Raw genomic sequence first — 71202 nt, 5'->3', positions numbered from 1 at the left:
AGCAGGATCTTATAGTGGTATTTTTAGGGGGGGCCCACCAGGTACATATCTCTTATGAAACTAGTTTCAAGTTACATTGAACTGTAAGTGTCAACTTAACCTGAAACTTGCTAGTGTGCGCTGGATTACCTCCCCCTAGTTTGTATAGCGGTGCCAACTGTAGCTCCAAAGGGTAAGTGATTGGAAGAGAAGCCACTGTTCTTGGAGAGCCTAGCTATCTCTCTGATGTTTCTCTTTCAGAAATACTTGTCATTTAAACGAATTGTGAATGTTGACTGTCTTGCTGTCATATGTACAAATTCTGGTCATTTTTTCACACTTTACAAAAAAAAATATTTAAAATGTTCATCATGCCTGGTCACCTGCGTTTACTGTGCAGGGCGACTCCTGGAGATTACGTGGCTTCTAAATCAACGGAACATGGGCATTGGTACCGTCTTTATGTGACTGAGAAGACTGCCGACAAGCACATCGTGCGCTATCTGGATTACGGCAATGACGAGGACAACACAGCCAATTTTCTGATGGCAGCGAAACGCAATGAGGTTCCAGCGGCAGCAGTGCGTCTTCTTACGTCAGACGGCACATCCTTCAGAATGGTGCAGCTGCTTTTGTTCACAGTCTCACCATGCAAGGAATCCTTCAAAATGCATTGTGAATCACTCCTAGATAAAACAGGCCCGATTGCGGACACGGCGCTGTTCCCGACAAGGAGACGCACGGAGAATGAGACCGGGAAAGGGCCATGCAGATAGGAAGAGCCAACTCGAGGGAGCGGAAGGAGAGGAAAGCCGAAGCAGCCGCGACAAAGGTGAGATATGCTACTGGCTGGAAATGTCTGCTGTGCATTCGCGCAAAGGGCAACCCTCCTATCCTTCATTTCTTTTTATTTGTCTAGTAATTGCAAAACTGTATGCCGCCGCGGTGACTCAGTGGTTATAGTGCTCCGCTGCGGACCCGAAAGACGCGCGTCGATCCCGGCCGCGGCGGTTGAATTTCTTTGGAGGAGAAATTCTGCAGGCCCGTGCACTGTGCGATGTCAGGGCATGTTAAAGAAACCCAGGTGGTCGAAATTTCCGGAGCCCTCCACTACGGCGTCTCTCATAGCCTTAGTTGCTTTGGGACGTTAAACCCCATCGACCAAACCAAACAATTTTTTCCAGTGAAAGTATTAGATAGTCTGATGCTTCCGTGCTTTCTTCTCCAACAGCCGCGTTAAATATTGTTCTTTCATTCCAGCACAAAAGAAATGCACGGTGGCTCATGTTGCGAACTCGCCTCAGCGCACCTATCGCTTTCGGAAGGAGCATTTTGAAACTCATGCTCAAGTTAAGGCATTTCTGGTGTCACTACTCTTTCAATGATAAAGCTGCCAATTATACCTATATTGGACCGACCTCATATTCGAGCTGGCTTTGCCACAATGAGCTGTGCCCTAATCATGGCATCACTGGCCATCAATGAAACGAGGATAAACCTCTAATTGTGCATTGTTGCTTCTGCAGCTGCTTCGCTGGTGCATATAGTGTTGTTACGAGAACGCTGCGAACATATTCCTGAGCTTGCTGCTGGTGAGGCAATCGTGTTTCACCAAAAAACAAAAGGCCCTTTGCTTAAGCCACCTTGTTTCAGCTTTAATAGTTCGATTGCTCGTGTTTGTGCTCACTTGCCTGCTGTTGGGTGCCGATGGCAGTAAACTGGTGCCATAATGTGGCTTTTTTATGAGTTAGACCCACCAAAAAACACAAGCACAAACAGCATTCCAGCAACCAGTTACAGCTGCGGATGGATTTCGCAGGCTTGCTTGGACATGAAAAATGGCCCGGATAATTGATTGGTCAAAAAAATATGTTTAGCGGTTTTTCAATGATGTCCTAAATTACTAGTACAAGTTAACGAAGTGGAAAAAATTTCTCGTTGAATGTGCTTGGTTGCTGAGTGGAATGAGATGCCTGTGATGTATATTTTATTTACAAAAGAGGCGCCAGCTCTAACTGGCTGTTGCACTATCTAGCTGTGGGGTACCAATATGCAGTGCTTATGTGCTCTCCCCATTCCTTCTTATGCCCAGAACCCCCCCCCCCCCCCCCCCCCCACCCCCCCTGACTGAGCCACTGACCGGTGTCGCGAAAAAGAGGACGGATAGCTCTATTGGCAAAGGCCCAGGAGACGATGTGGCTGAGTTTATAACTTTCTCTCCCTTTTTAATTATGCCTATTCGCAAACATTTCGAATAAAAAAAAAGGCCTTATATTTTTTGCTGTGTTTCGTGAGTCTCTCGGCAATTTCCAGCGGATAGGCACCCTGAGTTATAAAATGGACGCACAAGAAGGAGGAGAACAGTCTCGAAAGGAGAGGCATGGACTCATCTCGGCGATAGCCTACACAGCTAAATGTCCGCTTCACGAAAGCCTGTGCTGATACGTCGAAGTGTGCTTTACTTACGTGCATTTGAATTCCATGTTAGACTGTGACACACACACACACAACCGCCTTGTTTTTTCCACATGACTTGCCGCTTGCCTTAAAGTTTCTTTGGAATATATTAATCGGGAATTTTCTCTCTGCTATAACACTGAAAGCCTTGTCAGCAAGCACTTTTTTTACGCATATGGCTTGCAGTGTCTTATATGAAAGCAGGTCGTATGCAGTGAAACAGCGTTGTGTATGTGGCGAAGAAGACCCATTGACGCGAGTTAAAGCAGCTGCCAGTTAGTTCTTTCGCTTTGCCGATTTAATATACGTTCGGACACTGATCCCGTAAAGCTCCACTGTTCTGTCATAAGGCTATTTTAACGGCGCGCCGCTTACACTCTGCCTTTTTATTGCGAAAGCAATACTGCGCTAGGTTTTGAGCCTTCAGCGTCGTCCCGGCGGATCCACGATTGACCTTTAGCTTGACCTCGTTTGACCTAAAGAATAAAAAATGAAAATAAAATAAAAAATTTACACAAAAATAAATAAAAAATATCGGAAAAAAAAGAGAATGGTGGCAATTGCCACCAGCCCGTTTGAAAGGGAGCGCTCCTATCCATCCATCCAGCCGTTATCCGCAACCTCGGCCGCGATTTTGGCCGCGTAGCTCGGAGCTTCTAGACAATCATTCGTTGGCGTCAGCCGCTCGTTTTGGCGATCGAGGCACGCATAAATGTCCCAGCACGTATGAGCCGTCTTGTGGTCAGTATAATTCCATGTAAAACAAATGGGCAAAACTTTAATGATAAACAAAAGTTTTACTAAGAGCACTACCAAGACACACCAGCAGCCAAACCAGGCGCAGCCAGGGCTATTGCTTTCGCAACTTACCGGGCTTAAAGGGCAACTCCGGCGATTTTTCGATGTGCATCGATTGAAATGAAATTTTAAGTCTGTATTCTTTATCATAGTCTGATGCCTCATGTAAAATTTCGCACCTGAAACCGGCGTAGTTTTTCCGCAAACGAATTTTGAAGACAAGCGCTCCTCGACGCGAGCGGCACCCACTGATCGAGCAACTTCTACAGGCCACCCTGTTCTGTGACGTCACGGGCGGGGCGGCGTGTCAAGCTGGTTGGGCGCGCGCTGGCGCTGGCAGTGCAGGGGAAAACTGAAAATTGGTGCTCTCCGGAATTATTTCGACCGCCTGTGTAATTTCGCGCCATCTCAACGTGCCTGATGTGACGTGTACGCCAGAGTGATGGGTCACGACAACTTCTGTTGTGCTGTGGCGTGCACAAATTCTTGATCTGTGACAACGGGCGTGATCTAGCGTAGGTTTCCTAGCGATAAGAACCTTCGCGACAAGTTGGTGAGAGCTGTCCGCCGTGTAAACTGTTCTCCGAGGAAGCATTCCCGCTTGTGTTCGGAACATTTCGCGCCAGATTGCTATGAAGACAGCGTGTACTTCAAAGAGATCTTTGAACTCGCTAAGGCTTCGTTCAACTGGCGCTTGAAGGCATATTCTGTGCCAACGTTATTCTAGTACAACCGTCTATCGCAGCGGCCAGCTGAACGAAGCGCGGCCGTCAAGAAGAAGCGGTATATTGGATTGTAGAACTGTAGCTGGCGTGAACTCACTTCCAAAAGCTCGCCGTCGAGATAAAGCTTCGCAGAGAGGACTGTTGGTGATGCATGCCCCTGTAAGGACGTTGTGCACCGCGGCAACATTCCGGCAGCAGATTCTTTCATCAGGCTGGGTCGGCCGGCACTGGCCACACGAACAGCTGTCGGCGGGAGCATCTCATTGACTTTTGTTCTGACGACTCTGTCACAAATGCATGCACGAAAAATGACTCAAGTAATCACTTCTCCGAGTTCAGACCGTCTCCGTGCTGCAGGTGACGCGGCCTGTGGTGTGACTCGGCTGGCTCGCGCGGCGGTGGATCATACCTAAAAGGCGACTCGTCCAGTCCAAACTCGTCGAATGAGTCGTCTTCTAAAGACTCGCTGGTCTCGGAAAAGCTGTCCTCCGCGCTTTCAGTCATGTCGACAGCGCGGCTCAGGGTAGTTGTGGTATCTTCGGGGACTTCACAGCGCGGCGAACCCGCTCGTGACGTCACAGTCTGTACCGCACGAAGGCACCTCCCCGGTTTCGGTTTTGCGGTTTCGGTTTCGAATTTTGCGTTTTTTGCTCTTTAAAAATTATTTTATGGTTGCTTTTGAAAACCTTGTATCGTACACATTACAGGAGGTTCTTAGGAACACAAAACAGCCATTAACTTAAAATGGCTGAAAAATCGCCGGAGTTGCCCTTTAACTAAGCTAAGCCCCTGCCAACTTTATTTCCCCTATGCCATTTTCCTTGCGCTATTTTTCGCTGTGATTCCCTCCCACCTCACCGATCTCTGTGTTGCTCTTTTGAATGCTCTTTTGTCACTTGCTGTTCCGATTTCAACTTTTTTTTTATGTGGCACTTATCTTGCTTTATGGGTAAACAATATTAAAAATTATGCAGCAGAAATAAGTGAATGGTAACAAAATGGAGCCGAACACAAGAAACAACTTGTGCTTCACATAAGCACACACTGAAGTCCTTACGTGCATTCAGCATCGACGATTATTTAAATTTCTTTGCCTGTTAGTTGGGCTGGTTACAAATGATATGCTTTGCACGATATTGAACAAAGCGGCCAAAACAAGTTTTATATGAGGCGTAATGCGAAAATCTCTGTGTGTTATGCGATTTTAGGGCACTTCAGTTAATCCCAACCCTCCACATAGTTTACGAGCCTTTTTCCGCGGCGCCCCCCATAACCCACTCGCAATATCGCATAAGCGCAACTCACCTTACTATACGGCGCGTAAACGCTTTTATTGCGGCTGCACAATATAACCTCAAGAAACGTTGTATCCTGAGAAATTGGTCATGATTACTATAATGCATTATGTCTTGGTAAGCGCTGGGGTTCTATTTTCGGAAAATTGCACCTATAGTAGGCTGCCAAAGATACTCGTTGATTTTAATAATAATAATAATAATAATAATAATAATAATAATAATAATAATAATAATAATAATAATAATAATAATAATAATAATTTATTCTGCCTATGTATAAGAAACCATTAACTCTGTGCATCCCTGTTTGTTTTCTCACAGGTAGTCACCGTAGAGTTCACGACCATCTGTCTACGCGAAGCTTCCAGCCTGAGTGAAGAATACAGGCCGGCGCTTGATGTGCCTCCCGCCAATGACAATTCAGGGAACTCATCCTGCACATCCAACTTTTTCAACTTTTTACGATATATTTTTTGCAGTATGGCAGTGAAAGCTTATAGACTTCCGCTTTGAGATTACAGCGTTTTGAAACGCATATTATCATGTATTAGTAGCTAATTTGCTTCTTTATTGTGTTATTATACTTTAAGAAAGCAATACGGCTCTAGTGACGCTTGCTTGTTCTTTTCAGGCGTCCATTTGGTTTATATATTTCGCAGTCAAATTTTTAAATAATTTTGAACAAGTATCTTGACGAGAAATAAAATTGTTATTTACGGGATTGATGTTGCGGCGTGGTTGTTTTTCTTGCAAGAGTAAAAGGCTACACTTTAGTGACTTCTCACTCCTGCAGCGTCTTGGATGGTTTTTTTGATCTGCATGATATACTCGAGGTCCAGAAAATTGCGCCTGTAAATGGCGTGGAACGCCTAATGCAAGGTGATAATGCTGTTCTAATGGTTTTTCGTTAGCCAAAAGAGATTTGGTCTCTACGTGTTTTCTGGCTGCCGCACAGACACAACCATAGATACACAAAGAACAGCAACAGTCACGTCTATTTTCGGTTCTTTCATCCTTCTAGTTTCCAGATCCTTGTTATAGCTAATGTTTGCCACCTGCGGCCATAGCTACAGCACAAAGCTTTCAAGAGCTGCTTTTGAGGACACGAAAATGTTTATTGTTTTGATCACAATAATCATTTAAATCGCGCGTTCTGAAAAAAACATTTGCGCCACATCTCGTCACTGTTTTTTTTTTTTGATCTCACAAACGCAGCGCCATGCAGTTCTCACCACTGCAATCTATATTAAAAAAATGACTGCAGCTCATTAAGGCTCTGGCGCTTTTCTCCATGGTCGCCCATGCACACGGCTCCGTACTGTCTGCTAATACGAGCAAGCTCTTTATTTTTGCTTTTGTGCACTGATGGTAGTCGCTAAGTCCCTTGCGTTCCCCAAGAAAAGCAAACCTGGAAGTCAACGAGCTCGCGCGCGTGCGCGTGCGCGTGCGCGTACGAGCTCGTTGACTTCACCACCCAAGGGAATAAACAAAAATTGCCCTCTACGAGAACAAGCGAGGCCGTGCTTCGTGACGGGGCGCCTTGCGCACCGTCTATTTTTTTAAGCCGACGTGTTGGGACAGGACTATTGATACTACTCCCAAACGCTGGTCACCCACACCAGTTCGGGTGGATCGTAGACAGGCTGTGGGAAACGAAGACGACACGCCCGTATCTTTAAGGCGAAAGCCTTTAATGGCTCATACTGACGTGACCAAGACGTGTTAGCAAATTTGACCGCGTTTCAGATTGGCCGAAATGGTCGTGACGTCACTGCGCGCGAATTTTTACGGGTGTCCACCGAGATATGTCAGACAGTTACTGCGCACTTTCCTTTCCTCAAATACAATTTTCTACTGGTGTCCACCGACATATGTGAGGCAGCTACTGCGTACTTTCTTTTCCACAAGTACAATTTTCATTTTCTTCATTACGGCACCTCTTTCTTTTTCTTTTTCACTCCACTTCCTCCCTTGCTGTACGGTGTGGTTCAGGTGTCCACCCGAATGACAGAATTAAAGCGCCTTTTCCTTTCGTGAAAAAGCATTGCATTTAAAGGGCAAGGCATCGCGCCGAACGGATGGTGGCGTTCCGTGGACTCCCTGGCAGCGCTACAATACGCTGTCGCGTTCCACTCCTGAAGGCGAAGCTTAAGCGCCATTAGTTAGCAGTCAGTTAGTGCTGAGTGATTAATGTGTAATTAGACATTAATTAGTAAAGTGGTGCGGAAAACGCATTCGCCACTACGCGCTTTAGACAGTCAAAGTGCCCCCTGAATTCCTTTCCTCATTTACAATCCATTTACTTTCCTCAAAAAGCGTTGCATTCAAAGGGCAACGCATCGGTGGTGGCGTTCCGTGGACTCCCTGGCAGCGCTACAACACGCTATCGCGTTCTACTACTAAAGGCAATGATTGAGCGTCTTCTTATTGGGAGTTAATTAATGCACCAACAGAATAAGGGATAGCGCCCGACGTTTAAGCGGGGGGTGACTTCGGGTCGCTCTTCTATATCCGCTGGAATTAAAGCTTCAGCACTACCACCACCAACAGAATGTGGTGATCAATCGCGTAGGAGAAAGCAGGACTCAGGCTTTCGCCTTTCGCCACTTTAGCCGCTAAATTCCTCGTAATTTTTAAGGCGAAAGCCTTTAATGCCTCATCGTTGTAAGCAGAAGTTGTCGACAGAAATGTCACGCTTCTCAATTGGTCGAAATGGTCGTGACGTCACAGTTTTAGAATTTCAAACGCGGCCAATTGTACTTTGGCTAGTAACCATACAACCAATTAAAGGGATGGTATAGCGATGCTCCAATTAAATGGGTCTGAGTTTAGTTAATTAGTTAATTAATCAATTCGCCAATTAACCTTTCTAGTCAGACCAGATAAATTAAAAATTCAGGGGGCACTTTGACTGTCTAAAGTGGGTAGAGGCGGAAGCGTTTTCCGCACCACCTTCGCTGTTTCTGTGGCACTGGTGGCGTAACATATATGTGAGTACTAATTACTAAGTGATGGCAAATCACTAATTAATTGTTAATTACTGATTAATGCATGAATGTCAATTAACTGCTAATTAATGACGCTTAAGCTTCGCCTTTAGGAGTGGAATGCGACAGCGCGTTGTAGCGCTGCCAGGGAGTCCACGGAACGCCACCACCCGTTCGGCGCGATGCCTTGCCCTTTGAACGCAACGCTTTTTGAGCAAAGGAAATGGCGCAGTAATTCTCTGTCATCTCGGTGGACACCTCAACCGCACCGTAGAGGAAGGGAGGTGGGAGTGAGAGAAGATAGATAAAGAGGAGCCGTAATGAAGAAAATGAAAATTGCATTTGAGGAAAGGAAATTATGCAGTAACTGTCTCACATATCTCGATGGGCACCCGTCAAAATTCAGGGGGGCACTTTTTTGACCTAAAGTGTGGTCACTGATGTGTGGTTAAGATGTTAAGCTTCGCCCCTAAGAGTGGAACGCGACAGCGTCTTGCAACGCTGCCAAGGAGTCCATAGAACGCCATCGCCCATTCGGTTCTACGCCTCGCCCGTCGGTAAATTGGTTTTTGAGGAAAGGAAAGGTATCTGTTTCTCATTTGTCGGTGGACACCGAAACCTCGCCGGAAGGGAATGGAGGAGGATGAGAGTGAGTGAAGACACCGTATTCACTAGACGCGCCTTTGTTCTTCCCAAACCATCGAATCTGTGTTTCGTGAACAGTGTGCTTTGGTGAGCAGTGTATATGGTGCACGCGAAGAACCTCCAAGCTGGCTGCCGTGCCTAGATGCATGTGTGTGCCTCCTTGAATTTTGATGTTTTGATGGGGATGCAGTGTTGAGTTAGGGCTATGGCGGGCTCCTATTAAGCAGCCCGGTAACTTGAGACGCGAACCAGTCTGATTGAAGTTTTCCTCCTTTCTACGGAAGTTCTTCCATGCAATAAAGAAAAGAGCTGGCATGGCGGAGTGGATAGCGTGCTCGTCTCTCACGCCGAAGACCGGGGTTCGATTCCTGAGCTCGACCAATTTCTTAATCGCTTTTATTTATTTATATGGCCTGACTAGTAAAGCTAATTAGGCTAATTGTGTAATTAAGCAATAGGTGGTGTCCAATCTGAACGAGCCGCAAGGCATGCTGGGCACTCCGACTTCCGGGTCTTTCGGCGAGATGCGCGTGTGCGGCGCTCTGCTTGAAATGCGGATTTGCCAAGCTTAAATTCGCTCCTAATAAGTTAATACGCGAATGAAGTCGTAAAAAAGGTCAGCATGCTCTACGTGCATTATTATGCACACGCTCGACGTTCCGTATTGGAATTAAGGGCGGAAAAGCGTTGTAAGTGCGAACGTTTCGGCATGCGTCGTCTGTTCGCACTGAAGTTTAGGACGCTTCATTCACTCGCTGAAAAGTCCGCTTCTTGTTACGGTTATCATGTGGCTGCTACATAGTTCTCTAATATATATTAGAGTACATATTTCCTAGAGGTTTCGCGCTTCCAGGCGCTGAATATATGGACTACCAGCAACCGCAGCCTAGCATTACGTACGAGCGCACATTGTAGCAGGGTGGCTACGACGGCAAGGAGCTTGAACCGTGCAAATCCGCGGAGGACTTTCGGTACTTTTTCTATACACGCCGCGGTGGCCTAGCGGTTAGGGCGCTCGGCTACTAAGTCGGAGGACCCGATCCGGGACTCGGCGGCCGCGTTTCCGATGGAGGCGAAGCGCGAAAGGCGCCCGTGCGCTGCGCGATGTCAGCGCACGTTAAAGAACTCCCGGTGGTTCCAAATAATATGGAGGCCTCTACTACGGCGTCCCTGACTGCCCACGTGTCGCTCCTCCTCTCGAAAGTCTGTGAACTTATCAATGTTTTACAACCTTAGCAAGGGGCACAATCTGTTTTATTGTCGGTTTCTGTACTTGTCAGCTTAATTGCTTTCGTTGCATATTTGCTATGCTTTATGGAATAATTACTGCAGAAGCTGGCATTCTTAACAACTCTGTCATGTGATTTAATTTTAGTTGAGCTGTAATGCAAAAATGCAACTGCATTACAAATGTGTTGAATTTTCAACACTACTGTAGTCTTTCTGCATGTACGAATTATGCCCCGACAAGCAAGCACCGAGACTTTGTGGCTGAAAACCTCTACTTATGTGCGCCAAGAGCCCAGATGGGAAGTTACATGGAAGCTATTCCAGCAGTGAGAGGCGGCCACTTACTGCAGCTTTGGTGGATGCACAAGAACTTTTCGCACAAACAAAATTAACTATGCATAGTTATGCACTGCAACTGCACTGCAATGCATTTCACACCCTGCATGGTGGTGTGGGACATTACAAGCCATTTACATTTAACTTGCACCTCTGAATGTTAAGAATTTCTGTACTCGATTTCCCGATGCTGGTTGCTGCATTAGGTAGATGAAAAAAATGTACAATAATAAATGCTTTGTTTTGTGTCATCTCTTGAACGTTCACTAGCTCCAAGGATGTAAAATCAATGTTGCTTCCCATCAAAGCAGAGGAGAGCATGTAGCCATTTTGCTGTCGTGTACTTCGTGCTCTGGGCCTAGTTGAAGGAGAACCACCAGCCTGTGTACAGACAGATGTCGCCAATGATTGACACCTCAGCTGTTGATGCCTAGCTATGTATAGAAATGTGGAGATGTATAACTTACGCACTGTATGCACAATGTTCAAGGTAAGGTAGGTAAGTAACAACACTAGCAGCTAGGCAAAAGATGAGCTTGCCTTCTGTTTTTCCTAATAAAAACCTAAAGCCAAAACAAGGCATCAAAGCCTGCTACAGAGCTTCACTACAGGCACCACAACACGCACTACAGCGCTTGTCTCTTCTCCTTTCTTTGTTTGTGTTTGCATGCTTTGGTGCTGCTCCTTTTCTTAGATTCAAAATGCACCAACTAGCCCCAAAAGAAGTTTTATTGAACGTAAACAAAGTCAGGCACAAAGACAAAACTGTAAGCAACAGGAGCCAAAAGCAGAACAAGCTCTTGACGTGGGCGGTTTTACAGTTGAACTGCAAGAGGAGCAAGTTTCTCAGCTATTAACGAGAAACTCTTCTTGTCCTGTAGGTATAACATCATATCTTTGTCTTGCAAAACCTTTCGCAGCGCATTTTCTACAGCATGTAATAAATGAGTTTAATGCAGGAGATGTTTGTGACAAATAGTAAATTATAATAAATAGTATGGTCAAGAGTAAAAAAAATATCATGCTTCAGCTTTTACAGCACACACAGAAGCTTGATACGTGTTGTTTTCAGAATCTTCTACAAGTCCCTGTTACAAAGTCTTGTGCAATGTTGAACAAAAGGCATTTGCATCCAGTTTTAGCTTTGGCGTTAACAATGCGGCACAGCTTGCACATTGATAAACCATCCCTAAGACACTAGTGATACCAAAAAGTGTGGAATGACTGAACACAATGCGTTCCTTGGCTTTTTAATAAAAAAACGTAATTTTATAGCATGATTATTACTCTTGATCGTTATGAACCCAACGACCACTAGACCAGCCTCTGCCTTCCTTGTAGCATCTTGCACTTCTTGAAATCACTAGTGTACCTCTCAATTAGTCAATCATTAAGTGCAATATTACTACATGCAAACATGCAATGCATCACATATGCAAGCTATAGACGTAGACATTTATTTACTTCATATGCATGTTCAGCACATAAACAGTGTGCGAATGACACTTTGCTGCACAGTGAGAGTTCAGTATTATAGCATTTGTCTCAGATGCCAATTCTACTAAGTTCTGTACAATGAAAGGTGAAAAACAGCTAGGCTATGTTGGCTGCCATTTATTTTTAATTGTGTTATCCTGAAGTGAAGCTTTTCCCAACTTACTGACTCAGAGTATGAAAAGAAAGGCTGTTAATAATTCTTATCACTTTCTAATGCGATCACCTCATCTGTCAGCCTCCTTCTCCGCACACAGGAAACGAAGAAACATTACTGCAACACGCGGGTCCACACAAACAGGGAACTTATGTGTAACAGGTTGCTTAATTATAATTTTCGACACTTGCTGCGTGCTCATGTCGACTAGTGTTCTGGTGAAAACGTGTTTCAGTTTGAGCATGAAATTAGCGAAAATGGCCTCATAGAACAATTTATAACTCTTACAAGTGCTCGTAAACATGCCTTAACACTGCGACCAGAGCAGTGCCAGCGAACGAGATGCCGCCGTACGTGGCCGCGGTGTCGCCGCTTCGACAGCTGACGGCAGTAACAACACACGCCTTAAGTATTAGCTATGAATTCGAGCTACTCGCATTCAGCGCAAATGTCTAGGAATAATCGTCCTGTCCTTTAACATCTTAAGTTGTCACGCTGTACTGACGGAGGCCGAACAGCATATATTTGCAAACATAGCCCGCGCGGTGCTGCCGCCGTCATGTGAGAACGGTTGTGGCACATAGCCGAAGTCTTCCGAGCGAGAAATTGGTGCTCCTCAAGGAGATAAACAACCTACTTTACCGAATTCTTCAACTTCCACAACGCTCTCAAAACTCTGCCGCAAACAAAATGCTCGAAGCACAGCATAGGGTTGACCGTCGCAGGCAGTCTGCCAGCGGATCGCAACGGCGCACTGTTCTTGCCGTTCCCTGTACTTGATGGCACTCGGAACATGTTGCATTCCGTTGCAATGAAGTTTCTGCAGGTTGCGGCAGCGCACAACATCCTTTTTCCAGCAATGTGAGCGTCAGTATTAAGAAAAGAAAGACCGAAACCGCACGTCTGCAAGCAATGCCTACGGAAACCAAACGACAGAAAAGACCCGGAAGTTCAAATTCACGTGACAAAGCTGCGCCGTGACGCAATGTCCGCCGTCAGTTGGACACCACCTATTAACTAAGCTCAGTCCCACTTACTTGGAACATCACCATACGATCCCTTCAATTGGTTGCATGGTTACTAGCCAAAGTGCAATTGACCCCGTTTGAAATTCGCGCACTGTGACGTCACGACTGTTTCCATCAATTGAAAAGCGTGACATTTTCTGTCGACAACTGCTGCTTACAACGATGAGACATTAAAGGCTTCCGCCTTAATAAAATCGAGTAGGAAATTGGTCGAGTTGGGGAATCGAACCTGGGTCTCCAGAGTGCGAGACGAGTACGCTACCACTACGCTATGCCAGCTCGATGGCTTAGAATGGTTTGGTTTATGGTTTATGGGATTTAACGTCCCAAAGCGACTAAGGTTATGAGAGACGCCGTAGTCAAGGGGTCCGGAAATTTCGACCACCTGGGGTTTCTTTAACGTGCACTGTCATCGCATAGTACACGGGCCTCTAGAATTTCTCCTCCAAAGAAATTCTAGCCGCATGAACAAGGGCGCGTCTAGTGAATACGGTGTCTTCGTTCACTCCCATCTTCCTCCCTTCTCTTACGGCGAGGTTGAGGAGTCCACCAATATACGCTGGACAGATGCATTTCCTTTCCTCAAAAACCAGTTTACCGACGCGCAAGGTGTACAGCCGAACGGGCGATGTCGTTCTGTGGACTCCATGGCAGCGTTGCAAGACGGTGTCGCGTTCTATTCAGAGGTGAAGCTTAACATCTTGACCACACAACAGTGACACAAGCGGCAACCCTGCGCCTAAGGCTTCCGCCTCACAGCACTTTAGGTCAACAAAGTGCTCCCCTGAATTTTTATGCGAAGCATACTAAAATAGCCCAACCCAGCTCCTCGAGCGCGGCGGTGTCGTTACGATTGACCTTTCGTAACCTCCATGTCCTACCACGTGATGCGTGACGTCACCGCGGATGAGAAACGGGGGCCCAGCTCGCGCCGTCGCGCGAGGCGTGGCGACCAAGGAAGAGCACGTGATGCGTGACGTAACGACATAGGAGAAACGGGGCCCCAGCTCGCGCCGTCACGCGAGGCGTCGCGACCAATGCGTTTCCTGCTTCTGCCGCTAGGTGCGCTGTAGTGAACACGTGATGCTGGAGCGGCGGTATACAAGGGGGTGCGCCTGTGCCCGGCAGTGCTTAAACGTTTCAATTCGGCCTTTTCGGGCGAGTGTCCACACTGTGGGGAAGTGTTTGCGGACACGTATCACATGGTGTGGGCATGCCCTGCCAGTCCTGCTTTCCCACCTCACCCCCACCTCACCCGAGAGGACTGGGAGGCTGCCCTGCTCAGCTGCTCAACTCTGCAGGACCAACGAGCCCTGGTGACAAGAGCCCGGGCCGCCGCGGAGGCCACAGGGGTCCCGGACTAGGGATCCCTCCTAGTGATTGTGAGGGCCGGGCCCTTCAGGCACGGTCCAAGCAATACCTCTGTATATAGTACAAATAAATGTTTTACACCACCACCACCACCTGCTTCTGCTAGGCTTCGGCCGCTTATCTGTTTCTTGAGCAGTGTCCGCTCCGGCGGACGCAGTTGTTGCTGCGACGCGCGTCTTTTCATTCCTTTTTCTCTTTCCTCTGCTCTCTTAACACTCCTCATCTGCACGTGGCAGCGGTGGTGGCTTGTCTCGAGCCAGTAGCAGGCCCGTGTAATTTCCTTTTCATCCTTCTCTCAGTCACAACAACAACAACAACTCTGCTAGGCGTACACGGGATAGAGATGCCTCCTGGAAACAGGGCTGCTCGTTGGAATGAGAAGCAAAAATTGCGGCGTGCTACAGAGACTGATGAAGAGCGTGAAGAACGTCTAGCCAAGCGGCGTGCTCGATATGCAACTCGGCGACAATATGCTTCGCATCTGACTACGCTTTACCTAAGCTAAGCCTCAGCCATTTTTTCATTATTCAATAAGTCATGTCTTCCTTTAAAGAGGCCGTATCGCAAGCTATCTCCGATCCGAGTCTATCTTTCGGTAGCTTTTAAGCACGCAAGGAGAATACGAGACGCATAGCCGATGCCACACACTCTTCCGAAATGCGTCTCGTAATAGCCGCACAGGGGTCTGCTCACAGTGCTAGTAAAACGGCGCCAATGAAGTGCAGATGCTCCTTCGTCCTGGGTAGCAGGCTTTGAAAGTGTCAATGCTTGCATTTCTCTGGGGAATCGACGCAACATAGAGACTTACTTCTTAAACCCATTATCAACTGTGAGAACCTAAAATGTGTAGGTTAACCGCTTCAACCTGGGACAAAGTTGTTCTCGCATAAGGTCTGGCGGATTGAACCGACAATGATAATCAATAGTACTCATGAAATATGCTCTTCGTACTGGCCAAACGAACGCCACCTTTCTCCAACAGCTGTGCTTGTTGACTGTCACCAAACATTCACGATAATACCTCCCCATTCAAGCGGCGTCATACGCTGTCTGGCGGAAATTCCTACGAATACTATATTGCTATCGGTTGCACTCTTGAGCAGAATGCCATAGGCAGCAATCGCCCGCAAGGCGAAAGCTGAACTACCAACGCTCACTCTTACTCCCGTCCCCCCATCATTCCATAAACGCTTATAGTCGTTTTAACGTTAGCCACCAAAACGGAGGGACTGACAGCAGCTGTAGTATGTGCTAGAAGTGCGGCAAGGACCTGGAGTCTAGGACTTAAGAAAATCGACAAAGACACGCGGAGCAGGCATCGGCAGTTATAAGCCACTTGCAGCTATGGCCTTAAGCACGACGAGTCCATGATGCAATATGTGGCTCGTACGTTCCCAACTTGCGTCCAACACTCCGGGTTCGACGCAATTTTGTACAAAACGAAGATGTTTTATACTTCTTCCCTTGAAGTTTAAAAAAAACTAACAGGTGTACTTAAGTCTGCTTACGGGCTATGAGTGCGAAAGCATTGTGCACTCCTGCTGTTTCCGTTGGTGTGTTTGTGGCTAGTGTATTTGTGTAACTTCGTTGCTAACCAAACCGCCCACTATTCGAAGACCCGTGGGTACATATGTGCAGAATTGGTCTTTCACTACTTAATATTCATACATAGCTGTGAGTCTTTATATCGCTACAAAGGCAGTGACGCAGCTGTTAAGCGATGCGCCACTGCAGTTTGTGGCTCATGCACTACATATTTTCCAGAGGTCTCATCCTACAAGCATTCCTCACTGACCGCACGGTTGAAATACAATTCGGCTCTCTGTCTTCCCCCTCCTATACGCTTCAGAGTATCGGTACCCCTCAAGGGTCCGTCCTTTCGGCCTTTCTGTTTAACATTACCCTCGTCCCCCTCGCACTAAAATTTACAACTATTCCAAACCTGAAGCACACTCTTTATGCCGATGATATCACCCTGTGGACCATCCACGGTAGTGACGGCGGCATAGAGAACACCTTACAGGAAGCAGCCACACTGACCCAAAATTACGCACGGACCACGGGACTGTCTCGCTCCCCAGAGAAGTCCGAAATGCTCCTCATCCGGCCTAAGAACAACCGCTGGCCCCGCTCCCCCATTGCCATTGAACAGAATGGTGACCCGGTATCTGAGGTTGGCACCCTCTGTGTATTGTGGCTGCACATCCAGAACGATGGCAAGAACACCACCAACTTCAAGAAACTCAAGCAGGTTGGAGGCGCGATATCGCACCTCATCCGCAGCGTTTCGGGACTTCATAGAGGCATGAAGGAGCGCGACCTATGTCGCCTCATTCATGCCTTCGTCCTCAGCCGTGTGCGGTACACTGCCCTATATTTACAACTATCCAAATATGACATAAATGCTTTGGATGCTTTGATTCGCAAGGCACTCAAGGCAACAAGATGGGGGAACTGGTGGAGGCCGACCGACAGGCGCAATAGATCAAGCTCACACGAACCTCCACGGGTCGGTATATCCTGGACTCCCCCGAAATCAGAATACCGACCAACGACCCAATGCTCCTCGCCATCCCACGACCCCTTCACCGGGAGCTCCTCATCAGGCCGCTCCCGAGGAATATGCATCTGTCCCACCATGAGCATCGCCGCAGTGCCCGTGCGAAGGCATTCCATCGAGCGCACGGCTCCGAGCCGGACGCCGCATGGGTGGACACTTCGTGCACGGGTGATCAAGCGACAGCAGCTGTGGTGGACTCCTCTTGATCCACCCTCCTCACACTACCTCTCCCTCCAGACACCTCCCCTGCGGCTGTAGAGGAAGCCGCCGTTGCACTTGCTATCACCCGCACGGAAGCCCGGTGCATTTTAATAGACTTTAAAACTGCGATTCTAAATTTTGCTCGAGGCCGACTCCGTGTCCCTGCTTTTGGCATATTGGACTCGCCCGATGCACATTCACCCCGCCAAGTGGAGCTGATATGAGTGCCTGCGCACTCTGGGAATCCTGGAAACGAGGCCGCCAACCTTTTAGCCCGACGTTCTTTAAACAGGGCTCAGGTGGCCTCGGATCGGGGATTCACGAAGGAGCGCATGCACTTATTTAGCGAGCTGACGCAGGCCTACAGAGCCTCACGCCAGCTCTACCCCCCGCCGCACCCCTCCCTAGATAATAAACAAGCAACACTCTGGAGCAGACCACAGACACACTCTCTCCCCTCACCTCTTACCCTAGCCCACTATCATCCCTCCTTCCCCAATCCGACATGCGCCCTATGCCCAGAACCCTTCGCCTCTTCCCTCCACATCCTTTCCTCTGCCCCGCGGACATTCCCCCGCAAGACCTAGAGAACCTCAAGACCTGGGAGGAATGGGAGACCCTGCTGCGCTCGGAGGACCCGGTCGTGTAGACCATCGCCACCTGCCGGGCTGCCAGTGTTATGGAACTTAGGAACATAAACACCTGAGTGCAGTGGGGTCGTGCGGGGACCCTGGGGCGTGCCCCGAATTCCTCTTGAAATAAAGTTTTTTTCTCTCTCTTTCTCCACCTAACCAGGAACGCCGGGGGAACAGTAAGCTATCACCACAGCTGATATTTTTCAAAAGAGAGATTCTAATGCTAAGGCCTTAAAAAGACACAGGAGGTGGCTGCTGTGGAAAGGAATGTGTCTTTAGTGTGCCTTTGTTATTGTCGATGGTGGTAGAAAGTTTTCCTTTGAAAGACTGACTGGGCGATCGGTCCTCGTTGGCGGGGTCCTCAGTACAGGACTTTGATAGCTTCTCAATCTTGCGGGATTGCGTGGTCAGCCTTGGCTGGTAGCCAACGCTAGGGCTGCATGGAGCAGCTTTCCATCAGGAGAAAATGCGGTGGCGAATAAGTGGTTGCTGGGACGGTATAGAGTGGGGTGGGTACTATTGCATGACAGGCAGTAAGAAGTGTACCGAAACCGGAAGGTGTGCATTTTGGTGCAGGTTCGGGAAAGAATTCGCCTGACGCTGATCCACGCCGTTGTGTCCGCTTTTGATAGGGTTGGGTGCGGTGATGAAAGTGTCCTTCATTGGAGTCTGTAGTATTCGAGGAAGTGCGGGTGTATGAGTAACTCTCCCGCTAGCGCATAGTTGAGGCATGACCGCCCGTCGCGTTTTGACCAGCCTGTATGCTCTCGGTCTAAAACATGTGCTAGCTCGTTGCCAGAAAGGGACGCGTGGCTTGTAGCACAGAAGATGGGTACCATGGGGAGTGATCTAGGATCAGGGAGATTCTTCAGTACGTGTACCACATGGGACGTGAGCAATCCAGACGCATACTCCCGGCTGGTGGCCTCGGTGTCCGTGACGACATATATTGCATTCGCGTCATCATGTGAGCGTGATGCTGCCTGTAGTACAGTAAGGATGGCTCTCTTCCGCGGACTGGTTCGAAGTGAAGGTGATCGATGCTCTAGTTTGTGCGTGGCCATCCTAGTTCGTGGCCACAATCCACATAGTCGACTTGTCGGAGTAGCTGGCGGGTTAAGAACTGAATCGATTTTCCGCAAGTAGGCACCGTCGGCGAGGTAGAAACTACGTGCCGCTCGAATCAAAATTGAAACCGTTTAGACGGGACTCAAGAGGCTATCCACTTCGACGTAAGCCCATAGCCGTAAGGCGTGGTTGGAGCAGCCACTGTTATAATTCTTAAACGTGGTGCACATAGGGCGCACGAAGAAAAATTTCTGAGATTGCAGTGAGAAACAGGAAGTAAGACATGATGTTGGGCTAGTCGGTTCATGGTTAGAGCAAAACAAAACTGCGCGAAGAAGACGGGACAAAAGAAAGGCACGAATACACACACACAAAGCGCAGACTTCCAACTGACTTTATTTTATAAAAGCAGGTTGCTTATAAAGGCAATCACAGCAAACTAGGAGACAAGCAGAAGCAACGTGCGAACGGCAATGACAGAGTCAACAATACCGCGTATGATTACGACGCATGAAAAGTTCGAATGTGACCGTCTAAGAAATTAATTTCTTGACATGAAAGAGATAAAGAAGGGGCGCTAACACACTTATCACCCCTTTTAGAAAGGAAATAGGCCTCGATAATTTCTCTTTCGGTTTTTGTTTTGGCTTTAGAAAGGAACATTGTTTTTTTCCAGGTAAGGAGAACAGGTTTTCGTGTCGCAGCTCTTACAGTGCAACGGTAGATTGCTGCCAGTGCCACTGCTAAGGGATCGCCTGTGTTCTAAAGCGCGCTCATTAAAACAACGGCCAGTCTGGCCTATGTAGGAACGACTGCATGACAAAGGTATCTCGTAAACAACTTCGGAAACACATTTTGTAAACTTGTTCCGGTGGTTCTTCTTGCAAGTGGTGGGTTGCTTTCTTGTTCCAGCCAGTAGAGGGCACACTTTTTTCAGCTTGCAGGGAGCCGAAAAAACAACGCGTATCCCATACCTTTCTGCTACCTTCTTGATGTTATGGGAAAGGCAATGAAAATACGGCATGACAAATGGTGGCTTGTGATTCGAGCATCCTTTATCTTTTTCATGAGTAGATTTTAGCCTTTGAAGCAGGCTTTCGCAGGTGCCAAGAAGTAGATGACGGGGATAGCCAGCGGAAAGAAGGCGCTCAACTTGACAGTGGAAACTGGATGACATGGTGTGGGTACAGGATTTCTGCAGGGCAGAGAGGCAGGCAGACATGATGATGCCACGTTTGACTAGCTTAGAATGAGCGCTTTTATAGGGTAGTAGACTCTTGTTCGACCTTGGGCTATACGACCAGCAAACGTGGGCATCAGTGAAGTGCAGATTTAAGTCTAAAAACTGTATGCGGTTGCCCCTTGTCAGTTCATTAGTAAAAAGTAAGCCTTGCCCCTCAGAGGAGAAGGCATTAAGAATGTTAGTGACAGCACTGTCAAGGTCATAGTTAGAAGAATTGTCTAGAATCACTAGAAAGTCATCGACATAACGAAACACACATGATACAGGGTGGTTTAAAAGCTCTTTTTCTAAGCGCCTGTCTAAAAAAGCCATAAAAATGTCACACAGCACTGGAGCAACCGAAGACCCAATGCAAATTCCGGACTTTTGAACATAAAATCGTCCGTCGTAAAAAGTGGCTGTGGAACTCAGGTAAAACTGTAAAAGCTCTAAAAAATGCTCGGTACTGATGACAGCCATATTGCGAAAAACTAATTCACCATGCTCTTGAATGCTATCCCTCACAGCAGTGTACAACCCTTCATGCGGTACTGAATAGAAAAGATCTTGTACATCAACGGAAATAGCTGTGCAAGCGGAGGGCATTCCCTGTTCCAGAGCCAGCACAAGGTCCTTGGAGCTGCGGATGAGGAACGGATCACGACCCAAAACTTGGTCGAGGTGGCGTTTAAGGAAAGAGCTAAAAGAACGTTGCCAGCTGTCTCTCTCGGGCACAATCGCACGTAGCGGGCAGTCAAGCTTGTGCGTTTTGCCAGTGAAGAAAATTTCCAGAAAATCTCTGCCTGCTTTTGACACCGAGTTTTTGACAGCATCCAGATTCATCTTGTTCAGCAGCTTGACAGCTTGTTTCCGCTGGGTAGAAGCACGGAAATCAACAGGTTTGAAATTCTTGAGCACTGCTTCTCGGGCCTTTTCTTCAAACATGCCTTGCGGCATGACGACGAAGCCCCCCTCCTTGTCAGCTTCCACGATAGACAGTCCGTGCTGCTTAAGGTATGAGACTGTTTTCTTGATCGGGGCTTTTGTAGAAGAAAGGCGACTTACATTGCGTAGAAGGCAGTCCACGCTGTCACTCACGACGCGTTCCCTCGTCTGATCGGAGGCGTGAGAACCGACGCGTCGCACCGTGGCAAGAAGCTCCGAACGGCCAGACGGAGGTTCGAAGCAGAACTTCGGCCCCTTCTGCAAAGTTTGCTTGACAGACTCCGGGAGTATAACGTTTCCCAGGACAGTGACAGTGTTCTCCATAGATGATGGACGTCGTGGCGCCTGAAGGGAGAGGCGCGTCTTCTGCCAAAGAAACTCAGTCGTTTGCGCAGAGAGTCGCAGATATTCTTGAAGAAACAGGACAAAGACGGCGATGAAAGAATTGTGGATCTTGAGGACGATGGCGTTAATGGGCGTTTGCTTCATCCCTTATTTTCCTTACATCTGCAGCTACCAGAAGGTACTTTTGCAACGTCATATAACAGAAGGCCCCAATATCTAGAGAGACTATTATTTCGCTTCCTAATAGAAAAAGTTGTGTTCTTTTCTTATTTTCAGATTTGTACCATTTTCTGTCATCTAATCATTAGGCGAATTAGAGCTCAAACGTTTTTTTAACATGAAATGCTTTTGGCTGCCGTTGTCGGCAGTGTGGTGACGTCAGTCCGAGACCGAGAGCCAACATCCGGGCAATGAATTCCTCTCATCCGGGCACTGAAACGAGAACATGCGGGCACGGTACGAGATTTAACGAGACTCGCTAAGCCCTCCTACACGACCAGCACACAAGCGCCGGTAGCTTTGTGCCGAACGGGTAGTGGCGTTCCTCTCTCCCTGTACCGTGCGGTTCGGGTGGTGGTGGTGGTGGTGAAAAACTTTAATCAAGAGAGCTTGAGGGTTAAAAAAAATAAATAACCCTGCTGCATGGTCGGTATCCTTAGTCCGGGACACCGCATGACGAGGCCCCGTCTCGCGCCCGCTTGACCAGAGCCCTTTGGGACTCCAGTGTGGAGCAGTTGAGGAGGGCAGTCTCCCATGCCTCTCGGGTGGGGGTGGGGGAGGGGGGAAGGTGAGGATTCTGAGTACATGCCCACACCATGTGAAAGATATCGCAGATCTCTCCACAGTGCGGGCAGCGCCCATCTGTGTTCGGATCGAAGTGTTTTGCTATTGCAGGACAGAGAAGGGTTCCTGTCTGCAGGCGCTGCAGAGTTCGCTCCTCCGCCTTACTCAGCCCCTTGGCAGGTGCCGGGTAGAGACGGTGGCTGTCGCAATAATAAATTAGGATTTCGCGGAACCGCAGAAGCGGTTTATGAGCTTCTGAGCCATGAGAGCTAGGATGAGGAGCCCGGTGTGTGAGCGCTCGGGCGGCCGCATCAGCGGCCTCATTGCCTCGTAGACCCTGGTGGCCAGGAGCCCAGATCACTTTTGTGCGAGTTGGATCGGCGAGAGCGCGTCATAGAATTTGCGAGGCCAGAGGTGATATTTCGCCTGCAAGATAATGTTCACAGGCCCGGCGAGAGTCTGTAATAACCGTTTTCGATTTTGGATCGGCGGCAGCGAGAGCTATTGCGACTTCCTCCGCTCGTGTTGAATTTGGGGCCCGAAAAGATAGCCCATCGACATTCATTCCCCGGTGGACTACGGCAGCCGTGAAGAATCCTGCGGGCGACGGCCCTGTGATGTCCACGTAATAGACGCCCTCTTTATACCTATATTGCCTCTCAAGCGTGCGAACCCGCGCTTGTCGTCTGCCTTCATGTGAAGCCATGTCCATGTTACGCGGGAGCGGAGCGACCAAGAGCATGTGGCGCCACAGCACCGGGTTGTTCTCCGTCCCCTCTGGTATGCATGTGTGTTGGATGTGTAAGCGGTTTAGCAGGCGGCGCCCAGGCACCGTCTGCGATAGCCGCGTATATTGGTTCACAAGGTGGGCCTCCCGCAACTCCTGATAGGAGTTTACCACTCCCAACGCCTTCAGTTTGGCGTTGGAGGTAGCCACCGGGAGGTCCAGTGCTCGCTTTGTTGCCTTCCTGATGATGGCGTCAATGCGCTCGTCTTGTTGTTTGGTGGTGCGTAGGTACGGCACGGCGTAGAGGATCCGGCTGGTCACGAAGGCATAGGCGAGCCGTAGCGCGTCCCTGCCCCGCAGACCACCCCGCTTGTTGGAAACACGGCGTATCATGCGCCCTACCTGTTCACCTATGCTCTTGAGTTTCGCTATAGTAGAGTCCGGCCTAAGTTTGTTATTGATGAACAGACCCAGGATCCGGAGCTCCGCCACTTCTCTGATGGGACCGCCTGACAGAGATATGTGTAGAGACGTGTTGTCCTTGTGGTTTGTCCTGACGTGTAGAAGCTCTGATTTGGCGGGAGCACATTGGAGACCACAGTCGGCAGCATATGCTTCGCCTAGCGTTAGCATAGCGTTCTTGCCTTCCTGTACGCTGCGGTTCGGGTGTCCATCGAGATGACAGAGAGAGAGAGAGAGAGAGAGGAACAACTTTATTGCCATAGATTGGAGGGATTTAGGGCAGGTGGGCTTGGTGTGGCCCCCAGGTGGGGGCGACTTCCTGGGCCCACGAAATGAGTGCCAGTTGGATGCTGTTGTCTGGCCTTTTAAGGAGTTGGTTCCATCCTTCTTCGGAGGGAGCCGGCAGTAAGGTTCGAGGGGGCGGATTTCCCGCGCAACCCCAGAGAATTACTGCTTCCTTTCCTCAAAAAGCGTCGCGTTCAAAGAGGAAGGCATCGCGCCGACAGGGTGGTGGTGTTCCGTGGACTGCCTGGCAGCACTACAATACGCGGTCGCCTTCCACTCCTAAATGTGAAGCTTAAGCGCCATTAATTAGCAGCTAATTAGTATATAGTTTTTAATCAGTAATTAGATACTAATTAGTGATTTCTCATTTCCTCGTCATCAATTATGTGTGACGTAAATCAGTGGTGACATCACCAGTGTCACATAGGCAAAGTGACGCGGAAAACATATCTGGCCTGCGTCTAGTCGTGTCCGTGTACGCTTCGTGTTATGCCCGTAAACATTTCATGCTTACTCTACTCTCGGATACGGGAGAGGCAGAGATTTTTTTCAGTTCCAGGTTTTCCCGCTGGATGGCGTGTATATTATCACCGAAGTGACCGGAAAAAGAAAAAAAAACTCCTCTCCGAATCCCGGCATGCCATTTATCCTCAAATTATTCTCATCTTGATTGTTTTCTGTTCTTTTGTCCGATTGTTCCTTCAGCAGCTCGAGCAGCACGTTCTACTCGCGGCCAGGCACCACGCTCCTCGCGCGTTCCTCTCGTGCACTGCAGCCTGCCTTTTCTGAGCTCCAGCGGCTGTCCACGACTTTCTACGCCAAGTAAGAGCACCTTTTTATTCGCAGCCGCATTAAGCTCTTGGCAGCGTACCCAGATAGCGAGTTTCTCTGGAACATGCACACAGCGGCCGGATTGGTGTGAGGCACTGGTAATCGCGCAGCTGAATCCTATTCGACGGAGATCTGTAGCGAGGTGACGGAACCAGGCCACACAGGTGGCACAGATTTGCCCGTAGTGGTTCCGATGCAGGATAGAGCAAGTCGAACGTGAATGGCAGCACGGTGTATCAATACAGTTTAAGATTCAAAATAAGCTCTCAGGGAGCACTTAAACTCTGCCAGGTTAAGCCTCAAGCGATCACCGTCCAAGGATTCCTCAAGTGATCCACCGCATCCTCCCACATGGCTTATTGGTAAGAATAAATCTCAATATCGCCTCTGATTTCTCTCCTGTTAGCGGAATCTGCGTTTTATTTGTCCTGCCCCAATCTTTTCTTTTTTTTTCAGTTCCTTCGTCTACACAGTTTACTAATCCTCAACACAGTGTCACCGTCCTGGTGTCCTGAATAACATAAGGCGTGAAATCACTGGAATAATGGAAGAAAATGTCACCCATAATTTTCTTCCTTTCCATGCCGCAGGAGCAGCTACTGTGTACACCATTTTCCTTTACACTTTAGCGTTTCATCCACAAGCAGCAAGCCCTGAACTTCAACACTAAATCCCTTTCCCTCCATTTAGCACACATTCATTTGGAATTCCTCAGTTACATCCATCGAAATGCAAACTTTGGGTTTGTCGGCACATGGTTCTTGTGGTAAATATTATCTGAGCTTTTCTTATATTTCCAGCCAAACTGAAGCCATCAACGTGAGCGACCGTTTGGGTGCAACCGCGGTCCACACGCGGGCTATGCGAGACCTGGCGCACCATGCCTGACGCCAACAACGAGGACTGCGAGAAAAGTCAGCGACCCAAGTTCGTCGATACACTGCCCAAGATTTTCACCCACGAAGCTCAGGACAGCCACTGCAGCCTGCAAGACGTGGACGCCACGCTCCTCTGTCCCTGCTCACGGCCCAGCACTGCCGACGCCACGACGCAGGTGTGTGACACGCACGCAACGAATTACGGTTAATGCAGGCAAAGAGTAAAAATTTCTGCAACGTTCTTGCTGCGGCTTTTCCGTGGCTTCCCCCTTGCCATATTTTTTTAGGTGTGCCGGATCAGAGCTGATGCGCGATACATGGGTGACCACAACGAGAAATTGAAAATCGGTTTTGAGGGAAGTAAATGCGCAGTAACTGTCCTACTTATCTCGGTGGACACACGAACCGCGCCGTAAGGAAGGTGTAAAGGAGACAGTGAAAGCAGGCAGGAAGAAAGAGGTGCCGTTTTGTGGAGGGCTCCGGAATAATTTCGGGCACCTGGCGATCTTTAGCGTGCAATGACATCGCACAGCACACGGGCACCTTTCGCCTTTTACCTCCATCGAAACGCGGCCGCCGCGGTTGGGTTCGAACCCGGGTACTCCGGCTAAGTAGCCGATTGCCCTAGCCACTCAGCCACCGCGGCGGGTATGACTATATAAAGCCATTTCACTCCCACTAGCACGCAGTCGGCGGTGAATTTCGTTGAGGGAGGAAAGGGGGGTGTTGGGGCCACGTCTACACCCCTGGTGTTATTCGTTACGATTTCTTCAGCAGTATGAACTTCAGACTGTTCCGCCTTACCTTAACATTGGCGTCCGATCATAGTAAATGATGCCTCAATGAGGTTGAGTTGTCATGGTAAGTGAAGGCAGTGTGTTGGCGTTCGTCCTGAGATCGTTCAAAATCGGTCCCTGCTTTCGAAGGAAGGCAGTGTCGTAAGATCTACCCAGACGTCTAGTATTTATACGAAGTTAAGTAGAAAATTGGATTGATAAAATTTAAGTTTAACCGTCCGCAGTCACAGAAAGGTGATGAAGGAGGGTGTGTACGCATCTGACCCATAACTTTTCTTTTGGTTGGTTGGTTGGTTGGTTGGTTGGTTTGTGCGGTTTAACGTCCCAAAGCGATTCAGGCTATGAGGGACGCCGTAGTGGAGGGCTCCGGAAATTTCGACCACCTGGGGTTCTTTAACGTGCACTGACATCGCACAGTACACGGGCCTCTAGAATTTCTCCTCCAAAGAAATTCAACCGCCGCGGCCGGGATCGAACCCGCGTCCTTCGTGTGAGCAGCCGAGCACCATAACTACTGAGCAACTGCGGCGGCTAACTTTTCACCTGCAAGCTTCGGGCTTGAACCGCGGGTCACGTCCAGCATTTCTCGCCTTGTTTTGACGCGACAGTGTTAAGGGTCTCGTGTCACAGAAAATCCGGTGATGTCGTCGGCGGCGTCAGCTGTGAGAGAAAAACCCCAGATGCCTGTATAATTAAAACCGAGTAGAAAATTGGTCGAGTTGGGGAATCGAACAAGGGCCTCCGGAGTGCGAGACGAGCATTCCAACCACTCTGCCACGCCAGCACGATGGTTTAGAGAGAACAAAGGCGCGTCTAGTAAATACGAGCCGCCGCGGTGGCTCAGTGGTTATGGTGCACGGCTGCTGACCCCGAAGACTTGGGTTCGATCCCGGCCGCGGCGGTCAAATTTCGATGGAGGCAAAATTCTAGAGGCACGTGTTCTGTGCGATGTCAGGGCACTTTAAAGAAACCCAGGCGGTCGAAATTTCCGGAGCCCTTCACTACGGCGCCTCTCATAACCTGAGTGGCTTTGGGACGTTAAACCCCATAAAACAAACCATAAACCTCTAGTGAATACAGTGTTTTCTTAGAAGGGTGCTTTAGAGACATGTACTGTTGTGTCCATTCCTTTCGGGTGTACACCGAGATATGATATATAGGCGTATTACTTTTCTTTAAACCAATTTTCATTTCATTTGGCTTTCCCTTATGACTTGGTTGTGGTGTCCGCCGAGTTATGAGAGATTTTCGTTTCCTTAAAACCAATTTTCATTTCATCTCCCTTCACTCACGGCGCGGTTCGGGTGTCCAAAGAGATATGAGAGATCGTCGTTTACTTAAAACCGAATTTCATTTCATTATACTTCCCTTACGGGGCTGTTCGGGTGTCCACCGAGAAGATATGAGACAGGCGTCGTTTCCGTCGTTTCCCGCAGTTGGCAGAGCTGCAGGGTAAGCTGCAGGCATCATGTGCAGAGAGCAGCGGCAGCCACTCGCCTGCCAAGGGAGAATTTTGTGCAGCCCTTTTGAACGATAGCGGCCAGTGGTATCGTGCAAAGGTTAATGTAGTGGTGAGTTTTTTTTTTCACCGTGGCCTTTGTCTGAGCGCTCATTTCCAAACGCTGTGTATCTGGGAGAACCTCTCCGCGATTCTGTACCGCTTGTAATCCCAAACGCTTTTGAATTGAAGTCTTCATGAAGGGATAAAGCGTGGTGTGGCTCGGAAAGGTTGATAAGCACCTGGTTCAAGAGGTAGTTCCCATTTTGCCTATTAGACTTCACAGGAGTGTCTTTTAAAGGGGAGACGCGAGGTCATAAAATGAACATTTTTATTTTTAGAGATATCGCAGTAAAATTAGACCTGTATATGAGTCTCCTACTCCTGTTTAAAATGTAATAAGTCTCCTACTCCTGTTTAAAATGTAATAAATTTTGAAATATCTTAATTACGATATTATGGAAAAATAACTCATGCCTAATTAGGTATTTTTTTTTAGGTCGCTAGGACACTTTCCCTCGATATTTTTGGTTCCAATAGACCTCTCCCTTATGTAAACAGTGTGACGTCAAAAAGGTGTGCCCCAATGGGCAAAATCGTCTACTTTTGGTCCTGAACCGGTTTTTCTGTGGCCGAGCGCTCCCCCACCACCTTTGTTCTCAGATTTTAAGCGCCTCGCAGCCTTTCTTCTTCCGGTGTGAGCCTTCTCGAACGACGCATGTTTTGCCCATCGGACCAGAAGCACGTGCGCTGATGACGTAGGCTGAAAGAGCTATATTGAAGTGAAGGTGTAGCAAATACCTGCCATGCAGAACTATGCCATTTTTGTTGTTCTAGAGATATATCATCATATGAAAATGTACAGTTATGTGGAAGCTTCATAAATACCAAGTATAGTTGTCATCATTTCTTCAGAAAATTTGATAGTGCTACGGACGCTGAGAGGATAACGAAGTGTCTTGAACGACGACGCCGCTGTAGTGCACCCTTGTGTGCTGTTCGGCTTTCCCAAGCAGTCGATCCTCTGCCGTGCAGATTACCTGCGCTGCATTTAGCCATAACTTAACATTTGGTGGAGGTGTGGGGTATTGATCCCAGTATCTGCATAAAATAAAGTAGCATAGCTTCGAGTTCACTTCTTTCTGAATTCAGTGATACAAGATTAATTGCAATTTCACCATAAAATGTACCAAAATCTTCCGTACGGATAGTCTTGTTGGCGAAAAACGCGAAGCTGAGAAAATGGAATTTGAAGTGCGCGCATCAATTATTCGGTGGTCTGTGTAGAGGCCTCAGAAAACGGCAAAATGCAAACGTTTCAAGATGGTTTCCCAGTAGAAACCAATGCCAATATGTAGGGAAGGGTGCCAACTGTTGAGTGAGACCCACATGGTGGCCATCGGGGACGTCGTGGCGGGAAGTGAAGGGCGCGAGTGGTGCCGCATTTTCCTCCGAACTCACAGTTTCGCCGTTTTGGAGGCATCATATATATCCATTTTTTAAGTACTACTTGTAGGTTAAATGAGACCTTGACACTTCTTCGGCACGGACTTCCCAGTATATTGAATCCGAATATGTCATATGAAAAATCAAAATTCTTGCATTTTTTATCACATCCAAACCCGTGTCTCTTCTTCAGATGGGGAACTGATTTGAAGTAAGTGCTGCTATACGAGTTACAAGTGCCATGAAGACTAACATTGGCTAAGAGTGGAGAAAACCATCTGACTGACAGCAAGCCCGATACCCTTTGAGAAGAAAAAAAAACGAAGGGGGCTTAAAATAAAAGGCTGTCCAGCCCTACTTGCACGGTACTTTACGGTACGGTACTCTTACGGTACTTTTTTGCTTAGAGGCTGCATAGTGCTAATGAAAATGTGGACACGAGGAATAAAAAACGGAAGCGGAGTCTACTCTTGTGCGTTATATATGGTTGCTGCATTTCAGATGTGATGTGAAAAATGCCCTTGCTGGTATTGCTGATAATAAGAACTGTGGTTCTTTGACCAGAGATTTTATTATTGGAGCCACAATTTGGAGAAACATAATTTTGGGTGCCGACTCTATGTCATTTCATTTTATGTAAAATAATTCCTTGTGCATTCATGTAATATGTAGAACTGTGAAACTAGACAAATTTTGGGCTCGAAGCGAATTCGAATATATTAGAAATTCAGTGCTAATTTAATTGGTTATTTTAGCGTATTTTTCTAATACTGCCTAGTTAAATTACAGATGAAATTTTGTGAAAAACATGGCCAGAAGAAAACAAACCTATTTAAGGTGCGTGGGTATCAAATTTCGGGATGTGAAGCGAATATGAAAATAAAAACTGGTCACCAATCAAATAAAACAATTTCAATTGTCAGTACAGATTGTTGAAAATAACGGCACTCTTGCACAAAACACGGGTATGAAAAGAAAATAAGATTTTGTTTTCAACCATCATCAACGTATTTTGTTATATGTATAAGACCTACCAGGCATTAAATAAGGAAGTGCGAATCGTATTAGCAATAGCAATAGCCTTTGTTGTGTAGGCTAATAGCTTGTTTACAGTTCTTTGAATAACAATTGCTGTCAGTGAAAAAAAAAGTGACACTTGATGCTCGCGACACAAATGGGTTTACCGAGTGCTGTCGTGAACTATTGTAATGTTCCTGATATCTCCTTACTCGAGGAGTGACGTCAGTGATCGATGAATTGCTAGTAAGGCACTGCTGGCAAAATGCAACAAGATGGCTCATGAAACCGACGGAAGATCTGGCACTTCAGCTGCAACTCAGCTACAACTTAGCTGCAACTTAGCTGCAACTTCAGCTGCAACCTCAGCTGCAATGCGACGGGACAGTCTCTTGTCACATGTTTTTTTTCGCGCAGCCCAAAACTGTCAAAATAGTTTGGGATTGGAACGGCCGCAAATTGGGTAAATGTTTCGGACCGGAAAGACTTAAAATAGTTCTGCTTGGTGTGTTTAAAAAAAACGTTTTTGTGCTGGGGGCAGGAGACAACATAAAATGTAGTGCACTAATTTGCTGAAAATGTTGGAAAAACCTCTGGAGTTCCCCTATAACTATTCAGAAATTCCAGGCATTCAATGTTGATCAGCAGTCATTCATAACAGCCTTACTTTGCGGGTTGGATGTAGCTTTTAGGACATATTACTTTGTCAGCTCAGTGCGCCTCCAGATATTGACTATTAGTATTATTAGTGCCACTGAATCACATTGCAATGCTTAGTTTGTTTTTGGTCTCACTGGTGTACTATGCGGCGGGGTTGTAGCCTCACAGTTGTACTGCTTTTCTCTCTTTCAAGGTTCAGTGTGTGTGGTGTACTTCGTTGACTACGGCAGCGTGGCCCCAGTGGCCCCTGAAAATATTCGTCCCCTTCCGGATGCCTACCTGCAACTGCCAGCACAGGCAGTGCGTTGCCGGCTGCATGGGGTGCGTCCTGTGACCATCAAAATTTTCTGGGCTGTGGAAGCAACTGCAATGCTGGCCACCATGTTTCAAGGAGGCCCAGTGGTCGCAACTGCACTCAGGCGGGTGGACGACATGCACGAAGTGGAACTGGCTTCAAACAAAGGTTAGTGTTTCTGGAACATTCTTGCTGCTGGCACCAGCTGCTTGCAGCCATGGTAGTCCTGCACTCAAGATTGCTCTCGGGAGGAAAAAGGGGCATTTACTTCAAAGTACGTGCTCTTCAAGTAAATATTGTGTGACATGTCCAGCAAAGGTGCTTCCTCTTCAATTATACACCATAAAACATCACTGAAGACCTGTCAGCTTAGACTCTGTCGATAATGACAGACAGGATGGTGTAGAAAACATTTACATCATCATCATCATCTGCCTAAAATTTTCCCCCGTCCTTGGCCGTCCTTGGAATCGCCACCGTGCACAAAAACGCATGTGGACTGACAGGAAGACGACACAACTACGTAGAGGTCAGCAACGCAGCACGAAGTGTCCTGGCCTTGTGATTGTCTGTTGTCATTGTCATTGAGGTGAATCCGAGCTTTCTCCTTCGTCACTGCGAGAGCGGTAGCCTGGACCAATAGCAGCGTCTGCAATCAACGTGTTGCTTGCTTTTTAAAATTCCCAGTTCCTCTAATTGCATGCTAGTACAGTTAATCCTCGAAATAACCAAGTCTGTAACATCCACATTTTACTTCGTAACATTAAAATCTAGCTACATAATTGATCTCACCATGCAAGGAATCATTCAAAGTGTGTTGTGAATCACTCATTGATAAAACAGGCCCGTTGCGGACACGGCGCCCTTCCCGACAAGGAGACGCACGCAGAATGAGACCGAGAAAGGGGCTTGCCGGGAGGAAGAGCCGCGTCAAAGGAGCCGAAGCAGAGGAGAGCCGATGAAGCCGCCAGAAAGGTGAGATATGCTACTGGCTGGAAATGTCTGCTGCGCATTCGCGCAAAGGGCATCCCTCCCCTCCTTCATTTCCTTTTATTTGTCTAGTAATTGCCAAAGTGTATGCCGCCGCGGTGGCTCAGTAGTTATGGTGCTCGGCTGCTGACCCGAAAGACGCAGGTGCGATCCCGGCCGCAGCGGTTGAATTTTTTTGGAGAAGAAATTCTAGAGGCCCGTGTACTGGGCAATCTTAGTGCACGTTAAAGTACCCCAGGTGGTCGAAATTTCTGGAGCCCTCCACTACGGCGTCTCTCATATCCTTGGTGACATTGGGACATTAAACCCTATAAACCAAAGCAAACCTTCTTTTCCAGTGAAAGTATTGGGTAGTCTGATGCTTCCGCGCTTTCTTCTCCAACAGCCGCGTTGCACCTTGTTCGGTCATTCCACCACAAAAGAAATGCATTGTGGCTCATGTTGCGATCCTGCCTCAGCACATCTATCGCTTCCGAAAGGTGCATTTGAAACTTATTCTCAAGTTGAGGCATTTCTGGTGTCACAAGATTAAGAAGCCCTAATCTTTCAATGATAAAGCTCCCAATTATCATACCTATTATGGACCCACCCTATATTCAAGTTGGCTTTGCCGATATGAGCTGTTCCCTAATCATGGCATCACTGGCCATCAGTGAAACGAGGGTAAACCGCTAATTTGTGGACTGCTGCTTCGCTGGTGCACATAGTGTTGTTACGAGAACGCTGCGAACAAATTCCTGAGCTTGCTGCTGGCGAGACAATCGTGTTTAACCCTAAAACAAAGGGCCCTTTCCTTAAGCCACCTTGTTTCAGCTTTAAAAGTTTGATTGCTCGTGTTTGCGCTCATTCCCTGCTCTTGGGTGTTGATGGCAGTAAACTGGTGCCATAATGTGGCTTCTTCATGAGTTACTCTCCAAAAAATACAAGAGTTACTCCCAGCACTTGGGGGCAATCGTGTGGTGAGTATAATGCCGTGTAAAACAAATGGGCAAAACTGATAAACATAAGCTGTTCTAAGAGCACTGCCAAGACACACCACCAGCCAAATAAGGCGCAACCAGGGCTATTGCTTTCGGAACTTACCGGGCTTCACCAAGCTAAGCCTCTGTCAATTGTTTTCCCCTATGCAATTTTACGTGCGCGGTTATTCGCTGTGATTCCCTCCCACCCCACCGATCTTTGCGTTGCTTGATGAATGCTCTTGTGTCATTTGCTTTTCCGACTTGAACTTTTTTTTATGTGGCACTTATCTTGCTTTATGGGTAAAGAAATTAAAAATTATGCAGCCGAATAATATGTGAATAGTAACAAAATGGAGCCAAACACACAAACAACTTGCGCTTGATATACACACACACAGTGAAGTCCTTACGTGCATTCAGCATCGACGAATATTTAAATTTCTTTGCCTGTTAGTTGGGCGGGTTACAAATGATATGATATGCGCTATATTGTGCCAAGCGGCCGAAACAAGTTTTAAATGATGCGTAATCCGAAAATCTCTGTGTTCTGCGATTTTAGGGCACTTCAGTTAATCCTAACCCTGAACCTAGCCACGAGCCCTTTTCCACGGCGTCCCTCATAATCCACTCGGTATATCGAATAAGCGCAACTCACCTTACTATAAGACGCGTAAACGCTTTTATTGCGGCTGCACAAGATAACCTCAAGAAACGCTGTATCCTGAGAAATTGGTAATGATTACTATAATGCGTTATCTCGTGGTAAGCACTGCGGTTCTATGTTCAGAAAATTTCACCTTTGTTAGGCTACCAACGATAGTCGTTTTTGCTTATAATAATAATAATAATAATAATAATAATAATAATAATAATAATAATAATAATAATAATAATAATAATAATAAATTTATTCTGTCTGTGTATAAGAAACCATTAACTCTGTTGATCGCTGTTTTCGTTCTCGCAGGTGGTCACCGTATCGTTCATGAACATCTCGTCTACTCGCCGCTGCCGGCCTAAGTGAAGAGCATGGCCGGTGCTTGCTTTTCCTCCCGCCAACGGCAATTTAGGGACCGCATCCTGCACATGCAGCTTCTTGAATTTATTTTTACGATATTCAGTTCTTCCCGTGTGGCAGTGAACGCCTATAGACTTCCCTTTTGATATTAACGCGGTTTGAAACGTATATTTTTCTGTATTATTAGCTAATTTGCTTCTTAATTGCGTTATTATACTTTAAGAAAGCATTACGGCTCTAGAGACGCTTGTTTGTTCTTTTCAGGCGTTCTTTTGGTTTATATATTTCGCAGTTAATTTTGTAAATATTTTCCAACAAGTAGCACAGCGAAAAATAAAATTATAATTTACTGGCCTTGGTGTTGCGGCGTCGTTGGTTTTATTGCAAGAGTAAAAGGCTATACTTTTGTTACTTCCCACTCACATAGCGTCTTGGATGGTTTTTGTGACTGATATGATAAACCCGAGTGGTCCAGAAAATTGTGCCTGTAAATGGCGTGGAATACCCAATGCAAGGTGATAATGCTGTTCTAATGGTTTGTCTTTAGCCAAAAAGGACTTGGTCTTTTCTGTCTGCCGCAGAGAAACAACCATAGATACACTAATAAAAACAGCCACTGTCACGTGGATTTTCGGTTCTTTCATCCTTCTACTTTCCAGATCCTCCTTCTAATTAACGATGTTTGCCGCCTGCTGCCGTAGTTACAGCACAAAGCTGGCTTCCAAGAGCGTCTTTTGACGACACGCACGTGTTTATTAATCTGATCACAATAATCATGTAAATGGTGTGTTCTGAAAAAAACATTTGCGCCACTTCTCCTCATTTTGTTTTTTTCATCTCAAAAACGCAGTGCCATGCAGAGCTCCCCACTGCTATCTATATTAAAATATGACTGCAGCTAATTAAGACTCGGGCGCTTTTCACCTTGGTCGCCTATGCACCCAACTCCGTACTGGCTGCTAAAAGTTTTTTAAAAGTTTTGAAGGTTGTTACCAAGTACTAGTTCCTGCTGGTGGACAGACCAACACATTTTTAAGCTTCTAAGTTTTCGAGTGTCCTTGAAATAAGCAAGAAAAAAGCTTTTTCAAGAGACTGCGCTGCTGCGGAGTACTGGCTGAGGCAGCTAAAACCCAGTTAAATGTTACTGGCATTTGCGGGAGTGTCCTTTTGATGCTCGTGATGTATTAGCTCGTTTACGTCAGGTAAAGATTAAAAGAAAGGGTTTAAAGGTTTGTACTGATCAATTGTCGTCGCACTGTTAACTGGTTGAATCAACCTGAGCTGTATCCTCAAGCTGTTTATGAACAAGACCACATCTACCGTCGAATAAAAGCACTATCGGCGACAGCCGGGATATGCTGATTTAGAGCCTGTGTAGAATTTGCGTCACTTGTTCGCAGAGCGTTTGAGCGACGCAGTTCCCTGCATAAAAATCCACATCTCGTCGCAGCTTCTAGCTCTTAGAGGAAACTATTGCGCGGAAGTAGAGCCACACAGACTTGCAAGCAAGGTATCCACAATCACTGCCCGGAAAAGGGGGGTATACTTTCAAATTCTGGATTTTATTGCGGTGAGCACACTGCTATAGTGCTCTACAGAAGGATGACGAACACTGTAGGCGTTTACAGCGTGTTTACCGCCATTGTACGTGTCGCATATATTAGCAAACGAGAGCACTTTTAGCAATACGCCGGGACTATGTGCCGCGGTGCATTAGCGCCTAAACCCAAATTTCTCTTACGCGGAGCGCACGTGCTTATCCCGATATATCGAAAGCAGTGATTTTATTCAACACAAACGATGGGCTGTATTTTATATTTTTATAATATTTCATTTTTTTTGTTCTTCTGAAGCACACGTGTGAGCGCTGCGAAACACATGTCCGGTCGCGGATTTGCGATGGAAGGTTTATCGCCACGCTCTAGCCGTGCGCCCCGCGCAAATCTTTACTGCCCATTTCACTCTTGCTCTACACGTTTCCTTGTATGCGGAAACGTCTGCAAAATGAGGATCGCTGTTTGAGCGAGTTGGTTGCTCAAGAGAAAATTTCAGCGCTTGAAAAGGACGGAAAGATGAGGACAGCATATGCTACAACGCATGTGTTGTCCTCTTCGTTCCGTCAGTCGGTCCGTTTTGGTATGTGTGCGATGTGTGTGAAAGACTATAGAAATTAAAAGCCCCGACGGCGGTAAGTAGCGAAATGCGTGACACGTTGAGTTTGGCGGCGTCGGGGCGGGGCGATGAAGGTAGAGCCGTGACGAGGGTTTGTACGACATGCAAGGACTCTCTCGTTATGCAACGAGCCTGTCACTACTGCCACTTAGCTGAAAGCACATTTGAGGAGTCCACTGTTCCAAGAGGGCAGTTATGGTCCTTCGCTCTGGTTCAGGTGTCCAACGAGATGTGGACACCTAGCCCTCACCTGACGTTGCATATATCCTGGCATAGCAGAGTAAAGCCACTGCCAATTTTATTGCGAAAGCAATACTACTCCCAAGAACGGCCTTTGGCGTAGCGGCGGCCACTCTGCACGTTTGAGCTTTAGAATGACCCCTGACGTCATACCATGCCTAGTGACGTCACAGCGTGGCGTCATACCAGGAGCGAGGGGACATAGCAGTAGCGCTAAAAAAACCAAGGACGACAGGGTTCTCTACCCTGTCGTCCTTGGTTTTTTTAGCGCTAGTACTGTGTCCTCTCAATCCAAACACCAACTAACCCAACTTTCTGCCTTAAATACCAGAAGCGAGAGACGGCCTACCAACTCGGCTCGTCGGGTAACGGCGGCCGCTGGCCAGGGCGCGCCGTGCTCTTCCCATTAGAGGCGCTGCATATACAGTATAAAACAAGTGCATTCGCAACCTACCAGGCTTAACCAAAGCTAAGAACCGCTAATTTTTTTTTTATGCGAAGCATATTACAATAGGTAACCCAAGCCCTTCGTGACGGTTACACGCCGTGCACACCACGTGACACAATGACGTCACGACAGATGAGAGACGGGGCTCCAACTTGTGCCGTCGCTGCGGTTGCACGCCGTGCAGACCACGTGGTATGGTGACGTCACACCACGTGACACAATGACGCCACGACAGATGACAGACGGGGCTCCAACTTGTGCCGTCGCTGCGGTTGAACGCCGTGTGAATCACGTGGTATGGTGACGTCACACTCCCGCGCGTTTCGAACGCGCGTTCACACTCGGTATAGGTGAAACGCTCGCTCCACCGGGCAGGCGGACGCGGCTTCCGTGGCAATCCAGGCGCTCACCCAACGCGCGTCTCGGGGTTAGTCGGCGTTCCGCTGTAGCCATGCCGTTGTCTTGCCCAACGACGAAGGCTTCTAGTGGTTGTATTAAAATGACCAAGTATTCAACCAAGGAAAGCCATGTATTACCAAGCCTAGCCATCAATATGCTTCGCATCTGACTAGGCTTAACCTTAGCTAAGCCTCAGCCATTTTTTTTTCTTAGCTGTAGTTCCCCCTCAGAAATCGTATGTATGTCTTTATTCCAACACCACATGCGACGGACGGAATCAAGAACAAAAAAGAATATTATTTCGCAAGAAATTTGAATAAATTGTTTCGGTTTGTAATGGTTTTATGGGGTTTATTAACATCCCAAAGCGACTCAGGCAATGAGGGATGGCGTAGTGCAGGGCTCCAGATATGTTCCATCCCCTGGCGCTCTTTAACGATTATACGAGCCTCTATCATTTCATCTGCACTGAAATGCGACCGCCGCGAAGATGATCGAATTATTTTCGGTTGAATAAATATTAAAGCGAATGTATTACTGGCCTATTTAAGCTAAGGTCATTGGTGCCGCAGTCAAGTGGAGGAGCGGTGGAGGTGCGTCAGTCATGTGAGATATCCTCTTTTTTCCTCCTTTATTCCTTTCCTTAAGGCGCAGTTCAATCTCCCACCGAGATGCGAGACAGATATTGCGCTATTTCCTTTCCTCAAAAACGAATTTTTAATTTCCACTTCTTTCATTCCTTCTTCCATCCCTTCCCCTACGGCGCGGTTCGGGAATCCACCGATATATTTGAGAGAATTACTGCGTACGTCCTTTCCTCAAAAAACGAAACAAAACATTGGAGTTAGGGTTAACAACTTTATAGAGTCCGTTAATTCTAGAATCAATGCTTTTAAACTCTCATTTTTTCCTCACACAATAACTCAATGGAATGAACTCCCGCCTGAGGTTGTAAACAGCATTGATGCCATTAACAAAATTACTTATTGATAATTGCTGACTTGTTTTTTTCCTTGTTCTTTACTATGTTCTATTACTGTTATGTCTGTTTGTGCTATGTAATCTGCCGCGTCTCTTTCTTTTGTGTTTTTGCCCCTCCTGCTAGGACCCATCAATAGGGACTGTAGTATCCTGCAAATAAATAAATTTTCAAGAAAGGAGGCACACAACGAGCTCTCTGCGTCAGTCGACACCTCAATCTCGCTTTCGTGTACCGCGGGTGGCGTTTGTGTGCACCTGCAAAAACCTGCTGTCACTCAATATTCCATGACCCGCCGCGGTGGCTGAGTGCTTAAGGCGCTCGTCTACGTAGCCGGGCTACCCGGGTTCGAACCCGACCCCGGAGGCCGCATTTCGATTAATGCGAAACGCAAAAGGCGCCCGTGTGCTGTGCAATGTACTACTCCCTTACCTCAATAAATGCTCCTCTTTCCACCAGTTCCCCGCCTGTGTCTTCGCCACTCCGCCGTAGTGGGCATGTGTCATTTTATTTGAGGCCAACCAACCAACAAGAAGAGGGGGCAATCAGCTAAAGTCCACCTGGACCTTCTCCTAAAAACCCAGGAACCCATCTTCTCCGGCAATAAAGTTTTCTCTCTCTCTCTCTGGCGCAAAAGGGGTAGGGGAGAGATAGATTGCAGCTTCAGTGGTCGGTCTTCCCTATTCCAGGATTCCGTTGGCCTTCGCTGCCGTCCCAGCCGGCGTGAGCAACGGAAGCTGTGTGCTCGGGTCGTCGCTGCCGCCCTGGCGTGACGAAACATCGGGCGTTGGATTAGGAGGTTTGAGCTGGACAGTGAGGCCTCCCACTTTTCCTTTGTTCTATATGTTTAGGTGGGAGGTAAAACTGATGCATTGCATAGATAAAGGAAACAAACAAAAATTGCTGGCGGTTGACCATTGCTAAGAACGGAATATTCAAAAATTTAACTTGAAAACTGGTTTTTAGGAAAGGAAATGGCACAATAACTGCCTCACGTTTCTCAGTGGACACCCTAACCGTGCCGTAAGGAAAGAATAAAGGGGGGAGTGAAAGTAGAAAGGAAGAAAGGGCTGTCGCAGTAAAGGGTCCGGAATAATTTCCACCACCTGGGGTGCTATGCACGAACTTTTATTTCGGAAGAGAAGGCGGAGGAGGTAGAAGAGGAAAGGCAAGGGAAGAAAAGAGAAATTTTCTTATAGAGTGAGTGAGTGAAGAAACTTTCTTTCCGCCAGAAGAAGACCCGTGCCCCTCCGGGACCGCACGCAGGCGTAAACGCAGCGATTCCCGTGCTATTTTTCTTAATTGTATTTTATTTTTTATTATTATTACTATTTATATTTATTTTTATTTTTCTGACTGTCAAAAATTTATTTCATTACTTTTTTCCCTCTCTTTCAGTCAGTGCAAAATTGAACCATTACATGCATTGCATCCGAATTTGTACAAAAAGCCATCGTCCCGTCTTCGATCTCCAAGCTAACAGGCAACTTGTCGTGGCGTCGTCCAATCTACACAGGGAAACAAACAATAATTTATCTTTTTCTGATGATGATGATGATGGTGTCCTCAGGCTTTACTTCTTTTGACCTGCTGTCCTTCCTTTTCATCAGTTGTTCTGCCGGCAGCTCGAAGAGCACGTTCTTCTCGGGCACCACGTTCCTCGCGCGTTCGTCTCATTCACGAGAGCCGGCTTTTTCCGAGCCCCAGCAGCTCTCCACGACGATCTACGCCAAGTAAGAGGGCCTTTTTATTCGCACCCTTATTACGCACATCGCAGCGTTCGCTAGATGCGATTCCTCTGGAGCCGTCAGACAACGCTCTGTCTGGTGTGAGGCATAGGACACTGAGCTGTTCGAATTCATTCGAGGGTGTTCTGTCGGGAGGTGCTGGATCCAGGTTTCCTGGATGCGATGGTTGATTTTACCTCAGTAGTCAAGGTGCAGGATGAGATAAGTACTGATCGCGGGCACATTGGTGTGTTTTATGACACCTTTTTAATTTGAAAACACGCTCTCGTGGAGCGCCTCAGCTCGGCTATGTTAGGCCTTAAACGATCACCTTCGAATTAGTGCACTGCGTCAGAATGAAGAGTTTGCTTGGAACCATAGAAGCCTTTCAGCACCTGTGCTTCTTGTAGTCGTCGTGAAAACGCTTCTGATAATTTTTGTTGTACTTAATGAAAATTGGTTATTGCTTGCACTGCTAGGACGCCGCTGGGATAGACGGCACGGTTCGCCGGGTAACCACTGTTGAGGATTTGCGGGGTCGCAGCGGAGCACCAGAGTAAGAGGACTTGCGTGGCATTCTTCTAGTTCCGAACTGCCCGTGCCGGGCGTGCGCTCCGAGCACGCGCTGTCCATCTTTATTTTCTACTATCGCGGGAACGCCGATCTCAGCGCCTGCGCTTTATAGCGTCGCCGGGCGCTATAGTATGTATTTAGCGAGCATAAGTAGCTAAACCTAAGGTAGGGAAGTGTCAGTGGTTAGAGCTCTAGGCTACTGGGCCGAAGTCTACCCGAGTTCGAACCCGACCGCGACGGCCATGTTTCGATGGATGCGAAATGCAAACGGCGCCCGTCTGCTGTGCGATGTAAGCACACGTTAAAGATCCCCAGGTGGTCGAAATTATTCCGGAGTCCCGCCGCGGTGGCTCAGTGGTTACGCCAGTCGGCTGCCGACCCGAAAGACGCTGGTTCGATTGTGAGGAAGGCGAAATTTTAGAGGCCCATGTCCTGTGCGATGTCAGTGCACGTTAAAGAACTCCAGGTGGTCGAAATTGCTGGAGCCCTTCACTACTGCGTCCTCGTAGGCCGAGTTGCTTTGGGAAGTTAAACTCCGATAAACAAATAAATTATTCCGGAGCCTTCCTCTCTTCCTTTACGCCGCGGTACAATTACTTCGCCATTTCCTTTCCTCAAAAACCTATTTTCAATCGAAGCGCGTTCTCTTAACTTTACTAGACTATTTTTAGCACCAAGGTCTTTTGCTAAGAAATATTTTTATTTTTCCAGCTGAGGTGAAGTATAACCTTAGGCGATCTTTTGGACGCCGCGAGTCAGCACGCCAGCCATGCGAGAGCTGATGCCGCGTCCAGTCATCATGTTTGACGCCACCAACGAGGACTGCGACAAAAATCGGCGACCAGACTACGGAGACACCGGCGAGTTGAAAAACGCGCCTCCCACGTTGGCCACCACACTGGCTCCACGCAGTCGCCGTCACGGCTCGCTGCTCTTACCCTGCTCACATTCCACCGCTGCTGAAGCCACTACGCAGGTATGCGAACACGGACCGCGTTTCGGTTGTTGCAGGCTAATAGCGTAACAATTTTTGCGACGTTACTCTGCGGCTCTTCCCAGGCTTCCTCTTCGCCAAGGGTGTTTAAGATGCACTGGATCAAAGCTGGCATGAGTTCCTCCGGTAGTGATTGGAAGGCTGTCACTGTTTTTACCAGGCATTCATGGTTATTTGGTTCTGAGAGAAAATGTGGGGATATCGATAAAGTAGGCCAGTGCAAGTCTGTACAGCCAATGTTATTAGACAGCACCAGGAGCTCATCGGCTCATTTGGTGGCTTCAGGTGTCAAACATAGGTCGGTGTCAAGTGTCAGCTCACGTGATCACAGAGGATTGGTGTGTATGACGGGAATGACCAAGAATGCCATATCAAGCGTGGTCATGACAAGCATGTCATGTCATGTGGCGTCTAGAAAACTAAACTGACGCCACCAAACTGTAAGGCACGACAAATTCCTCGACGGATTCGTTGTGTTGCCACAACCCAGGCTGGGCATTGGGTTGGCATCGCTTAATTTTTTCGTTATGGTCTCCTTAGACAAGTATAATTGTGTCCCGTCGCTCTAGCGTTCAGTTAATTACGTGACTTATGCGGATGATGTATCGATCAAAGCACGCATTGAATGCTGCCTCAATGCAATCCAGCTAAAATAAGCTTGAGTACACCGCAATATAACAAATATGAAGGAGCGTGCAAGCATCCACATCTGAGCACCACGTCTTATTTATTCTGGAAAGTGGTCGCCCAAATGCCACACTTCATCGTCACATTCATTATTCACGTGTGCATGTTTCGCGTTTTTTTTTTTGTACATAGGCTCCAGAAACAAAATATTTATGTTCATGGAAATGGCAGCAAAACAATAACAGGAAATTAGTAGTTCAAGTTTATTGGCGGTTGACATTCCTTAGGGCAGTCGCTGATATTTGCCTACCTTCCTGAAGGTTCTCATTCGAAAGCGCCGCTTTCAGGGAAGCCTGTATTTAAAATGCCTAAAGCATGCCGATGTTGAAGTATGTGTTTTCCAATCCTCAGCACAAGCAAGCACCGATGGACAGGCATTGCGGAGGCGTAACATCACAGCAGACGCTTCGAGGTACCAACGACAGGATCCCTCCCGAGACTTGGTTCGCGCAGCTGGCGACTAATGCAGCACGCGGGCCACCGACCCATCCGTGCCCAGACGCCATGGATCCAAGAAGTGCAACAAATATTGGTGAGCCAATCGGTGATCAACAGAGAATTTACAAACATAACGTCGTGAGAAGTAGCCCCGCTCACGTCAACAGGGCAAGTATTTTGCGCCAGCAAAAATAATTCGGACCCTACGAATCCGCGCATCCTAAAGCTGACCAGGGAGGTAACAGAAAGGCAGTTAGTTATCTTGCAGTTACCTTGCATTTATAGTGGCGTACCGTCCATGACCTTCTTACCACTGAGCGAAATGGAGAAACCACCGCAAGGAGGCGCGTGTACATCGAATCCTGCCCACCGCTATTCGTTGAGAGCACGGGCATGTGCGGACTGCAGGCTAATGACGTGATAAGCAGCCATCATTAACGGCCTTTCAAGCACATGAGCCATCGCTTTTTTTTCACACTTTTTCTTTATTTTTGTTCTACAAGCTTCAGCAAGGTTTACTGACACTGGCGAAAAACAATTAGATAAAGGATTGATAGCCTTGACGAGAACGCCGTAGTGGCACGAGGGTGCCACTACGACGCGGCGAGAGGATTTCGGTTGCTCGTACGCATAGCCGTTGTCAATTGGCGACAAGCAGTAGTGACATTAATCGATCACCTTAATTAAGTAGACGATGTTTCCCGCTCTGCAGCATACTCTGTGGTGCGAAGCACTCACAGAAGGCCTCTATTTATCGCCCTCAAACCGAATTTCTCCGTGGTCGAAGAGCAGTGCGCCTGGTTCTTAACCCAAGGGCAAGGGTATTGAGTCCCGGCTTGCCATTTTTATTTACAGCGCAGTTGCTGTTCTTTATTGTTGTGCACTACGTAATGGAGGTGTAAGGACGTCCCGACCTTGCAGGCCCCTAAGGAATTGCATAGTAGCGTCGTCAATGTTGTACTTTAAGATGGTTGCGGGCTGTTCGAATTTTTAGGAAATGAAGTGCGCATAACTGGGTTCCTGGATCAGCGGACGCCGGAATCGCTGTACGTGGGGTGATACGTAGGCTGCATGCGTTAGCGCGAAAACGTTGTGGCAGACACGCGGCACTGTTGTAATAGGCCGCAGCGTACATTGAGTGCGCAAACTCTCGCGATCAACCATTTACTACCACCTGCCAGGTTAGATGTGCTGCCTATAAAGTGTCGGGAATGCACTCAACGTTACAGACGCCAAGCCACTTATAGTTGCCCTTTAAACCATAGCTTTCGCTCTTTAAACAGTTTCAGCAGTAGTTTAACCGCACCTAATTTTAAGGCGAAAGCCCTTAATGCCTCCTGCTCTCGTGACCAAGACGTGTTAGCAATTGTGTACGCGTTTCGGATGCATGCCGTATATGGGCATATGTCAATTAATGGACAATCGATAATCATCGGGGTGCAATCGAAAGACATCGGAACATGATATAAAGGGATTTCATGATAAGAAGTTGCATGTGGGAGTGTACACTGCGCCTGTACCTTAACTAACACTAATTAATCAGTGTACTAGATAAGGTCGCCTTAACTATCACTAACCATACATTGGCTAGTATCACGAAATGTGCAAGTCATGTTTAACTATCATTAACCATAATTAATAGTCAGACGTTTCTAGACATCTCATATATATTGTGTCGAACATTCTAGAGAGTTCCGTCACTTGACAGGTCAGTGACAGGATATGATGGATGGCAATAGAACAATAGTAAAGACCAATTAGCCTAATTAACCTTTCTAGTCAGACCACATAAATAAATAAAACCGAGTAGGAAATTGGTCGAGCTGGGGTATCGAACCAGGGTCTCAGGAGTGCGAGACGAGCACTCTAACCACTACGCCATGCCAGCTCGATGGTTTGAATGAACAAAGGAATGTCTAGCTAATACGGCGCCTTTGTTCACTCCCATCTTCCTCTCTTTCCTTATGGCGATGTTCAGGTGTCCACCGAGATATGCGATAGGGATACATTTCCTTTCCTCAAAAAACCAATTTACCGTCGAGCAAGGCGTAGAGCCCAATGGGCGATGGCGTTCTGTGGACTCCTTGGCAGCGTTGCAAGACGCTGTCGCGTTTCACTCTTAGAGGTGAAGCTTAACATCTTAACTACACATCAGTGACACAAGCAGCAGCACTGCGCTTTTAAGGCTTTCGCCTCATCGCACTTTAGGTCAACAAAGTGCCCCCCTGAATTTTTTTCTATAAGAATCTCTGCACATACAAAGTTCATCGATTTCACTAACTGTTGAAGATGTTCACAACTGCGCTGCCTTCTTTTTAGGGAAGAATTGTTTTCTGCTAATGGACTTCATCGAAACTACATCCATCTTTCCTGTCTTATTCTGAGCGTTATTACAATTCGTCACAGGTTCTTTATTCATACTTTAAGCACACTATTTTTGTGGCTACACTGGTGCAACTGATGGTGCAACAATTTCCTGGTGCGAAAGATCTTACTTCTTTGTACTGTTCTTACAGGTAGTTGTAATCCTTATATTATGCTATGTAATGTAAGGTAGAACTACAGCGCCATTGTTAGAAAAGATAACAGTAAATAGAGACACCACCGGAAATTAGTCCAGCTGTGTCCTCAGCGCATGCTAACACCATTCGACGTTACGCTATTAACTTTTCCAATGTGTAATGAACTTCCTTTTATGTTTATTTTTGCCTGTAGATAAGACCACGGGAGTTGAAGAGATGATCGTAAAGAATCAGAGCTGGTGAGTGGCGGTGCCGCCTCCTGATATTAGTATTCCAAATGTTCTCCGCTTTAAATGCTCAATTTGCAGCCCTCAGTACCATACCGCTCGTGGCCCTTATGCGAAAATATATTTCAAATGTGTGTATTATGGTTTTCAGTTAAAAGAATCTAATGTGCGTGCCGCTAGCAGTTTTGGCGGCAGAAAAACCTGGCGAAATGAAAAAAAAAAAACTCTAGGAAGATATTCGATGAAAAAACATATGATGGCAGTTCCACATCAATCGCGCACGAGTAGTCTGACCTAACATAAGCCTTTCTTGATTCGTGATCTCCTCGCTTGGAAAGCTTGTTGAAAAAACATTCAGCAAACACTGCGCCATTGTAATAGCCCCTATGCATTTCATTGAATTGAATTGCTGTAATAGCCGAAACCACAGGAGCCGTGCATAATTGAAGAGTCACGGTGTAGGAAAGGCATGCTCAAAAATAGTGAAAAGTGTCTACATTGGCTCCACAGCCACCATAGAGCTCCCAATAAGGAAAGATGTCAGGCTTGAGCACGCGTTCTGTTTTATGCCGTGTGTTTATCGTCAAGCTATGGAGAGCAAAATCATTCGTGTAATGCTAACATGCCAGGACACTGTACAGTCGGTCAGGCAAAAATGCAGCCTAACGACTGACATCATCGTCGAATTGAAGAAGAAATGGGCTTAGGCAGGACATGTAAATGGAAGGAAAGATGATAGATGGTCACAAAGGGTAGCGCGTTGGATTCGAAGTGAAGGCAAGCGTAGCAGAGGGCAGCAGAAAGGGTTAGATTAGGAAGTTTACAGGGATAATGCGGCTGCAGCCGGCACAAAACAGGGTTAATTGGAGATATATTTGAAAGGCCTTTGTATTGCAGTGGGTGTAGTCAGGTTCACAATAATATATAAGCAGAGTGTAGACCACGACGCATTTTGAGACTTTCTTCTACAGGCTACGCAATGTAAGACCCTTCGGTTATTTAAGCTATGCTCAGACATGATTTCTTAGATCATTCTGAAAGTGCTTTGGCTGGGGTAACGTATTATGTTATGGACCACACTACTATACAGTACAGTAATATTCGTGTAATGAACGCACTCGCATAATGAATGCCCCCCCCCCCCCTCTACTTTGGCATTTAAAGAGAACTGTTTCCTTTACCTCGCGTAATAAACGCAACCCACTATTATGGCGCGCACTATCCTGGAGTTGACATCGAATCTATCAACAGCCCTTTATTTGAACGCCGAAGGAATTACACCAAACTGCGCAAAACTGTAACTGCCACCGGTCCAATCTCAATTAGTACTACATCTCACACTTCAGGGGCAAACAGCCTATAAACACGTCCTGCGAGGCAGCTGATATGCAGTGGTATTCAGCAGTCATCGCAAAGAACTTCTATGTCGGATCTACCATATTAAGCATTGTAACGACTAGTTGGCGTTAGGCTTCCCTCTGAATGCTGCGAGCTGGTACGAATAGCAAAGAACGTTTCTGTCATCACGCCCTCATTACAGTTCATTAAAAAGTTTAAAAAAATCCTGTTATTGTCTTTTTTTAAATCTATACTTCGTCTCACAAGATGTTTGCAGCACTACGGAAGGTAGAGCTCTCTCGTCCAATCAGGGCTGCAGAAACGCAGAAAATAGTCCCTCGAATATTTGAGGAGTGTATGACTATTAATCAAAACAATAAGCATTGCAACTGAAAACATGATTTGGACAGGTATATTTAAATGGTAGGGAGTGTTTCAATCACTGGTGAAATTACCAGACAAAGCCCGTACGGACACAGCTCTGCGGAGGCCTGCTGCGAGGTAGTAATGCGTCGCCACTTTCCAACATGGCGTCGGTCGAGTCTGTTGTGTCTCCTGTGTGCTCTTCACCGACAGTGCGCTGTTTTCCCAAGCAGGCGAAGCAGGTGGCTTTAAATGTTCTTGAAGCGCTTCGCGTCGAGTGCGGGGGCAGTTGGAGTACAAATGCGCTCATCAAGAGGACGGCAAAACTCACGCAGGTGAGTGAGCGAACGCTTTACAAGTGGACAACGGAGACGTTGAACGCGGGCCGAGTGTTGTTGAACGCGGGCCGTTTAACGTGCGTTGCCTCTCGCGCAGCACATGGGCTTGTTTTGCATTTCGCCACCATCGACACTCGGCTGCCTCGGCACGCTGGAGTAAATAAATTTATATGCACATGACACAATTACTGAAATTTACCGCGACGCGACAACAGAGGAACTGATGAGAACAGGTTGCGACAAAAAAAAAAAGTGGCGCTAGTCCCTTTGGAACGGGCGTCCGCCTGTCCAAAAACAAACCAAAAAAAGAATAAAAAGACATCAAGCGCCACCTGCTATAGGTAGAAAGAAGCCACCTGGACATCAGGTGGATCGAACCACAGGCGCGTAGGAACACACTAATGTAGTGCGCGCCATCCTGATTGGACGAGAGAGCTGTACCTTTAGTAGTGCTGCAAACAGCTTGTGAGACGGAGTATAGCCATCGCCTATGTTACACCCGTTAATTGGGGCCTAAAGTAATGAAATAAAAGGAAATAATTTCTTTTCCTGCTCCCTTTGGAGAGCATCATTGGCGGCAAGGTTTTATACGGGCCGGCTTCAAAAAAAAAAAAAAGGTGTCGTTGATGCTCTTGAGCACGAGAATCCAGCTGAAGACTTCGTTCTGTTTTAGTCTGAATCTTAAGTGAGTCGTACCCTACAAAGTATTCATTCGACGGGCTTACTTCTTGTCTCGGTCTTCTTGTTTTACAGTGTTTGGGAAGCTAAGGGGTAATATATTACACCTTAAAAAAAACGCCCCCTGCCCCCCCCCCCCCTTCCCTAGAAAAATTCTGGTAGTTTCGGAAGAAAAAGTGGGTTCATTAACCCAGTGAACACAGTAGTTAAAGGTGCACTAAAGGGAAATCTTAAATGGTCTTTTAACGGCGGGAGCTCCGTCTACACTCTCCGAGCAATCTTGGAAAATTTGAAATATTGCCCTACGCGTCCGATTTCCCTATGAAATCGAATTAACGTCCCGGCTACCGTCTGTTTTTTAACTCTCCTTCAAAAAGGAGAGGAGTCAGCCAACACGAGTTCCTTTCAGTCAATCGAGTGGCTGCTTCGTTTTCGCTTTTATTTTGCGTTTTAGCTTTCAGTGAATAAATACTTTCAGACGCAGACTACTCAAAATTACGCCTGTGGAAATAAAAATGCTCGGGGACACTATCCTTTCGATGATCGCTACGCATCACTGCATCGATGGCAGTGCGCCAAGCCACCACGCGGCTGCCTGAAAAGCATTCCAAGCGCTGGCTAACTCCTGTTCTTTTCGAAGCTGAGCTGAGAAGACGCAACTCTTTGAGCTTAGCCATAAGGACGAGACGACGGTGTAATGTACGATGTCTGTGCATGTTAATGAACCGCAGATGGCCGAAGTTTCCGGAGCCCTTCATTACGGTGTCCCTCATAGCCTAAGTCCCTTTGGGAAGTTAAACCCGGATAAACCATAAACCTTTTCCAGAGACGGTGACCTCACGAGAAGCTTCGAGCAGGGAGAAAAATACGAGGACGAGGAGGAAACAGAAACAACGAGTCTACGCGTTGAATTATTGGCTCTTTTCTTTGAGCAACCTACATATTTACACGCACGAGAAATGTATGGCTTGCTTGTCCTAAAGAAAGTAGTCGGTAGTTCAGCGCTAGTACATCCGTTTCATAAGTTCTCCTTGAATATATTTCTCCCATCTTTAGATTTCGCGGTAAATGGAGCAGCCCACATAAAGATATCGACAACATGCTTGTGCTTAGCTGGCCGTAAGCCGAGCGTTTTCGTTCCCATTGTCTCAATGGGGCTTCCTCTATATACTTACGCTACCCCTTGGTATCGGCCGCAGGGACTGGTGCCACCGTCTGTACTGCCTGGACCCCGGAGAAGACCAGCCGCGGTACTCACTCGGTGTCCGTAGACGCCGTGTCCACCAGGCGATGGCTCACGTGTGGGGCGAACCGGCTGAATCTCTGCACGGCACAACACGTACTCGGGCAGCCACCACCTCGGCCGGTGCATTCCTTAGCGTGCAATGTTCGGGGCACTCTTCATCCCACTCCAGCTGTTCGCAGCCTCAGGTACGGGAGCAATGATCCTGAGATGACGGCTGTCAGATGGACGCATGGTCAGTTAGGACACAAGCATAGTGATGGCGCAAATTAGAAGCTGCCTGTTTTGAGGCGTTAGGGCGAAACAACCGGGCACATGAGCACGAGGTACGCCGTCGCTGAGACATTTGATTTACTTATCATCGCTAAAACTACTTCTGCTGCGATCCCACTTTGAAGTTGGTTTCGATATTGTTAAAATATACGTCGTAAATCAGCTTTCTATATACACCGACCACGTGCACACCCGGGAGGAGAGATGTATTGTATGCCGGCACACGGTAGTTATATTCCCAGTAGGAATGAATTGAAGCTATAGGTTTATGGAGATCTAACGTCCCAAAGCAACTCGAATTGAAACAATCAAAAGACTCGAAAGACAATGCATTGTACGAACGCGCACTAAGACCGCCTTCATGCGTGGCACACAGCTAGCTCCAATAGTTTCAAAATTCTAAGAAATGCATCTACCGAGAGCTGCAAAATGGTGTTGACTAAGAGAGCCCACAGGGCAATAGCTAGCAGCTGTTTTGACATATTCTAGTTTCCTCAGCAGTAATTTTGGTTATGTCCTTATTCACCATCGGCGCACTCCTGCTGCAGTGTATACAAAAACAGTAAATGAACTTATGCAAAATATAGAGCAACTGTGTGTTATCTAATTACTTTTGAAAGAGCAGGATATCAAAAGGGGCCACGACAAACTTTGAACTTCGCGCTGTCCGAACTCTTTATGCTGGCTGCTCTTTTTTCTAATTACGCACAATAAAGCACCCTTCAATTGAGTGGAAAGGGACAGATAAAGGGCCCACTCTCTCTTGGAGAGTCCTGCGGAGCGCGCATCCGGCAGTCGCTTGTGGTCAGACAGCGGCTCGACTGCACCAACGTTGAAATTTCCGAGGGTGTCCTACGCGGCGCTTTCCCGAATTTGTCTCCTTTGGAACGAGATTTGTCTATCTTCACTGCGAACAAGGAACGAGAATCCACATGTGGAATAAGTTTTCGTTAACTTCTGCGGCGCCGCTTAATTATTAACAGTTTGCACTACGGGTCGCTAAGCTAGAAAACTGACCAGCGTGCGACAGGCCTGCAGCTGCAGCTTTTCGGCCGTTGCTACCATTTGAGACAGTTACTTGAAGACCAAAACGGTCGCATAGGCTCTGCGAGTGGCAAGTGTTAACGGGTCTTAATGCGATGAAAGTAAATTTGTGAACCAGGGAAACCACGGCGCAGATTTATGGTTCGTGCTTTAGAGTCAAACTCAGTGGGATATTTTAAGCTGTGAATAGATAATAAAATAGCGCAGAAAGCCAACACACCTCCACGTGATTACCAACAAACGACGAAGAAGCCACCGCATCGATAGAGTGAATTGAATAAACGGCAGCTTTAAGTTCAGTTAACGCCCATGTCTTGTTCCCGTCTCTGGCTTACTTTTGTGTCCTTGTCTCGTTTTTCGCACCTTACAGCCTAAGGGAGTCTCCGACTATCCGGAAATCTGACGATGGAGTTGAGAAAATCTAAGCACTGACTCTAAGTTATCCAAAATAGACGATATTAAAAAGCTGTGGCTTCGACTTCACATTGCAACGATAATTGATAGCTACCCTTTTCAGCTACGTATCTGCATGAAATATCGTATTATGACAGACACTAGACTAGTAACTCAGTACCATCGACCTGTTACTTTGGCATTGAAGCAATGGCGTTCTTAACGCAGGCACAGCCAGCTGGAGTCACTGGGGCGGCCGTTGAGCACACCCCCGAACATCCTGTTGGGGAGGATGACGGCTCTAGCGTCAGCGCTGAGCTACGGTCCACTTGTGAGCGCACCGAGCCTCGCTGGGACGAAGTCGGCGAACAGCGCAGGGCTGATCGGCGCGGCCGGTGAGTGAGCATCCCGTATGTTATTGGCGCCTAAGTGTACTTCAGACAAAGCAATCGAACTTTTTATGCAGAGCACGAGAAATGACATGCGAGCCGCGACTGCCCCGGATGCGAGTCTATATTGTGTGCATGCCTTTGATCGATGTATGAATATTATGAACATGTATCGTCGTCAAATTAAACTCAAGCTGTGCACGTACAAAGTGAATAGAATGAAGGAAGGAAGAAATATTTATTTGGATGGAAGAAGGTTGTTGAAGCAAGCCAGATGGAGTTTTCAGTCCAAGACTCAACTTGCTCTGGTCGACGTGCTCTGGCCGAGTAGAGATGAAGTGGATAGAAAAGCGCGACTTATTAGATGATGGAGAAGGAACGCCCGGGGGGTCTTTAATTGTTGAACTCATATGCCATCGCGACATCAAAGTGAAAAACTAACTTCAGTTTCATTCAGACACACTCAAGGGCTTCTCGTTTTGATTTTTGCTTGCTTCGATGCATCCGTATTTTAGTATAGCACGACATACAGGATTTGTTGCCGTTGAATTCTCTTGAGTGTACACAAATCGCAAACGCAAATTATTAAATCTATTACCCTTCCATTAACGACATGCCGCTGCTTTTGCATTTCGTCCTTCCAGAATTTTAGCAATGCAGAAAGTGGGTGGGTGCAGGTGACCCAGGACAGGGGGACGAACCATAAGGTGGAGAGAGCAAGGTGCCTTTCTGTCGCATGTGTTCATCATCTTGGTTTACCTGTTGTTTGTAGAACTCTGCGTCGTTCTCCGACATCGGCTTGGCGGAGGATGGAGGGCACCCTGCCTTTAAGGCGCGGGCAAGCACATGAACCAGCTCAGTTTCTCAAACCCCTCGCGGCTAGGTTCCCAGCGAATGCTGATGAAACTTGGGAGATACTGTCCAGTGACACGTATTATCTTGGGACACGTGTGCTGTCTCGATTTTTACCAAATCGAGGTCTAGAAATGCGTCCGCGTCTTTGTTTCCAAAAAGCAACATTCTTGCTAGGCGCAGTAGCGAAAAATTTTGTTAATTTAATATAGTTAATTATGTGCCTGATGATGGCAATTATTACCTCACCGTGTCCCACTGGTCGCAGAATATAGGTGCAATGGTTGGTTTCGCGTATCAATTTGTGCTTAGTTTTTAGGTATCTGTAAAGCTTACTTTTGATCGGCTTTTATAGTAGTAATGAAGTTTAGAGCTGTACGGTTCGTGAGGTAGGTTTCCAGTATGGCTTGAAATTATAGCTTGCATTTTCAGAGTAGGTGGATGGATCACCGAGGGGACAAGTTGTGTAGGTCTCGGGACTCGATGCAACGTCTGCATGCAACGTCTGTACATAGTTTAATGAGCCCGAAGTGCTCTTTGTGGTGCATGCCTTGCGCTTGGCGTCTATTGTCACGAAATTTAGGGTTCATCTCCTTGGGGATATTGCCTTATTTATTGTTGGACGGAAGTAGGGGCTGAGTTTCAATTTGTAGCAGCTAGTCTGGTGCGCTGTGCGTTTTGTTTATAACGTAGCGACCCTGTTCAATGCGCGACTGGCGACCTATCTGCTTCTCTGTCCCGTTTGATTAGTTCCGCGACTTTGTGACATAGTCCCATGTTAGGGAGTTTGTCAGCCCGCGTCGGCTTGCTACTAATCTGAACAAACAGTACTGAGTGAAACTTGTGATCGACACAGGCATTTCTCGTTGTAGAAAGCATGAAAGCTTCGTAGACATTTTCCTTTTCTCTTAGAGGCTTGAATCTTGCGTGGCTTTTTTGTAACGTATATCCTTTCCAGCATTCATATTTGTGTGACTGACCTCAGCAACAGCGCTTTAAAAGATCAGTATAGGTCAGAGAAAAGAATATATCACGCACTGCAACTTCATTAGCATTTAAAGATGCGGAAATAGGACGCTCTCCATAAAGCCTCTATTAACGCTAGCTGAATCTGACTAAGTTTTGCTGATTTCTGTGATTGCATTCCTATAAATCGTACTCGTGGCGACACACTTACTCTGCCCGCGCTACGCAGGTACGGCTGCATCCGGACCAGCGCTGCGCACACCTCGGGTTCGGTGGCCCAGCTCCAATAGGCGGCCGCTTCGGGGTGCCAAGCTGCTGTGTTTCGATACGAAACCACGCACAGCCTCCTCACCCCGCGAAGCGGCCTCGCCAACTCCGCCGGTCTATGGAAGGCGCTCGTCGGACAGCGGCATTTCAAGACGAGCGCCTTCCTCCTATATTCTTCCCCGCTTTCATCTCCTGGCCTATCGTGGGCTTGGCTGGTCTTGCGGGAGTGGACCGCATCCGGAGTCTCTCAACCGCAGGTCGAAACACCGGCGGTTGCATTGGTTGTTATTGTAATTAGCAAACTACGAAGCATCCGAAGTTATGTATATACGAATATTCATAAAGACGGTATAAAAAATCATGCCAGTACTCAAAACCTTAATCATACATGCTCAGTATTACGAAATATTTGCGGATTGTCGCAACAAGATGTGGGTTGGATCGGCCAGGTACGCAAACAAATAAGAGAACCTTGACTTTTAATGCTGCAAATGGGAGTGTTGACTTCGCCAGCTGCATCGTCTCTGGCGCGATGCCTTCGAACATCTTAAGTTTAGTGCAGTTTTCAGCTCTCTTCTGATGCCTGCACTTTACGCCTACCAAGCCGACAAAAAGACCGCATGAATCGCCAAGCTATCGTGTTTTTGTTCCGCTGTGAACATGACAGACCCGTGCGCAGCCTTGTGTTCCTTCATCTATTCTCGCTTATGTCGACGGGCGGCAGTAGTTCATCGGAAAACAATAGCAACCGTATGGCCACAAGAGTAGTGAGAAAGATTGACACTAAAGGCGCCATTTGTTCATTCATCAATTATTCTAAGAAACTCTGCTCGCTCCTTTCAATGTTACGCAGTTTTGCGTACCTTCTCCCAGATGTTTTTGTTACTTTGGAGTCGAACTCACCCCTGTATGTAAAAAAGCTCACAGGGGGAGGTGAAATGAACCACCATTCACAGGCTAAGTTCCTTATAACAAAATGAGCGTGCTCGGCTAGAATGCGTGCCCAAACATACGGATATCGGCCCTGCGTACCAAAGACGACACATGCAACATGTGGGTCAACCTGTAGCCTCGACAACCCACCGCATACTGACTTCTTATCTTGAGGCTGGCAAGTCGCAAGACAAAGAAGAATTTTCGACAAAGTGCGGAAACGTTTTAAACTTCGCTAAACAGTACTAGTTCCTGCTGGTGGGCAGAGAAATTATTTTGAAGCTACTAAATTTTCGAGTGTCCTACAAATAAACATCAAAAAAACTTTTTCAAGACACGGTCCTGCTGCGGAGAACAAGAGGTTGAGGGAGCTATTTATTGATTGATTGAAAACATGTGTATTTGAGATATTCTTAGAACATGTGAGTGGGCCTCCTAGTCCGGTAGTCCTCTGGTGGTTATTGCTGCTGCGCTCGCCTTCCCCACCAGGCAGTGCTGACGGTCAGGATCATCGCTGAGCAGAATAAGCTCCCACAGCTCCTCTGAGGGGTTTCCAATGGGTCAACTAAGGGATTAAATTGGCATGCCCACATCATGTGGTAGAGGTTAGCTACTTCTCCACAGTGTGGGCACGGCGGAGAGTGTAGTGTAGGGTACCACTAGTGTAACTTAGCTGGCGTTGGGTATGTGTTGGTTTGTAGTCTCCTAAGGGTGTTCTCTTCTAATATATTAAGGGATTTATGTGGTGTTGGGTACTCCTTTCTGGCTGTTCTGTATGAGGCGAGATTATCAGCATACACTGCTAAAGCTATTAGGTCGCAGCACCCTTCATGGTCGTCAGGGGGAGACGCCCGGTATAGAAGTGCTCGGGCATGCCTGTGAGCAGCTTCGTTTCCTCCTGGTAGTTTCAGGTGACCGGGAAACCTGATGAGTGAGGCTTTGCTGGGTGGATGCTTAGTCAGCAATGACAACCCTGACCTGTGAATGAATCCGTTATTGAAGTTGCGACAGGCGTTCTGGGAATCAGTGAGCACAACGGCGTTGGGGTTAGATGCCACAGCTAATGAAACAGCTGCCTCCTCTGCGTGAGTGGGGTTAGATGTTTTCATCGAGGCGCAGATCACCACCGATCCTGAAGGCGTTGAGACCACAACAGTCATGACACCATTCTTTGGTCCTGCTGCGTCCACGTAAAGGGTGTTAGGTTGCTTGTCATATTTCTTCTGCGGGACTTCTCCTCTTGCTTTTCTCCTCTCGAGGTTAAATGCAGGACGCATACTCCGCGGAATGGGGTGCACGTTGATGTGTCTTCTCACATCGCGTGGGACCTCTTCTCTTTGGTCTATTGTATAGGGCAGATTAACATGGATCTTCTAGAGCAGTTCTCTGCTGGGGTTTGTGAGTGTGAGCCTATTGAGTTGTGAGAGCCATGGTGCTTCCCACGTCTCTTTGAGGGTATTATGTACTCCTAGAGCAATGAGCTTTGCCTTTGGCGTGGAGTTCAGTAGCTCCAGAGCCGTCTTGTAAGCTTTCCATATCAGCGTCTCCAACGTTTCAATTTCCGACCTGGAGAGGTTAAGGAATGCCGTCCCGTACATTATCCGAGAAATCACGAAAGCTTGCACTAAGCGGATGGTGTCCCTTTCCTTCATGCCACGGTGTTTATTTCGAATATGAAGTATCATCCAGAGTATATTTGCTCGGTGAATGCTGTAAGCTTCTTCATAGTGGTGGTGTTCTGTCGCCTCTGCGGGATATACTGCCCTAGGATCTTGATCTCCGTGGGTTTTCCTACCGGGTGGTTCTTTATAATGTTCTGCGCTAGGGGTGTCCTCGGGTTCATCAGGATGAGCAACTTTTCCGGCGCACACTGGAGGCCTCTCCCCGTGCTGCTTTGATATATTGATAGGTTCTTGCGCCAGAGCTGGTATCGGCGAGGCTTTGCAGGATATGTTTGTGTAGAACTTTATCGAACGCTCCTTTCAAATCAAGTGCAAGGATGTCCCTTGTCTGTGACCTGGGAGGTGTCTCAAGGAGGTCTTTGTACAAGTACAAGAGGGCGTATTGTGTCGATAGGTGAGGGCGACAGCCGAGGTGAGGCAACTAAAACACAGTTCATTGTTACTGGCATTTGCGGGAGTGTCCTTTTGATGCTCGTGATGTATTCGCTCGTCTACGTAAGCTAATGATTCAAAAATAACGAGTTTAAAGGTTTCTACTGATCAACTGTCGTCGCACTGAGCGGTATCGTGAAGAAGTTTGTGAACAAAATACCTCCCGGCGAATAAAAGCACTATCGGGGACAGCAGGGATATGCTGATTTACAGCCTGTGTAGAGTCTGTGTCACTTGTTCGTAGAGTGCTTGAGCGACGCAGTTCCCTGCATTAAAATCCACATCTCGTCGCAGCTTCTAGCTTTTAGAGGCAACTCTTGCGCGGAAGTAGAGCCACACAGACTTGCAAGCGAGTTGACCACGAACACTGCGCGGAAACCGGTGGTACTTTCAAGATTTTATTGCGCGGGGCTCATTGCTCTAGAAGGGTGACGTAGACTGTAGGTGTTTAAAGCAAGACCAAGTATACACCGGCGAAAACAACCCCGAGATGCATAGGCCAATCACCGAGGAGGAAGTAAGGGCAGCCATAGGGGAAGCAAAAAAGAATACGGCAGCCGGAAGGGACAAAATAAATAACGCTACCATTAGAAACATGAGAGACACGGCCATCGCCGAGCTTACCAAGTACCTAAACGCTATCTGGGAAAAAGGAATCGTGCCCGCGGAATGGAAACATGCAGAGGTAATTATGATACCCAAGCCGGGTAAAAGACTCCAAAGTGAAAACCTGAGACCAATCTACCTAACCTCCTGTCTAGGGAAGATATACGAGAGGGTGATTAATGAAAGGATCACAAACTACATGGAGGACAAGGGATATTACCCTGATGCCATGTTTGGCTTCAGAAGGGGACTGTCCACGCAAGACGTACTCCTACAATAAAGGAAGATGTCCTCACTGAAATACCAAGAAGCGGCGAACACATAGTGCTAGCACTCGACATAAAGGGAGCCTTCGATAACGTGGGACATGCGGTCATCATGGAAGGTCTCAATAACATAAACTGTGGAAGCAGAGCCTTCCGTTATGTCAAAGCCTTTCTCACGGAACGAACAGCTACGATAGGCATCGGAGATACAAGATCGGAGAGCTTCACGGTGCCAAACAAGGGTACCCCGCAAGGCTCAGTAATGTCACCGCTACTATTCAACATAGCGATGATAGGACTCACGAAAGTACTGGACGAAATAGAAAACATCATCTACGCAATGTATTCAGATGACATAACAATACGGACAACCACAGGCTCCCTGGCAGCTAAACAAGAGCGGCTACAAAAAGCGATGGACCATACTGAACAATACGCCAGGGCCAGAGGATTATCGTGCTCAGCAGAAAAATCAGAATACGTAAAAATAAAAAAAGGTACACGAAAATACGACTCGCAAATCACCCTAAAACTCGGAAACGAGACAATACCTGAGAAAACGGAAGTCAGGGTACTTGGAATGTGGCTGCAAAACACAGGCCGATGTAGCAAAACCATTGCCTCTATTAAGAATACAATAGAGCAAGTCGCCAGAATCGTGCGAAGAATCAGCAGTAGAAAGAAGGGGATGAGAGAACAGGACACCCTAAGACTCATAGACAGCCTCGTCACGAGCAGGGTTACGTACAGCCTCCCCTACCACGAACTAAACAGCCTCCCCTACCACGAACTAAACAAGCAAGAGACTCTACAAATCGACACATAGTACTCAAAGCGTGCAAAACGGCGCTCAAACTTCCAATGTCCACACCAACCGAAAAACTAATGGCCCTGGGAGTATCAAACACCTTCGACGAACTACGAGAAGCGCAACGTAGTGCGCAATTAGACAGACTCACTCAAACCAGAATGGGAAGACACCTACTGGAGAAATTACGGCTACATCTAGGCACACAAATAGACAAGGAACAGATTAATAATGGACAGAAACAACATCCGGGTAAGACCAATACCACGAAACATGGATCCGAATTTACATCATGAAAGACGACAAGTCAGAGTCCGAGCACTCACCAGCGAACTCAGCGACAATCTCAACGTAGTCTACACGGACGCAGCAAAGTACCGATACCAACGCAAAACGATCGCCGTTGTAACAGACGAAGGAGGGCAAGAAATAACCAGAGCAACGATAAACAACCCAAACATAGAAGCAGCTGAAGAAGCCGCCATTGCTCTGGCAATATCGCACGGCAACGCAACAGGACACAACCTCACTATAGTGACGGACTCCAAACAAGCATGTAGAAACTACACAAGAGGCAGGATCGACAGCATCGCCAATCATATTCTACACACGACGAGAAGACACAAAAACACTAACATAGTATAGTGTGGGTTCCGGGACATGAGGGGATGAGGGTGGCAACGTGGCAGCAGACGAGTTAGCTCGAGGATACGTCAACCGAGCAGACTCAGCACTTTGCATCACAGGCACCTTTGACCCAATTACCCCCACGTACTCAGATATACTCGATCATTACAGGGGTCAGCGGAAACGCTACCCACCCCCACACAAAAGGCTCACAAAAGAGGAGGCGGTAGACTGGCGCAGACTACAAACCGGTACCTACCCACACCTTCACAAACTACACAAGATTTTCCCTACACAGTATGCAGACGAATGTCCGTGGTGCCAGGGTAAACCTACACTAGAACATATCACATGGACCTGCCCTAAGGCCGACTTAGAGCCAAGAATAAACCCGAGTGTGATGCAGTGGGAGCACTTGCTGGCCAGCGAGGACGAGGAAGCGCAACGCAGCAGTCAAGTGCGGCATCCTGGACCAAGGATCGACCACGGCGCCCAGTGACCCGTAAGGGTCACGAACACCAATTTATTGACAATAAAGTTTTTTCCATCCATCCCACAGCGTGTTTACCGCCTGTGCACGTGTCGGATATAACACCGGACGAGAGCACTTTTTGCACTGCAGCGTGACTATGTGCCTCGGTGCGTTAGCGCCTAAACCCGAATTTCTGTTGCACGGAGCACACCTGCTTAGCCCGATATATCGAATACAGTGATTTTCTTCAGCACAAACAAGGATAAGTAAAAGTGGGAGATGGCGCACAAAAAGAAAGTACAAGAAGATAACACCTTCTTCTTATCTTTGGTCACCTTTTTGTCTGTCTTTTTGTGCGCAGTACCCCCTTTTATTTACCACGATTGACCGACAAGCCCAACCACGCACGCTTTCGCTTTTTTATGCGAAGCATACTAGCCGCACAACCGAGCTCTTCCTTGCTGCGCCGCGCACGGCCGCGTAGCTACCACTTGACCTTCATCGGCGCACCACGTGATATGACGTCACAACAGCTGTGAAAGCTGGGGCCTCGTGCGCCCGCTTGCGGACGCACAGCCTCCGCCGGCGGCCTAACTCCCGCTCCATACTGACGTCACGCAATTGTATAAAAGGCGACGCACTCGTTGCTTCGGACGTAAAGGGCTGAGTATCTGTTCTCGCTTCGGCGAGCGCGGCTTCGGCCGCTTTTTTTTGAGCAGCGTCCGCTCCGGCGGACGCAGTTGTTGCTGCGACGCGCGTCTTTTCTTTCCCTTTTCTCTTTCCTCTCATCTTTTAACCCTCCTCTATCTGCACGTGGCAGCGGTGGTGGCTTGGCTCGAGCCAGTAGCAGGCCCGTGCAATTTCCTCTTCATCCTTCTCTCAGTCACAACAACAACAACAACAGCTTCGGACGTACGAGTATCTGTTCTCGCTTCGGCGAGCGCGGCTTCGGCCGCTTCTTTTTGAGCAGCGTCCGCTCCGGCGGACGCAGTTGTTGCTGCGACGCGCGTCTTTTCTTTCCTTTTCTCTTTCCTCTGATCTTTTAACTCTCCTCTATCTGCACGTGGCAGCGGTGGTGGCTTGGCTCGAGCCAGTAGCAGGCCCATGCAATTTCCTCTTCATCCTTCTCTCAGTCACAACAACAACAACAGCTTCGGACGTAGGAAGTGACTAGAGTATCCGTCCTCGCTTCGGCGAGCGCGGCTTTGGCCGCATATTTGATTTTTTTCAGCAGCGTCCGCTCCGGCGGACGCAGTTGTTGCTGCGACGCGCGTCTTTTCTTGCCTCTTTCTTTTTCTGCTGATTTTTTACCTCTCCTCTATCTGCACGTGGCAGCGGTGGTGGCTTGGCTAGAGCCAGTAGCAGGCCCATGCAATTTCCTTTTCATTCTTCTCTCAGTCACAACAACAACAACACTTCGGACGTATCTCGCTTCGGCGAGCGCGGCTTCGTCCGCTTGTCTGATTTTTTCAGCAGCGTCCGCTCCGGCGGACGCAGTTGTTGCTGCGACGCGCGTCTTTTTTTTCCTTTTTCTCTTTCCTCTGGTGTTTTGACTCTCCTGTATCTGCACGAGGCAGCGGTGGTGGCTCGGCTTGAGCCAGTAGGCAGGCCCGTGCAATTTCCTTTTCATCCTTCTCTCAGTCACAACAACAACAACAGCTTCGGCGAGCGCGGCTTCGGCCGCTTGTCTGTTTTTTGAGCAGCGTCCGGTCCGGCGGACGCAGTCGTTGCTGCGACGCGCGTCTTTTGAGGCGAAAGCCTTTAATGTCTCATCGTTGTAAGCAGCAGTTGTTGACAGAGAATGTCACGCTTTTCAGTTGGTCGAAACGGTCGTGACGTCACAGTGCGCCAATTTCAAACGGGGCCAATTGTACTTTGGCTAGTAACCCTGCAAACAATTGCAGGGACCATATAGTGATGCTCCAAGTAAGTGGGACTGAGCTTAGTTAATTGCTTAATTACCCAATTAGCCTAATTAACTTCTCTAGTCAGGCCATATAAATAAATAAAACCTAGTAAGAAATTGATCGAGCTCGGGAATCGAACCCCGGTCTTCGGAGTGCGAGACGAGCATGCTATCCACACCGCCATGCCAGCTCGATGGTTTGGAATGAACAAAGGCACGTCTAGTGAATACGGTGTCTTCGCTCACTGCCATCCTCCTCCCTTCCCTTCCGGCGAGGTTTAGGTGTCCACCGAGATTACATTTCCTTTCCTCAAAAACCAATTTACCGACGAGCGAGGCGTAGAACCGAATGGGCGATGGCGTTCTATGGACTCCCTGGCAGCGTTGCAAGACGCTCTCGCGTTCCACTCTTAGAGGCGAAGCTTAACATCTTAACCACACATCAGTGACCACACTTTAGGTAAAAAAATTGCACCCCCCCCCCTGAATTTTGACGGGTGTCCACCGAGATATGTGAGACAGTTACTGCGTAATTTTCTTTCCTCAAATACAATTTTCATTTTCTTCATTACGGGCCATCTTCGTCTTTCTTCTTTCACTCCTACTTCCTCCGTTCCTCTACGGTGCGGTTCAGGTGTCCACCGAGATGACAGAGATTTACTGCGCCATTTCCTTTCCTCAAAAACCGTTGCGTTGAAACGGCAAGGCATCGCGCCGAACGGGTGGTGGCGTTCCGTGGACTCCCTGGCAGCGCTACAACATGCTGTCGCGTTCCACTCCTAAAGGCGAAGCTTAAGCTTAATTAGCAGTTAATTAGTATTCAGGCATTAATCAGTAATTAACCATTAATTAATGATTCGTCATCACTTAGTAATTAGTACTCAATTACATGTGACGCCACCAGTGCCACAGAAGCACTGAAAGTGGTGCGGAAAACGCTTTCGCCTCTACGCACTTTAGACAGTCAAAGTGCCCCCTGAATTTTTCTTTCCTTGTTATCTTTCCTCTGATCTTTTAACTCTCCTCTATGTGCACGTGGCAGCGGTGGTGGCTTGGCTCGAGCCAGTAGGCAGGCCTGTGCAATTTCCTTTTCTTCCTTCTCTCAGTCACAACAACAACAACACAGTTAGTTGAGCAGCGAGATGTCGGCCAGGGAGAGGGCGGCTCGCCAGACCGCAAAGCGCAAGTTACAAAGAGCCACGGGAACGGGAGAAGAACGAGAAAGGAAGAAGCAGAGTAACACATGAGTTGTTCTTGTCTATGAATGGCTAACCAGGTATAGCCAGGTAATGTTTAATTTTTTTGACTACTCTGCTTGGCATCCTAGGCTTAACCATAAGCTAAGCCAGGCCATTTTTTATCCCTCTGAAGCACACTTGTTAGCACTGCGCGAAACGCATGCCCGGTCGCACCGTTGCGATAAAGTGTTATCGCCACGCGCTAGCCGTGCGCCCACCGCAGCTCATGCATAACCTTCTGTATTATACCTGTACATAAATGTTTTCCACCACCACCACCAAAGCTTTACTGCTCCTTTTCCTCTTACTCTTGTATGCGGACAGGTCCACAAAATCAGGATAGCTGTTTCAGCGAGTGGGTTGCTCAAGAGAAAAATTTAGCGCTTGAGATACAAGGATTTACAGATGAGGACAGCATATGCTATAACGCATGTGTTGTCCTCTTCGTTCCGTCAGTCCGTCCGTTTGGGTAGCTGTGCGATGTGTGTGATAGGCTATGGCACTTAAAATACTTGACGCCAGTAAGTAGCGAAGTGTGTGACACGTTGAGTTTGGCTGCGTCGGGGTGGCGCGATGAAGGTGGATCCGTGACGCGGGTTTGTACGACGGGCAAGAACTGTCTCGTTAAGCAACGAACCTGCCACTATTGCCACTTAGATTAAACCACACGCGACGGCTGCCACCAAGAATAGAGAATATTATTTCTCAAGAAATTTGAATAAATTGTTTCGGTTTTTTATGGCTTTATGGGGTTTATTAACGTTCCAAAGCGACTCAGGCTATGAGGGACGGCGTAGTACAGGGCTCCGGATATCTTCCACCTCCTGGCGCTCTTTAACGTGCGCAAACATCGCACAGTATGCGAGCCTCTAGCATTTTATCTGCACTGAAATGCGACCACACGACTCTCGGATTCTTTTTTTCAGATAAATACATTTAAAGCGAATGCATTACTGGCTTATTCGAGCTAAGAATGTCGGCGCCGAAATTTGACTCTCAAGTGGAGGAGCGATGGAGGTGTGTCAGCCATGTGACATATCTTCTCTCTTTTCCTCCTTTATTCCTTGCCTTAAGGCGCGGTTCAATCGGCCATCGCGATGTGAGACAGATAATGCGCAATTTCCTTTCCTCAAAAACCAATTTTTAATTACCATTTCTTTCGTTCCCTCTTTCATCCCTTCCCCTACGGCGCGATTCGGGAATCCACCGGGATATGCGAGACAATTACTGCGTACGTCCTTTCCTCAAAAAACGAAACAAAACATTGGCGTCAGCGTTGACAACGTTGTAGAGTCCGATAATTTTCGCGGAAGGGGGCACACAACTGGCTCCCTGCGTCAGTGGACACCTCAATCTCACCGTCGTGTACTGTGCGTGGCATTGGTGTCCACCTGCAAGTAGTAGTAGTAGAAAACTTTTATTTAGATCTTTTAAGAGATTCGCGGATTCGAAGCCTCCGTCGTCTTTCGTGGCGCCGGCGACTTGAGGCTTCTCTTCAGCAAGGTTGGGCCCCTAGTCCAGGGCTCCACTGAGTCGCGCTGCATCAGTAGCGTGCCGCACTAAGGCCCTTTGGGCCGCGAGCTCGCTGCTGGTGAGCCGGCTCTCCCATTGCTCCGCACTCGGGAATTCGTGTTGGTGGAATGCTATATTTCGTTCGCACTCCCATGTGATGTGGTATAGTGTGGGTGTGTCGCCGCACCAGGGGCAGTTTGCTCTGTATTGTGTTGGTGACATCTTGTTATAGATGTACAAGTTGGGGAAGGAGTTTGTTTGTAGCCTACGCCAGCCGACTGCTTCCTCCCTCGTGAGGGCTTTGTGTGGTGGTGGGTACTTGAATCTAGTCCCTCTGTATAGTTGTAATGTCCCTGTGTATCCCCCCTCGCATGCTAGTAGCTGAAGCTCCAGAACATCTGACATGCCTGCTCGGTATGTAAGCCCTCGAGCTAGGCTGTCTGCTGTTTCGTTCCCCGCTACGCCTGCGTGGCCTGGGACCCAGATTATGTGTTGTATGGGTGTCTTCTCAGCAGAGGCTGCTGCCCCACTGATTATCCTGAGGGCCATGCCGCTAATTCTGCCCTTCGTATAGTTTTTACACGTGTCTTTCGAGTCTGTTAAGATGTTTAGAGATCGGCCTTTCCTATAGCCTTCTGCTACCGCCAGCGCGACGGCAATTTCCTCGGCCTCCGTTATGCCCACGACCTCCACTGAGGCGCATGTGGCCATGTCTCCTGCGCTATTAACTACCACCGTAGCGGCTAAGCGCTTCCCTGCATTTACGTACATGGAGGCGTCCGTATAGACTGTCTTCTCTGATCGGCCTAGCCTCCTTTCTATCTGCTCGGCCCTTGCTTTTCGTCTGTCCTCGTGTAGGTTAGGATCCATGTTTTTAGGCAGGGGTCCTACATTAAAGGTCTTTCTAAGGTCGTCCGGTACGTCCGCGTATCTGCAAAAACCACCTCCAAAAACCTGCTTTCGCTCAATATTCCGTGACCAGACGCGGTGGCTGTGTGTTTAAGGCGCACGTCTACGTAGCAGTACCCGGGTTCGAACCCGACCGCGGAGGCCGCATTTCGATGAAGGCAAAACGCTAAAGGCGCCCATGTGCTGTGCGATGTCAATGCACGTTAAAGAACCCCAGGTCGTCGAAATTATTCCGGAGCCCTCCACTACGGCAGCTCTTTCTTCCTTTGTTCTTTCACTGCCTCCTTTATCCCTTCCGTAGTGCACGGTGCGGGTGCCCTTTAAGAAACGTGAGACAGTGCGCCATTTCCTTTCCCGAAAACCAGTATTCAAGTTCAGTTTTCAGATATTCCGCGCTTAGCCATGGTCAACCGCCAGCAATTTTTGTTATGTTTCCTTTTCTATGAAATGCATCAGTTTTACCTCACCCCCAAACATATAAAACAAAGGAACACTGGGATGGCTCTCAGTCCAGCTCCAACCTCCAGATACAATGCCAGATGTTTCGTCAGGCCAGGGCGGCAGCGACGACCGCAGCGGCTCTGAACTAAGGGCTCGAACTACCTCTCAAGACCACTCAACCCTTATTAGTGTGCATAATTAATGTTTACAATTTATACTACTGCAGCAGGAAAGCATGTTATTTATTTTCTTGATCTTGCCAGTCAAGAAAGAAAAGTGACCTAAACGCCAGCAAGAACAAAAAAATTATGGCTGAGGCTTAGCTAAGGTTAAGCCTAGTCAGATGCGAAGCATATTGGTGGCTAGGCTTGGTAATACATGGCTTTCCTTGGTTGCATACTTGGTCATTTTAATACAACCACTAGAAGCCTTCGTCGTGGGGGAAGACACGGCATGGCTACAGCGGAACGCTGACTAACCCCGAGACGCGCGTTGGGTGAGCGCCTGGATTGCCACGGAAGCCGCGTCTGCCTGCCCGGTGGAGCGAGCGTTTCACCTACACCGAGTGTGAACGCGCGTTCGAAATGCGCGGGAATGCCGCTCGAGGACATTCCGGCGTCTGTGCGATGGCATCGTCACGACGACGTCACGGTGTCACGTGGCGTGACGGCTAGTGGTCCCACGGCGACGGCGCGAGGTGGAGGCCGCCTCTCTCATCCGATGTCACGTGGTGTGACGTCACGGCGTCACGTGGTGTGACGTCACGGTGTCACGTGGTGTGACGTCAAGGTGTCACGTGGTGTGACGTCTAGGGGTCCCACGCCGACGGCGTGAGTGGTAGCTCTAGCAATATGCTTCGCATAAAAGAAACACCTCACTATCACAGCACTTGATTTTAAGGCGAAAGCCTTTAATGGCTCATGCTCGCGGCGTCCGTCCTTGCACTGGAATCGAGCCAACTGTTGGTTCTCCCAATACCTCCTAGAAAGACTTTCTAGGAGGTATTGGTTCTCCTCCGCGCAGCGGCTCAACCTCCTCCGTAATTTTTCCTCAACTTCATTTTATCCATTACGGGGGCCCCCTTTTTGTTGCTTCTTTCACTCCTACTTCCTTTCTTCCTCTACAAACAGATGACGGGTGTCCACTGAGATATGCGAGAGAGTTACTGCGTGATTTCTTTTCCTCAAGAACAATTTTCATTTTCTTCATTTTGGCCCCTCCTACTCTCTCTTCTTTCTCTCCCACTTCCTCCCTTCCTGTACGGTGCGGTTCGGGTGTCCTGCGCGACAGTTGCTAGGCAACGGCTCTTGCGGCCGCAGCAACAACAACAAAAGCCTGACCCAGGCGTCCACTGACCCAGGGAGCCAGTTATACGCGCTTCCTTTCCTTAAAATGATCGGAGTGTAAAACGTCAACGCCAACGTCAATGAACGCAATGAACATCGAACGGGAAACGGCGACGGCGACGCCGCGAAGCGGGCGCCAGAGACAATAAAAACCGCACATGCGGGAAGCCCGCCACGCGCCAGGCGGTTCGGGGAAGCGGCGCTGGGTTGGCCACAAAGTTTCGAGGTTGGCACCCCCCCGTGTATTGGGCCTGCACATCCAGAACGATGGCAAAAACACCACCACCCTCAAGAAACTCAAGCAGGTTGTAGGCGCGATATCGCACCTCATCCGAAGGGTTTCGGGACATCACAGAGGCATGAAGGAGCGCGACCTATGTCGCCTCATTCATGCCTTTGTCCTCAGCCGTGTGCTGTACACTGCCCCATACTTACAACTATCCAAACATGACATAAATCCTTTGGATGCTTTGATTCGCAAGGCATTCAAGGTAGCACGTCATCTTCCCCTCAACACACCCACAGACAGATTACTAGGCCTGGGCCTCCACAACACGATCAGGGAACTGGTGGAGGCCCACCGACAGGCCCAATACATCAGGCTCACACAAACCTCCACAGGTCGGTATATCCTGGACTCCCTCGGAATCAGAATACCTGCCAACGACCCAACCCTCCTCGCCATCCCACGACCCCTTCACCAGGAGCTCCTCATCAGACCGCTCCCGAGGAATATGCACCCGTCCCACCATGAGCAGCGCCGCAGAGCCCGTGCGAAAGCACTCCATCGAGCGTACGGCCCCGAGCCGGACGCCGTATGGGTGGACGCTGCCTGCACGGGTGACGAAGCGACAGCAGCTGTGGTGGACTCCTCTTTATCCGCCCTTCTCACACTACCTCTCCCTCCAGACACCTCCCCAGAAGCTGCAGAGGAAGCCGCCATTGCACTTGCTATCACCCGCTCGGAAGCCCGGTACATTTTTAGTGATTCTAAAACTGCGATTCTAAATTTTGCTCGAGGCCGAGTCCATGTCCCTGCTTTTGGCATACTAGACTCGCCCGATGCACCCCCGCCCCGCCAAGTGGAGCTGATATGGGTGCCCGCGCACTCCGGGAATCCCGGAAACGAGGCCGCCAACCTTTTAGCCCGAGGTTCTTTAAACCGGGCTCAGGTGCCCTCGGATCGGGGATTCACGAAGGAGCGCATGCACTCATTCAGCGAGCTGACGCAGGCCTACAGAGCCTCACGCCAGCTTTACCCCCCGCCCCACCCCTCCCTAGATAACAAACACTCAACGCTCTGGCGCATACTACAGACACACTTTCTTCCCTCACCCCTTACCCTAGCCCACTATCATCCCTCCTTCCCCACTCCAGCATGCGCCCTATGCCCAGAACCCTTCGCCTCTTCCCTCCACATTCTTTCCCTCTGCCCGGCGGACCCTCCCCCGCGGGACCTAGAGAACCTCAAGACCTGGGAGGACTGGGAGACCCTGCTGCGCTCGGAGGACCCGGCCGTGCAGACCATCGCAACCGGCCGGGCTGCCAGTGTTATGGACCTTAGGAACATAAACAATTGAGTGCAGTGGGGTCGTGCGGGGACCCTGGGCAATACCTCCTAGAAAGACTTGAGGCCTGCGCGCTGCGCGAGTGACGTCACATCCAGTAGGCGGATGGCCGCGTCGCTCGCTTCCTCCGCCGCGCTTGGTGTCGCTTTTTAGGGTGGTTTAGTCCCTCTCTATCGACCGCTGTATTAAGCGCGAGTGCGACCACTTTACAAGCGTACAAAAAGATAGGCGTGCGCTCATTTATAAAGAAAGGAAGAGCCTGCTGTGAAATAACTAGGGGCCTGGTCAGCTGCAGTGCACTTTTTAGAGAAGTAAGATTGACAAACTACTCTAGGTGAGTGAATAACTTATACAAAACGCGAGAATTCTGCAGTGCAGTTGTTTCGCTTCGCTGGCTTCGGCTTCAGCGGCGTGCGTCACGTGAATTCGGGATGATGGAGGCAACAGCAACTCGATCGTCACCTTCGTGCAAACTGTGTAATGGTGCCTATTGCAGCGTTCTACAATTACTGCTCCCATGGGGAGTTTATTGTTTGCTGAATATTCAAGAATGAGGCAAAATTTAGTCGTCAACCAAAAGACAAATTTCGGTTTATTGGTCATGGGCATGCAAAGGCGCTATAAATAAATGTAAGACAATACAATATAAATACAGTAAACGGAACTAATGAAGCATCAAGGTAACAAAATTGAACTGCCAGGTAGTAACCACAGATTTGTAAAACAAACATACCCTTTAAATATGAAAACATAAATTGTACTCTTGGTCACACTTAAGACTTAGACCATGTCACATACAGTAGAACAGGTCACTGCAACAAACATCAAGGAAACGAAGGCAGTCATGGTTCGCAGTTCAAAATAACACAAAACTTTTAGCAACATTACGGTTAAGCACAAAACATATATGATGAAAAACAATTGCAATCGACTAGAATGAGGAATTTGGTTACTTCACATAATATGGCACTGCGAGAACAAATCAAAGCAATAAACACTCCACATACAAACAAGCACATGCTCCTCTCTTGTTTTGGAACACTGTGGTGTGGACAGGTACGATGGGCAGTCCTTGAATATTGAAGGCACAGCGCTAGGGTCCAGTCGTGGCACCGGCAATGTGGTCTCGATAACCTTTCCAGTCCTTGGGTCATGATAGACTGTTTTTTTTAAAATAAAGCTCTCATGGAAGTGCAGCGCACAGACCTGCAAAAACGAAAACAGGGGACTGTACCACAAAAAGATATCACAGTGTCTCCGAAAGGACATTAATTATGTATACGTGCTCAAGGTAGTTTTTTTTTGGTACTGGCAGATTCTTTCCTGATGCAAGCACAGGCAGCTGAACGAACACTTTTCGCAGAAAACACATGGTATTTGGTGTTTAACGTCCCAAAGCAGCTCAGGCTATGAGAGACGCCGTAGTGGAGGACTGCGGATAATTTCGACCATCTATGGTTCTTTAACGTGCACGCGTCTGTCGACACTCCTGCCGACGCGTCTGTCGACACGGCTGCCGACGCGTCTGTCGACATTCCTGCCGACGCGTCTGTCCACACGGCTGCCGACGCGTCTGTCGACATTGCTGCCGACGCGTCTGTCGACATTCCTGCCGACGCGTCTGTCGACATTGCTGCCGACGCGTCTGTCGACACGGCTGCCGACGCGTCTGTCGAAATTCCTGCCGACACGTCTGTCGAAATTCCTGCCGACGCGTCTGTCGACACTCCTGCCGACGCGTCTGCTAACGACAGTATGAGGCATTAAAGGCTTTCGCCTTAATATGAACACGAAAGAATTTCGCTTGTCAGCCGTAGGAAGCATTCTGAGAGTCGCCTCGTCCTTCTATGCGGCACAACGGATTCTAGGCCTAACGCTCAATATGCTCGCACTGACAATGAACTTTGCGAAGCGTAAAAGCGGGCATGAAGGTACACAACAAGCTAATTAAAGCAGTTCTTACCCTTGAAGAAGCTGTAAGTTGGTAATCCTTGCGTGGTATTGCACGCAGCCACTTGTTCCGCTGGGCATCGTCCTTCGGAAATGAGCAGACTTGAATTTTCGAGTCTTCGTCGTAGTTTCCGCGGCATTTCGGCACACAGCACTTGTAAGGCATGCTGATAGCCGTACTTCACTCCTTCACAACCACCACGCGCGCCGATCATGCGCAGGAACGCGTACCCAGTGCAGAAACACAGAACAACGCCAGAACGATGCACGCAACGGCAGGCTTCCTGCCGCTGGTCCGCGCGCGCCGACTGCGGGGTTCGTCGGTTCGTTTCGTGCGCGCGCGCCTCCCGACCCTCGAAGAGGCGATCGCCTACCGGAAATGACGTTGCTCACGTGACATTTGGGAGCGCGCAGGCCTGAAGTCTTTTCTAGGAGGCATTGCCCTGGGGCGTGCCCCGAATTCCTTGTACAATAAAGTTTTCTCTCTCTCTCTCTCTCTCGACAGCACAATTTAAAATTTCTAAAGTGTTTTCGTGTAATTTTTTTGTTTGCAAATTATGTGCAGTATAGATATGTGAAAAAGTGCGTGGGATGATGATGATGATGTCCTCAGCCTTTATCTTCTTTTGACCTGCTGCCCTTTCTTCTCACTAGTTGATCCGCCGGCAGCTCGAGCAGCACGTTCTTCTCGCGCCCAGGCTCCAAGTTCCTCGCGCGTTCCTATTGTGCACGGCAGCCTAGACTTTTTGAGGTCCAGCAGCTGTCCACGACGATCTACGCCAAGTAAGAAAGTCTTTTTATTCGCACCCTTATTACGCACTTCGCA

At 48.0% G+C, this 71202-nt stretch overlaps 3 protein-coding genes and 1 long non-coding RNA gene across 13 annotated transcripts in view; 3 read left to right on the top strand and 1 right to left on the bottom strand.

The window, feature by feature from the left end:
• LOC149342645 (uncharacterized) overlaps window positions 1-361 on the top strand; it is a 4590-nt gene extending 4229 nt beyond the window's left edge. Inside the window, exon 2 of the mRNA XM_089545096.1 lies at window positions 1-361. This exon is cut by the window's left edge and continues 2881 nt beyond it. The gene's annotated coding sequence lies outside the window, so the exon portion shown is untranslated.
• Window positions 362-37955: 37594 nt separating this feature from the next.
• On the top strand, window positions 37956-57090 carry LOC149342644 (uncharacterized). Of its 4 annotated transcripts, none has more exons than XM_089545087.1 (7): window positions 37956-37995; window positions 39058-39167; window positions 41380-41644; window positions 42701-42881; window positions 49453-49684; window positions 51435-51601; window positions 53643-57090. In XM_089545087.1, exons 3-7 carry the CDS (start codon window positions 41438-41440, stop codon window positions 53972-53974), a joined length of 1119 nt encoding a protein of 372 aa, XP_089401213.1. In that variant the 5' UTR covers window positions 37956-37995; window positions 39058-39167; window positions 41380-41437; the 3' UTR covers window positions 53975-57090. The 4 variants fall into 4 exon arrangements, with proteins under 4 accessions (XP_089401213.1, XP_089401212.1, XP_089401215.1 ...); XM_089545089.1 differs by lacking the exons at window positions 37956-37995; window positions 39058-39167 and adding exons at window positions 39970-40101; window positions 45503-45548 and having other exon boundaries at window positions 53643-53848; XM_089545086.1 differs by lacking the exons at window positions 37956-37995; window positions 39058-39167 and adding an exon at window positions 39969-40101.
• An 11897-nt stretch (window positions 57091-68987) lies between these two features.
• Window positions 68988-70967, bottom strand: LOC149342643 (uncharacterized). The gene is made up of 2 exons (XR_016283054.1): window positions 70390-70967; window positions 68988-69632 (listed from the first exon to the last, which is right to left on the bottom strand). It is a non-coding gene; the product is annotated as an uncharacterized LOC149342643 (long non-coding RNA).
• LOC149342642 (uncharacterized) overlaps window positions 70081-71202 on the top strand; it is a 20322-nt gene continuing 19200 nt past the window's right edge. For 2 of the 7 annotated variants that reach the window (XM_089545079.1, XM_089545082.1), the window contains exon 1: window positions 70082-71159. The gene's annotated coding sequence lies outside the window, so the exon portion shown is untranslated. The other 5 variants (XM_089545081.1, XM_089545078.1, XM_089545083.1 and 2 more) reach the window with 5 other exon arrangements.

This window comes from Amblyomma mixtum, chromosome 5, assembly GCF_055824585.1.
Source record: "Amblyomma mixtum isolate Tamu chromosome 5, ASM5582458v1, whole genome shotgun sequence".
NCBI lineage: Eukaryota > Metazoa > Arthropoda > Arachnida > Ixodida > Ixodidae > Amblyomma > Amblyomma mixtum.
This window is presented reverse-complemented; position numbering and strand designations above follow the sequence as displayed.

What these genes read in the sequence shown, in the direction of transcription:
- LOC149342644 (XM_089545087.1), top strand. Translation starts at nt 41,438, where the DNA reads ATGCGAGAGCTGATGCCGCGTCCAGTCATCATGTTTGACGCCACCAAC. An exon ending in AAGAAGTGCAACAAATATTG is followed by an intron (nt 42,882 to 49,452) that starts GTGAGCCAATCG and finishes TATCGGCCGCAG; the next exon opens with GGACTGGTGCCACCGTCTGT. An exon ending in CCAGCTGTTCGCAGCCTCAG is followed by an intron (nt 49,685 to 51,434) that starts GTACGGGAGCAA and finishes TTCTTAACGCAG; the next exon opens with GCACAGCCAGCTGGAGTCAC.